This window comes from Eubalaena glacialis, chromosome 7, assembly GCF_028564815.1.
Source record: "Eubalaena glacialis isolate mEubGla1 chromosome 7, mEubGla1.1.hap2.+ XY, whole genome shotgun sequence".
NCBI classification, from domain to species: domain Eukaryota; kingdom Metazoa; phylum Chordata; class Mammalia; order Artiodactyla; family Balaenidae; genus Eubalaena; species Eubalaena glacialis.
In genome coordinates, this window is record NC_083722.1 from 8,002,398 (window position 1) to 8,055,728 (window position 53,331).

General features: G+C 39.3%; 1 protein-coding gene across 2 annotated transcripts; it reads right to left on the reverse strand.

Moving 5' to 3' along the window:
- Positions 1-9,760: 9,760 nt before the first annotated feature.
- MAK (male germ cell associated kinase) lies at positions 9,761-51,169 on the reverse strand. 2 transcript variants are annotated; one of them, XM_061194823.1, is made up of 14 exons: positions 51,037-51,169; positions 45,061-45,115; positions 43,913-44,034; positions 41,948-42,027; positions 39,161-39,293; positions 34,495-34,666; positions 33,336-33,503; positions 29,005-29,316; positions 24,807-24,979; positions 22,627-22,775; positions 18,796-18,927; positions 17,046-17,120; positions 14,337-14,456; positions 9,761-10,076 (listed from the first exon to the last, which is right to left on the reverse strand). In XM_061194823.1, exons 1-14 carry the CDS (start codon positions 51,135-51,137, stop codon positions 9,922-9,924), a joined length of 1,947 nt encoding a protein of 648 aa, XP_061050806.1. In that variant the 5' UTR covers positions 51,138-51,169; the 3' UTR covers positions 9,761-9,921. The 2 variants fall into 2 exon arrangements, with proteins under 2 accessions (XP_061050806.1, XP_061050807.1); XM_061194824.1 differs by lacking the exon at positions 17,046-17,120.
- Between the last annotated feature and the right edge of the window lie 2,162 nt (positions 51,170-53,331).

Consider the following 53,331-nt stretch of genomic DNA (forward strand, 5'->3'; position numbering starts at 1 on the left):
CGATTCCCTGGAGGTGAGAATTAGTTTAGGTCCAAGGTAGATCCCTGTGTGACTGCTCCTGTGGTCACCTCTGAGAGTTCTAAGACTGCCTACAGTTCTAAGGGGCGGGGGTGGGGTGGGTGTCTTCATGGCCCAGCAGCCTTGACAGGGTCCTTGCTAAGAACCCCTTCCTCTCCCCGGCAAAGTTTCCCAGGTACTTACTGTCCTAAGATTGTGCTGGGTCCCAGAAGGAAAAGAAAAACAAAGCATGGCTTGCCATCGTGGAGTCTGGTGGAGAACACTGACATCTAGACAAACAAAGGCAATATAGAAATACATGGCTAATAGAGGTAGGTAGACATTACCCCAGGGGCACAAAAAAGTGGTCAGTTCTCTTCAGGGAGTCTAGGAGGGCTTCACAGAGGGGATGGTGGTTGAGCTGAGCCTCGAAGGATGAGGAATTCATAAACAAGGACAGACAAATGTTGCAGGTAGAGGGAAGGTATGTGCAGTGCCTCTGAGGCATGACACTGCCTGGCGCAGTTGGGTACCTACAAGTTGTTTGGTGTGAATAGCATAGAGCAAGTGAGGTTGGCAACAGCAGGAGATGAGACTGAAAGGCAAGGTCAAATCTAGATGACCTTGACATCCCCAGCTAAAGGTTTGAATGTAATCCATTTTCCTCCTCATTTTTGTTGTATTTTGTTTCATCATTTTTGTTGGTTTTTGTTTCATAAAGATTTGTGGAAGCTCTCTGTATATAATGGGCACAGGTCCTTTATTATATATTACATTTTCTCCCAACCTATTGTGTGTCTTTTAACTTTGTTTATAGTTTCTGTACGTCTTTACATAGATCTATTACTTCATTGCTTTACAAAGTTCTTTCTTATTCCAAATTATAAAAATACTCACCTAGTTCACAAGGTCATTTAAAATTGAGATAAAATATGCTTGTGATAAAGAATGCATGTAAGACAGAAGGATATACAGCAAAATTGTTTCCTTCTGATCCCAGACCCTTCGTCTCTCAACTTAAGAGGTAGCCATTATTTATGTATTGTCCCAGAAGTTTTCTGTGAGTATAAAACATAGAAATGTATCCTTTTTTGGTTACCGTTAAGACAAGTGAGGGCACGGAATTAACACTGAGTTACACTTTGCTACACTGAATCACACTTAACACCTTTTCTTTATCTGGACATGGAGACCTACCTCATTCTTTTTAGTGGCTTTTTAATTATACGATGTGGCTGTCTAGTTTACCATTCCCCTACTGACAGGAAGGTACCTTGTTTAAAGCTTTTTGCTATTAAAAAAATGCTGTACCAAGGAACATCACTAAGTCCCGGTGCACACGTGCAAATGAATCTTTAGGTTATATCCTTAAAAGCTGAGTCAAAGCAGATGAGCATTTAAAATTTTAATTGTCCTCAAAAAGAGTTGTACGGATTTACACTCCCACCAATAGCGGCTGAGAGATTTTGTTTCCTCATCTTTGCTAACATTGCATATTATCAGACTTTTTATCTTTGACACAGTAAGCTAGGGATCTGCAAACTTTTTCTGTAAATGGCCAGATAGTAAACACTTTAGGCTTTGTGGGCCATACCGTCTCTCTCCAGCTATTCAGTTTTGCCTTGTAATGCAAAAGCCACCATAAACAGTACATAAACGAGTGAGCATGGCTACCTTCCAACAAAGCTCTATTTATGGACCCTGAAATTTGAATTTCCTATCGTTTTCACATAGTACAAAATAATAGTCTTATTTTGATATTCTTTTTGACCATGTTTATTTTGATTTTTTTTTATAACAAACATTCTTAGCTTGCCAGCTGCACAAAAACAGACAGTGGACTGGATTTGGTTCACTGACCATGGTTCCAACCCCTGATCGAAGCCATTGTTTTATATCTTTAGTATGACTTATTAAGCATCTTTTCATGTATTTATTGACCAGTGATGTATATTTTTTCTGTAAACTGCCCTTTTTTGTTTTTTTAATTGGTCTGTGACTCTATAATCACTGTAGATTGTACTATGTTTTGATATTTGGTAAGGCAAGTCTGTCATTGTTACTTTTCTGATTTTTCTTTACATACTTTTCCGGATAAATCTAGACTTAGCCTTTCAGCTTTAAATTTTACTAGGGATTTTGATTATGATTGCATTGAATTATAGATAAATTTAGGAAGATTTGGGAGCTTTAAAATATTTACTCTTTAAAAAGTTTTTTTGAAATGTTGATTTACAATGTTGTATTAGTTTCAGGTGTACAACAGAGTGATTCAGCTATACATGTATATATATATGTCTATTCTCTTTTAGATTTTTACAGGTTATTACAAGATATTGAGTATATAGTTCCCTGTGCTATGCAGTAGGTCCTTGTTGGTTATCTATTTTATATATAATAGTGTTTATATTTTAATCCCAAACTCCTGATTTATCCCTCCACCCCCCTTTCCTCTTTGGTAACCGTAAGTCTGTTTTCTGTGTCTGTGACTCTGTTTCTGTTTTGTAAATAAGTTCATCTGTATAATTTTTTTTAGATTCCACATATAAGCAATATCATATGATATTTGTCTTTGACTCACTTCACTTGGTATAATCTCTAGGTCCATTCATGTTGCTGCAAATGGTATTATTTCATTCTTTTTTATGGCTGAGTAGTATTCCATTGTGTGTATATACCATATCTTTATCCATTGATCTGTCAGTGGACACTTAGGTTGCTTCCATGTCTTGACTATTATAAATAGTGCTGCTGTGAACATTGGGATGCATGTATCTTTTCGAATTACAGTTTTCTCCAGATATATGTCCAGGAGTGGGAGCATTGGATCATATGGCAACTCTAATTTTAGTTTTTAAAGGAAACTCCATACTGTTCTCCATAGTGGCTGCACCAATGTATATTCCCACCAACAGTGTAGGAGAGTTCCCTTTTCTCCACACCCTCTCCAGCATTTATTATTTGTAGACTTTTAGATGATGGCCATTCTGAGTGGTGTGTGGTGATACCTCATTGTAGTTTTGATTTGCATTTCTGTAATAATTAGCGATGATGAGCATCTTTTCATGTGCCTGTTGGCCATCTGCATGTCTGTGGAGAAATGTCTATTTAGATCTTGTGCCCAGTTTTTGATTGGGTTGTTTGTTTTTTTTTATTTTGATCTATATGAGCTGTTTGTATATAAAATATTTACTCTTCAGTCCAGGACATTGTATGTCCCTTCATTTAATTCAGTTTTTCTTTTTTTAATGTCTTAAAACATTTTAGAGTTTTATTCACTTAGTTCTTTGCATTTCTATTAAGATTATTGCATGATATTTTATAGTTTTGTTATTATTATGAATGGAACTTCTTCATATATATTTTCTAATTAGGTATCAATCTGAGCAATGAATTTCTGATATTAATGTAAACGCTTCAGTCGACTCAAGCACATTGCTTGCCTTAGGTTTTTGTCAACTACCCTTTATCTAGTGCTGTGGCTTTATGTTGAAGTTAGAAACAATAGGATATTTGCCATCACTGATGATTCAACATTGTTCTAGAGACACTAGACAAAGTAATAAAGTAAGAGAAATAAATGAGGTATAAAGTAATAGTGGAAAAGGAAAGAAATCAAAGATTTTAAATAGCTAATATAATTGTCTATCTAGAAAATCCAAGACAAGCAACTAAAATCCTATTATAACTAATGAGGAAGTTCTATAAAGCTGCAAGAAACAAGATAAGCACCAAAACCCAACAGCTTTCTATCAGCAGCCATCATCAGTTCTCTTCCATACTATTGCTAATACCCAAGTCCAAGCCTCACCATCTTTTAATCTTCTAACAGGACTCCCTGTTTTCATGCTTTGGCCCAACAATTAATTCTTTACCCAGCAGGCAGAGGCATATATCAAGTATAATTAGACTCCTAGTCTTAAAATTATTCAGTCATCTCTCACTACATTTATATCCCTTCTTTAGTCTCTAAACATCCTGTTTTTTTTTTTTCTTTTCTTAATAGCACTTACAATAATTTGCAAATATATAGGGGTTTTTTTGTGTGTGTGTTTATTTAATGTCTGTCTCTGGAATGTATGTTCTATGAGATCAGAGAAAATGACCTTTTCGTTTCTACCATATATACCATATATACTACACTTAGTACATAGTAGGTACTTAGTAAATATTTGCTGAATGGATAGATTGATCAAATCTATTTCTTAAAAATGACTTTATTTTGTAGAACAGTTTTAGAGACAGTACAGAGAGTTCCCACACACCTTACACCCAGTTTCCCCTATTAGTAACATCTTACATTAACATGATACATTTGTTACAACTAATGAACCAATACTGATACATTATCACTAACTAAAGTCCATACTTTATACAGTTTTTCTTATTTTTTAACTAATATCCTTTTTCCATTCCAGGATCTTATTCAGGATACCATATTACATTTAGTTGTCATGTCTTCTTAGGCTCCTCTTGGCTGTGACTATTTATTAGACTTTTCTTGTTTTTGGTGACTGAGTTTTGAGGAGTACTGATCAGGTATTTTGTAGAATGCACTTCCACTGGAATTTGTCTAGTGTTTTCCTCATGGTTAGACTGGGATTATTGGTTTTTAGGAGGAAGACCACAGGGGTGAAGTGTCATTTTCATCACATCGTATTAAAGTTACATATACGAACATGATATTACTGTTGATGTTGACCTTGATCATCTGGCTGAGGTAGTGTTCCTCAGGCTTCTCCATTGTGAAGCTATTCCTTTTTTCCCCATTTCCCATACTGTACTCTTTAAAAGGAAGTCACTATGCGTATCCCACACTTAAGAAATGGGGAGTTGTGCTCTGCCTCCTTGAGGGCAGAGTATCTACATAAATTATTTGGAATTCTGCTGCATGGAAGATGCCTCTTCTTCCCTGTCTATCCATCCAACCATCCACTCCAGTACGGACTCATGTATATATATCTCCTGGTTTGGGTTATAATCCAATACTTCTCCATTAATTTTCTTGCTCAAATTGTTACAGTTTTGACCATTGGGAGCTCTTTCAGCTGGCCCATGGGTCCTTTGACATAGCCTATCAGTGTAGGCTTTTTTTTTTCCCTTGTTTTTTGTTTTTATAGAACTTCCCTACTTTCTGGCACTGTAAGAGGCTCCAGGCTCATCTTGTATATTTCATGCTCCAAGACTAGAATCAGCCATTTCTCCAAGTAGCCCTGGTTTCTTTTATTGGACAGTGATATTAGAAACCAAGACCTGGTGCTGGATAATGTTTGTTGTTACTAGGACATTATTTTATACTTTTCATTCCTTTTCACTTTTTAAAGTTGTTATTCCTTTTTCTAGTTTCGTAAGCTAAATGCTCAAATTCACCATGTCTTCAGTGTTTTTTGTTTTTCTCATAAATGGAACAAGTGTATAATTTTTTTCTTTGAGATCTCTTTTGACTGAGTTTTACAGGTTTTAATACAGAGGTCTGTCATTGTCCATTTCTAAAGGATGTTTATTTCATTTTTGATATTCCCTTTTGACTTTGTAGTGGTTAGAACAATGTTTCTGAATTTTTAAGTGGATGATTTTGGAGGCATACTTTTTTATTCTACTTTTATTAAACTGTGGAAAGAAGTTGTGGCTTACATATTTCAACATTTGAGAATTTGAGATTTTCTTTTTGGCCTAACATAAGGTCAATTTTTTGTGCATGTTACATGTATAGTATTTTGCCTTATTGGTCAAAGTTCTATATAGTATGTATGGTGGGTAAATTTTGTTTACTGTGTTACTCATGTACTTATTTTAAGGTCTCTAGATCTGTTTTCTAAGAAAAACCTCCCACTCTGTGGTTATGTCAATTTCTTCTTGTATTTGTGGTTAATCTTTGCTTCACATATTTATGTTGTTTTAACATTTGATTTTGAAAATTTTCAAATTTAGAGAAAAGTTTGTCTCTCTCTCTCTCTCTCTATATATATATATATGAACATAGATGCAGAAATCCTCAACAAGATATTAGCAAATCCAGTCCAACAATGTATACAGAGAATTACCTAATATGATCAAGTGGGATTTATTCTAGGTATACAAAGCTGGTTCAGCATTTGAAAATCAATTAATATAGTCCATCACATCAACAAGCTAAAGAAAAAAAAATTGTATGATCAATGATTATCAATAGATGCACAAAAAGTATTTGACAGAATCTAACACCATTCATAATAAAAACTCTCAGCAAAATAGGGAGGAATGTCTTCAACTTGATAAAGAAAATCTATTAAAAAAAACCAGAAACCCTACAGCTAACATCTTTCTTAATGGGGAGAAACTAGATGTTTTCCTGCTAAGATCAGGAACAAGGGAAGGATGTTCACTCCCACCACTTCTATTCAGCATTGTACTGGAAGTCCTGGCTAGTTCAATAAGAAAGAAAAGGAAATAAAAAGTATGCTGATTGGGAATGAAGCATAAAACTGTCTTTGTTTGCAGATGACATGATTGTCTACGTAGAAAATTTCAAAGAATCAACAACTCCTGGATTTAATAAGTGATTATAACAGGAATTAGGATACAACATTAATATAGAAAAGTCATTTGCTTTCTTATATACAAGCAATGAACAATTCAAATTTGAAATTAAAAATTGCATTAGCACTAAAATAAACAGGTATAAATCCAACAAATATGTGTAAGATCTATATGAGGAAAATGACAAGACACTGATGAAAGAAGTACAAGAAGATGTAAAAAAAATAGAGCAATAGTCCTTGTACATGAGTGGGAAGACCCAAGAGTGTCAAGATGTCAGTTCTTCCCAACTTGATCTGTATTGCTTGTTCACTGCAATCCCAGTCAAAAATCCCAGTTATTTTGTGGATATTGACAAACTGATTCTAGAGTTTATATGGAGCAGTAAAAGACCCAAAATAGCCAACACAATATTGAAGGAGAGAAACAAAGTTGAGGGACTAACCTAGGTGACTTCTATAAAGCTATAGTAATCAAGACAGTGTGGTATTGGTGAGAGAATAGACACATAGATCAATGGAACAGAATAGAGAGCCCAGAAATAGATGCACACAAATACAGTCAACTGATCTTTGACAAATTAGCAAAGGCAGTTCAGTGGAGAAAACAGTCTTTTCAACAAACGACGCTGGACAATAGACATCAACATGAAAAAGAATCTGTAACAGATGATATACCTTTCAGAAAAATTGACTCAAAATGGATCATAGATCTAAATGTAAAATGCAAAACTGTAAAACTCCTAGAATATAGGAGAAAATCATAGGTGACCTTGGGTTTGGTGATGGCTTTTTAGATACAACCCCAGAAGCATGATCCATGAAATAAAAAATTGGTAAGCTGGACTTCATTTAAATTAAAAACTTTTGCTCTGCAGAAGACCTTAAGAGAATGAAAAGACAAGTCACGGACTGGAGGTAAGATTTGCAAAAGACAACTGATAAAGGTCTGTTATTCAAAATATACAAGGAATTGTTTAAATTCAACAATAAGAAAACAAACTAATTTAAAAATGGGCAAAAGATCTGAATAGACAGCAAGGAGATATACAGATGGCAGATAAGCATGTGAATAGATCCTTCACATCCTATGTCATTAGGGAATTGCAAATTAAAATAACAAGATACTACTACACACTAGAACAGCCAAAATCCAAAACACTGACAGCACCAAATGCTGGTGAGGATGTGGAGCAACAGGAACTCTCATTCATTGCTGGTGGGAATGCGAAATGGTACAGTCACTTCGGAAGGCAGTTTGGTGCTCTCTTACAAAACATACTCCTACCATATGATCCAGCAATTAATCAAGTGAAGTGAAAACTGATGTCCACACAAAAACATGTACATGAATGTTTATAGCAGCTTTATTCATAATTGCCTGTACTTGGAAACAACCAAAATGTCCTTCAGTTGATGAATGGGTAAATAAACTAGGATACATATAGACAATGGAATACTCTTCAGTGATAAACAGAAATGAGCTATCAAGCCAAGAAAAGACAGGGAGGAACTTTAAATGCATATTACTAAGTGAAAGAAGCCAAACTGAAAAGGCTATATACTTCGTAATTCCAACATTGTGGAAAAGGAAAAACTATGGAGATAATAAAAAAAAAACTCAATGGTTGCCAGAGGTTTGCAGGCAGGGAGGGAGGGATGAATGGGTAGAGCACAGAGGATCTTTAGGGCAGTGAAACTATTTTGTATGATACTGTATTTGTGGATACATGCCATTATACATGTTGTCAAAACCCACAGAATGTACAACACAGAGCGTGAACCCTAATGTAATCTATGGCCTTTAATTAATAACAGTGAATCAATATTGGTTCATCAGTTGTGACAAATGTACCACACTAATGCAAGATATTTATAATAGGGAAAATTGAGGAGGGGGGAGATTAGGGAGTACGTGGAAACTCTGTACTTTCCAATCAAATTTTCTGTAAACTTAAAACTGCTAAGAAAAAAGAAAAAAAAGTTGACTAATTAACAACAAAAAAAGGCCTAAGAGTATAAGTATAAAGTTTAACAATGTAAGGAAAACACACTAGTTAACCATATTAATTTTAATATCTATTTGGAGTTTAAAAGTTTCCCAGCAACACAAAAGATTTTTGCTTTGAGACATTAATTAAAACTGTACAAATATATATATAACCATTAGCACTAACATAAATTACTCTTTAGATTTTAACATTTTTCAAGAAGGTGAGCTGAATCTTCTGTACAAAAATACCATGTTCTTACTATGCCTTTGTATAATGTCCACAAGGTGATACCAATTACATTAGCATTTGTTACAAAGTCATAAAATACATAAAAAATAAGCAGTTTGATAACATTGTTCTTTAAAAAGAATATCTAGTCCGTAAAATGACAAGCTTGAATAGAGTAGTCCTAAGTTCAAAATGTCTATTTTAAATACCAATTTAGAAATAAAACTAAGAAAATATGTAGTAAGTGAAGTCACTGCGATAGCAACTGAATGCATTTGCTCTTAAGAGCAAGTGTGAAGGTCGGAGCTGAGTCAGTGATCTGTCTGCAGCAGCAGCAGGGGTTTGCTTTGGGGAACGAGCTGGTATACTTCATCTTTGTGCCTCGTGGGAATACGGAAACAATGTATTTTGAAAGTCTGATGAACACACTTGATGTGAAGATGACAGAACCTTGACTTGGTTAATTTGGAAGTCATCAAGCCATTGGGTTTGATAGTCACCACAAATTCATAGCAGTTGTATTGATCAAAATCGAACAATCGACTCTTTCTCCACTAAAATCAGGTGATGTGATTTTGACATCTCTATGTTAAAGAAATATTTATTTCTAAGAAAGATGTCCTGCTTTAGATTAGAATTATCATAGCTTCCATAATTCCAAAGTAGAAAAATGATAAATTACCATCTTTCTGCCATTGCCAAAATGGTAGAGTAGAACCTTGGCCAAATAAGAACCGTAACTGACAGTCCACAGACATCTATGTAATTGCTATAAAAACCCAAAACAAAACAAACCTCTGAGGCCAAACGATGAAATATTAAATAGTTTGGGCAAATATAAAACACTCTAAACACTTACTTCTGGAGGCATTTTTTAAAAAAAGCTTCTTATTGTACTTAGTATCTATTAATTTGTAGATCAAATACTTGACACTTTGGCAAATAGTTTATTCAATACTTTGTAAAGTCCTACCCATATATCAGCACTGTGGGCAATGATGCTAAGAAAATGCATTTCATTTCTAGGAAAGAAAGAAAACAGTAGATGAGTTTTGCTCTTCAAATTACCCACTATGACATATTTCTTCCAGAACTCAGTAGAAATAGACATCTGTAGACATTTCCCGGGGTCAGGGGACTTGCACAGACTCTGGAGCGATGCTGTGGGACTTCACACCAGACTCCTATCGGTGGCCTCCGTACTTGGCCACCCAGTCTGTCCTTCCGTGCACGGAGGAGACTGGCTGTGCGCGGTTCACAATATTTAGATTCTTGGCTGTAGGATTATAAGTAGGTCCTGAAAACTGCCCCTGACCAGTTTTTGTGTTCCAGGGATATTCTGAAAGAAAGCAGAATCAGAAATTAGAATTTTATTTAGATGATTATTAAATTCAAAACAAAGCAGTTCATTTTATGGGGGAAAATCTGAATTTATCTTTTTTTAAAAAAATTATTTATTTTTGGCTGTGTTGGGTCTTCGTTGCTGCACACGGGCTTTCTGTAGTTGCGGCGAGCGGGGGCTGCTCTTCGTTGCGGTGCGCGGGCTTCTCATTGCGGTGGCTTCTCTTGTTGTGGAGCACGGGCTCTAGGCGTGCGGGCTTCAGTAGTGGCGGCGCATGGGCTCAGTAGTTGTGGCTCGTGGGCTCTAGAGCGCAGGCTCAGTAGTTGTGGCGCATGTTCTTAGTTGCTCCGCGGCATGTGGGATCTTCCCAGACCAGGGCTCGAACCCTTGTCCCCTGCGTTGGCAGGGGGATTCTTAACCACTGCGCCACCAGGGAAGTCCGAAAATCTGAATTTGTCTTTAAAAGATTAATTCAGTGGTCTCTAAGGTTTTTTAAAAATATATATATATAAGCCAAAAATTCTGTTGTAGTATTATGCTGACACTTACAGCAGTTTTCAGCTTGACAGTTAGCGTTTTCAGCAGCTTAAGAGCCATAATTTCTGGTTTATAGTTCTGACACTGCTACTGTTTCTTATTTGGGCTCACTGAAGTGCCCATCATATTTTGATAGGCAATACCAACTGGGATGACCAAGAATAACTCCTTGGTTTAAGTTCAATGGGCAATACCCACAGTGTCAGTGACTATTTAAAATCACACTGTGGTTACATCTAAATAATATCTGAACACAGTATCACTACAGCAGATGTATTCAGAATTGTGAATCCTGTAAAGCTCTGGCTTCATGGAGCCACACAGATGGGGTCACATAGCAGGTTTCTCTTTAAACATGAAAATGTGGTTTTTGGAGTCAAGAAACTTCATGTTTTATTGGGAAATCGATGGATGATAACAGAATCCCTTTGAAAAGTGAGCCATTCTTAGGATCCCAAACCTTTCATCACAAGGTTTGTTTTATTCATACATGTATTGGCTGATTAAAATTTTGTGAAAATTTTAATGTGTTAGACATTTGTTACCTGAACAATTTATAAGCTCAGATTGCTTGAACATGTCAGATGACAAAGCAGTGAATCATTTCAGAGAAAACTTTAATATCCTCAGTCCCTCCTTCACCCCTTCCTCACTCCAAACTGGGAGCTAGGTATCAGAGCTATTCTCTCTGATGTTCCATCTTTCTGTTTGGGATTTAAATATCTTTTCACACTATGTGGTAGCTGTCATTCTTGGATTATACTCTGTAGGAGTCAACTTTGAAATGACTCTCTAACCATTCTGTACACCTAACACTAGCTATACTATATTTATTTGCATGGTTTTCCCAGTTTTTTCTTCTATTTTTACTGTAGAATTGGAAGTATAGGAGGAGCTTATGGGAGCATGTGGGTCCTGATGTGTTGCTAACCTCAGCTTAAAGGGAACAAAGCCTTACATGAGGAACCGCCCTGGTGACAGTCACCCTGACTGCTTTGTGGTTCAGTTGGGACAAGGAGGCCAAGAGTTCTTCCTTGGTTTGACAGGTCATTTCATCCCACTCTTACTGGGTTTAAAGTTCTCAAAGCCAATAAAAAGCTCCTTAACAAAGACAGGGACAGTGTCTAGAAGGGCCAGTTAAGTGCACCATATTTTCTAGGAATAGCCCTTTAGTCATAACCCACTGGAATATAGACCAGCATCAGTCTGATAAATTAGTGCACTCACATCAAAATGGTACCATGGGCAGAGGAGAGCACATGGGAGGGGAGGGCAGGAGGGAGGAGACAATAAGTCCCCGTGACTGAGAGAAAGGGAAAGGGAAAACCCATTCTTAAGCTAACAGTGGGTGAGAAGTGAGGCGTCTGGGGAGTAACATCCAGAAAAGCTTTTTTTCCAGATGATGACATAGTCTTAAGTCAAGTCCTAAATGCATTTGAAGGAAACTGTGTCCAGGCCAACATTTGTAAAACCTTCTTTGAAAAGAGAATCATTTTGCCAGTAAGGCGGTAGTGTTGACATTTAGGATTCCTTTCTGAGAAAGAACAGAGTTTTAGGACTCCAGCACCCTTGGTGAAGAACTTAGTAGCTGACAAAGGAGCCCAGGTCTCGTGTGGGGCAAAGAAGTGCTTTGTTCAGCAGCTGGCTGTGCCCACACCTCACCACTCCCCAGAACGGAGCTGGCAGCCCTCTACCACTTGCTGTGCATTTATTTTAAAACCTGCATGTGTCCTATCAAGGGCATTTAACTTCTTGTAGGAAATGTTTGCTGAAGGAAAAGGTGTTTGCCTCTAGTTAAGAATGCAATCCCTGCCACTGCTATATAACTTTTAGCAAGATAGAAAACTTCTGTAAAATGGAGATAATGATGGTACCTTCTGTGTTAGAGCCATTGGGAGAGGGTTCAGTGAGTTAATGCACGTAAAGCACGTAGCACAGGGCCCTGTGCTTCTAGAGGGCGGCTGTGTCTGAAAGTGACTACTCCTCTAAGTCCTTGTTACTGTCAGAGCAGGGGACAAGGAGGTATGAGGGGGTTTGGGTTGAGAGATGACATGGGGAGGGAGGAAGAAATTAATGTGATTTTTCTTCTCCAGACTTGAGGATGAGGAAGAAGAGCAGAGAGGGAGGCTGAGAGAAGGGGAAATAGTCGAGTAAATATGGTAATGACCTGGTTTTATTCTCTTGTGGGAAACTGTCACACCAGTGGGAGGGCTGGAAGACACATCTCTTACAGAACAGTGTTTTCCTAAGGATTTGCATTGACCACTTGAGAATGATTAATATTTACTTCTTTTTTTTTTTTTTTTTTTTACCTTTCCTCCTATCACGATCTGTAGGAAAATCTGATAAGCAGAGTAAAATGAAGAGATGAAAAGTTATGAGAAAGCATTTTACTTAAAAAAATGAAAACAGAAATATGCATGCTAATCTGACAGAATAATTGATATATAAAGGCCTCCAATCCCTTATAAAAATATGTTCAAAAATACCCACTTTCACTTTCTAAGGGCAGGTACTCAAACTAATTTGAGACATTATGATTTTCTGCCTTCATATTAAAAATTGCTACCAAGCCATGGCTAATGACTCATGATAAGGCTGCCCTAAAGTATCTGAGGCTTTATAAAAGTTATTGCTGTATATAAAATGTTTATTTATATATTTTGTTTCAGCAGAGAGATAATGAAGCAGTTCTTTTCGCAGATAAGGTAACTGAGTACTGCTTAAGCAGTTCTACCATGGTAAGAAATAAAAAATTACGTAAGTCCAGTGCTTTTTACAATTTTAGCTCCGAAAGCATGAACTTTAAAGACTGGTAACTCTAATCAGGAGTTCTATAATATAAGATCCTGGCTGGGACAGACTGGGAGAAGACTTTTGAAGTCAACTTTTAAATTAAACTGTAACTAGATATCTTATCAAACTTGTAATTATCTGCCTCGATGTTTATTTTAGGTGCTTTAAGAAGGGTATCTATTTTAGACTGAAATAATTTAGTGAACATTCATAGTCAGATCTGGTCAACTCAAGTACAGAATCCTCACCTCAGTTTCAAGAGCGTCCCCCTGAATGTGGCTGTCACACGCCACGCCACTGCAGAGCAGGTGACCTAGTTAGTCATAGCGTCGGAAGGTGGGGAATAAAACTTCACCACCTAATATATTACAGAGCGAAAGCCAGTCAAAGTTCTGCCGCAGTTTAGTTCTAAACCCTAAGATGGAACTGCAGAAGGACTACCCGTTAACTGATACGTAACAGGGTCTCAGCACCTGTTGCGCTTTCCGCTCCGTGCCAGGTACCAGGCGGGAAGCTCTGAAAGGTGCATCCTCGCACATCTCGTCGTGTAGCACAGCACCTTCTTCGGAATTAGACAGTTTCTATCCCAGCTCCACTATTTCCAAGCTGTGTGACCCTAGGTAAATGACTCAATGTCAGTTTCCTCATCTGTAAAAGATCTACCTCATCAGGTCATTGGGAGGATTCAGTGGCACAGTCTGTGTGTCTGACCGAGAAAAACCACCGAATCAGAGGTAGTAGCTCCTCTTATTAGACTGTCAAACCGCATCTTGGGGAGAAAAATGGGACGTTTTGTCAGAAACAGAACTGTAGTTAATAGGTGAGACTAATTTAAAAGTCTTCACTCAGGAAAGGTGACTATAAACTTCACAAAGCTCCTTTCTGATCAGAATTCTCAGAAACCGTATCTGAAGTTGTTCTTACCTGAAGCTGTCGCACCGAGTGGTGCTAAGTGTATCCTCTGGCCAGCTGACCCCACTTCTTTTTTGAGAAAGGAAGGAATATATCCTGACTGATTGTAAGTAGCATAACTTCCAAGATTTCCTAGTGACGTATCATAAAGTTTCAGAGTCAGAAGGTTCATATTTTAAAGCACCGGAGAGTAACTTTGATTACAACCACTACTAATTCTAAATTCTGTTTTGGGGGCATCGTCTATATTTCATGCGCGGCACTACGGTTTTACAGATGTTCCCATTCAGTCCATATAACAACCCTCTTAGATGCGCGTTACTATCCACACCTGACTTGGCTAACTTCTCACAGTTAGTAAGTGACCAAATTAGAATGTGAACCCAAGGTGTCCCCCTGAATGTACCCAGGTTTTTATGACTCCACTTATTAACCTGAGAGTATATTTCCTGCCAGGAAGCCCCCATCCCTGCGGTGCTCTCTGAACACTTCTTCATCTTGTAAAATCACCCTGATAAGTGCACCTATTCTCATAGGGGTTGTTGTAGGGATTGAATGAGATGAATGCAAAGCACTTAGCATAGGCTCTGCTGTCCGAGACATGTCAGCTGTCACCATCCTCATCGCTATTAGTGAATGATCAATCTGGGGGGAAATGTAAAGTCAGGAGACCAGTCAGGAGGGCAGTGCTGTAGCTGAAATGAGAGTGAAAGTAAGAGAGTCTGAACTTAGACGGTCATGGAGGGATGGAGGAGGAAACTAGCAGGTGGGAGGGGTGGGAAGGAGAGTAATATAAACCCCCAAGTCTGTAGCGTAGGTGACTGAGAACAGGATACAGGGGAAGAATCAGGTGTGGGGTAAAGATCTGGTGCCCATGGGAGATTCAAGTCACAGAGGTCCAGCAGGCCTGGAGATCTGGAATGATCGGGGCATGGCGGTGATGGCACCATGGGCTTGGAGGAGCCAGCCCAGAGGGACTGTGGGATATGCAAAGACCCGGAATAGAACAGAACCCAGGGAACAGCACTAAGGGGGAGAAAAGAAAAGGACCCTGCTGGGGAGAGAGTGGAGAGGTAGACGGTAGGAATAGGGTCTGGAAACTCCAGAGAAGACAGCGTGTGACAAAGAAGGAGTAGCAAATAAGGCAGAGGTCTGGTGGGGTTGGCACTGCCCTGGGATTTGGCCGCTAGCAGGACAGGCCCCGGCAGGAGCTGTTTCAGAGGCCCGAGGTAAGCTGAGGACAGACTGCAGTGAGCTGAGGGGTAAAGTGGAAATCAGAGGAAAAACAAATATAACTTCTCTTTTAAGGAGCCTGGCTACACCAGAAAAGGGACAGGTTTGTCAGTGAGAAGGTGAATCAGGGCTCTGACCGCCTTGGTGGTTTCAAAGAACCGTTCATCTGGCAGCTATGACTGAAGCTTATTTTTACATGGTGTCGTTTGACCACAAGGCTGGACTCTGCCTTCCTGTGTCCCTGACGTCTGTCACGGTGCTGTGCATAGCAGGCACTCAATAAGTGTTTGCTCCTGAACCAACAAATGTCAAACAGCAATATTATTTATCAGACCCTAAAGGATGTTACACAGTAAACACGTTATCAGTTTATACGATTTTTAACACTGCTGAATTTTGCATAGGCACCGCTGCCTCATTTGTCCTTTCTTTTCACCTTGAGGTACTCATTCTAATTTACGAATCAGCCCTTTACTTCAAAAGACTTTTTGAAAGGGAAGTTCAAGGCAGTAATCCCATTCGGTAGCAGCCTGAGAACATATCTCCCGGGACGTCCATGGCGATCCAGTGGTTAAGACTCTGCACTTCCAATGCAGGGGGCGTGGGTTCGATCCCTGGCCAGGGAACTAAGATCCCACATGCCACGTGGCGTGGCTGGAAAAAAAAAGATCTCTCCCACTCATCCCCATCATCAGAGCAAACACTTATTAAATGCTTGTTGTGTGACAAAAATCCTAGGGATGGTCGTATAATAATGCCTCGGTCAGTATTATTTCCTCTGTCTTACAGGCGGGGAAACTGACTTAGAGGACCCAAGTAACTTGTCCAAGACCACAAGGCTAGTGAGTGACTGAACAGGGACACGGCAGGCTCTAAAACCGATGCACTGATCGGTTACAGGATGCTTCTTCCTATTGGAGGAAGAAGTTGCTAAGGGAAAATGCATAGAAAATTAAGTCTTCTTAAATTATTTTGGCTTTTCATTTGAAGTACCTTGTGAGCTGCAAATTTTTAGGTTGGAGCCAATAGTTAGCACTGTTTAAACCACTGACAGCAAAATTCTAGGAAATCCATCATCTCTATGAACCTGGTTAACTTTTTCTTTTAAATGATGGTTCATGCTCAGAAATGAGTCTCAGAACTTAAAAAAAAAATTTCCAGGAATATTGATTATAAAATTAGAAAATATCCTTTTAATTATTTTTCGTAGATTTGTTTGATTTCTTTAAATTGTCATAATTAATTTAAGAAGACAAGCATAGAGCTTTTTGAGAGCTAATTACTCTTAGAATTCCAGCTCCCGAAGAAAGAGGTTCTTGACGGTGTGAATGCTTCTGTCTCTCCTAGTCCTGATCTGACCCCTAAAAGCAGGTGACCTTGGCCTTCGTAGTGGCCTTTTATGACAAGATTTGGGGTAGATGTTGAGAATAAAATTGGACAGGAGATTCAAAGAACAAACTGTACTCATCTACAAGGCCCAGAAATTACCTTGTGAGTCCTGTAATTTTTCAGGAAAACTTTCATTGCATGATAGTTTTTCAATTGGTTTAATTATGCTTTCTTCTAAAGAGAAGGCAGATGGAAGGAAAGAATGAACAATAAAGAGAATGTTATAGGAAAAGCAGAGAAAAAATGGATTCCATGATTAATGAAAAGATGCAGAAAGAAACCTTAAAATGTTTCTCCGAGAAAATGTGCTCGGTGCTGTCTCAGCTTTCATTTGATGTCAGTCGTATATTTCCCTGAGACTCAAAGTTGTGTAGCTGTCATTTTACCTGATTGTATTTAACCACTTGGTTCAGTGAATATTATTTTTAAATAACTGAGAAAAAATTAGCAAATTGCAGTGCCGCAGCACTGTTAAATGGATAAGATATCCGGAGCGTTTGATGTCACATCAGAGCACCTCAGGAGACTCCTCGGTTACTACACAGTGATCCTCAAACTCTTTTGATCCAATACCACCTACATATTTTTTAAGAAAGAACTGTCTACCTCTTCAGACACTTTAAGCTGATATCTAAAATGTTTCCTCATAAGTTTTACAGTTCCAAAGGATTTAACTTCTGGCATACTGTAATCATAGACATTTAAAAATAAAACTATTAACATCTCTCTTTTAAATATAATCAATGGAATCTAAATACCATAGTGATTTTATGCTAACCAATACTGACTTAAGAAATACATGACCACATGGGACTTCCCTGGTGGTCCAGTGGTTAAGACTCTGCCCTCCTACTGCAGGGGGCACTGTTCGATCCCCGGTCCGGGAACTAAGATCGCACATGCCACGTGGTAAGGCCAAAAAAAAAAAAAAGAAATACATGACCACAGTCCTTTTTAACAGGTAGAAATTTCACATGAATCCCTTTTCTCTCTAAAATTTTATTTTCATTCATATGTCAACTCCCAAATTTTATCTGAATATAATTTTAGACTTAAAGTCTTTAAATTAACCAGTCAAAAATGTGTATAGATTGAAACCTTTAAAAAAATTTCTTGTAACCAACCATAAGTATATTAAAATACTTTTTTCTGGATTAAGTTAATTATAGTTAGAATGATTCGTTGTATATAATTTATCAAAAAAGATGAATATTATAGAATTTGATTATTAAAAGTGAAAAGTCAGATTTTTTTTGGAAATTCATCTCTTAATGAGAAAGATGGGACCTTTTTCAAGTGGTTCATGTATCCATCAATAAATATTACTTATTGCTAAAATCAGACAGGATTCAGCTTCATTTTTTTTTTAAAGATGGGAAGCAAGGAGAAATCTTGTAAATGCATAGTAGGGAATGAAAGGTGTTTTGTTACAGCTTTGTTACTATAGTCTTTGAACACTATTCAGAGTTACAGATCAAATATCACATAGTGATCTCATAAAAAATGATTTTTAAAAAATTTTTCATTTATATTGGAGTACAGTTGATTTACAGTGTTGTATTAGTTTCACAAATGATTTTTAATTATCTGTTAGCTATAACTCAACTAGGTTCTCCTTCAGTTTTTTAAAAGCTAAGAACTGGAAACCACTTGACTTAAAAAGGATTTATTTGTTCCCCAATCATCAGAGTTACTCACTTTCTCAACACTGACACCAATATATCAAACTAGCCCTTTGACTGTCACCCCACATATTTTTATACTTTGGGGAAAAAGGAAACATTTAAAAGTAAAAATCCGCAGAAGGAAAACAGTGGAAGTTCATACTTTAAATGTAGTCTTGCTTTACCTGCATTACTCCTTTTGAAAGCAAGTTCTGCCCCCATGGGTCCCAATGACTTAGGAAATAACTGGCTATTCCAGGTATATGGGTGCATATCCTTTCCACTGGCTATCAAGGACACGTTCTTGGGGCTTACACCTTAGAAGAACAAAACAGTCATTTCGAAGGTTAGAGTGCCATCATAAACTTGAAGGAAAAATATACATTCAAACTAAGACTAGAAAGAACGCAAGGGAATGGAAATAAATTTTGGCTACAGTGTAGCAAATACTTGCTTTTTGATGGACCCTAACATGATCCTCAGCCCTAAACACAATAACCTGGAATCCTCACAGTGTCTTTTAGAAACGTTAAGTTATTTTCTGTAATACAAGTAATGATAAACATTGGATGTTTCTTGCTAAATGTCTCTTAAAATTTGAGGTGGCACAAAAATTTTCTTCCAAAAGATATTTCCATGTCATACACTTATTTTGAATGTACGCTCTGTGCCAGACCCTTGAGGAACACTTGGGGTAGCTGGGGAAAACAGACATGCGGCCAAGAACCCAGGGGAACTGAGAAGTTCGGAAGTACGTGTAAAGATCCATCCGTGAAGCTTATTTGCATATCGGATATAGTAAAATATAAACGGTTAATTGTTTATGATTTTCTGAAATCTGTGAAATGTGGACTCGGCCTTGGACTTTGGTCCCCGTGGTCAAAGGGTGTTGTTTTAACCTAGTTTTAAGAGATTTGAGAACTTCCTGAACTTGCTTTCTTTTGACTGATAATTAAATTGGGTTCAGCCTAGCAAACGCCAGAGACATCACACTGTCTAAGCCTCTGGGTCATACATGTAGGGTTCTCTTTAGTGTAGAAAACATCCTTACCGAGGACTATTATTAATGTAGAGAGAGGGTCAGCCCCTGTTTCAAGGGAGCTTTGACTTTTCCCAAAGTGAACTCCTTGGCAAGGTTTCACATTTATGAGACATATAATAATATTCCTTGTTTTAAAGCCAGAAACAAGCCTGGTTGTTCCAAACCAGGCCGCAAGGTTACCTGTCATCAGTTCTCTAAGGAAACACTCCATCAGGTAGATCATTTCCCTTTATTATAGGATATTACTCCTTATGGATTTTGGTTTCTAATAAAATACCTACAAACAGAACTATAATAGGCAATTCCCTGACAATAAAGAAGATGCACTAGGTAGCAATTACTCAGGTTAAAAACATCTTCACACACACACACACACACACACAAAAGATATTTACCCCCAAAGAAGGTGCAAGGTCACGGGAGAAAACTACAAATCTCTTTAGGTGAATATTTTTATAAATACAGTTCAACAAAGAATGGGCCCTGACTACTTAAATTATTTTAATACAGTTAGCCTTGCCGATATCCTTAGTCTTTTCTTTTTTTCAGTAAATACATACTACACTATTGAAAATAATTGCTTTAACTCTTTGTCAAAAGATTTTTCCAATTTTCTTGGAAATAGACAAAATCTAGAATTTTAAAACATGTATTAGTTTACAAGCTTTTCTGGGGTACCTTCTATAACCAAACACCGTTAAAGAGAAGCAAAAATTAATATACTATCATCCGTCCCCTCAAAGGAGATTAAAAAGTCAGTCAGCAAATATTTACTGAGCACCTACCACGTGCCAGGCAGTGTGTGTGGCACTGGAGAAAAAGTGGTGAACAAAGTAGACCAGTTTCTGCCTTTGTGGCTCTTAAAATCTACTCTAGTGAGAAGGGAGACATGGACAGTTATAGATAATTAGGTGAGTAATTAGCAGTGTGCAAATCATGCAGAAGAATCTGGTGCTGAGGCTGCAAAAAACAGAAGCAACAAAGCCAGTCTTCTAAAACGGTAATTTTAAGCTGGAATGTGAATCATGATAAGGACTTGGTAGGAGTCGGGGAGGTGTGTTCCTGGCAGAGGCGTCAGCGTGGGCAGTGGACCTGGGAAGGGGAAGAACTCGGAGTCGGAGTCGTCGGCAAGGATGAAGCAGGAACAGGGCGTGGCCCAGAGTGAGGCTGGAGAGGGGAGCAGGCAGCAGATCACAGGGAAGTTCGTGTGTCTCGCTAAGAAATTTAAAACGCAGTAGGAGAGGCACACATACAAATGACACAGGACGTTGGATACACTGGGTGGAAAGAAGGACCGTAAGTGGTAATGGGATTCGAGAAGGATCCACAGAACAGGGTTTCAAAAGTGCTGGGACCGGGCGTGAGACCAGAGGGCACCGCCGAGATCGTTAGCACCTCCACTGTATACTCTATTTGCAACAACTACCTTGTGATAATTAAGTACCTAAGGCTTACGGGGCGAGCTGATGGATGACTGCAGTCCCATCGTTAAGTAACAGAAAACAGAATCTCAGAGTCGTGCTCCAGTACACAGCCGGTCAGTAGCAGGTCAATAACTATGACTCTTGCGTCCCTCTCCCTGAAGGCCAGTGTCACAGATCTGCCAATCCTTGCAGTATAATGTCAGGCTGCCCTGAAATTATATGGTACATTTCTAGAGCTCCCATGATCCTAAAGGTTGATGCTTAATAAGACCTTAATACTTGGCTTTATGGTTAAAAAAAAAAAAAAAAAAAAAAGAAGCCCCCCAAAGATAGTACTCTTTGTTATTCCTGAGGATATTCAATGAATTAACTACAGACCATAAATAAATGTCAAGGATCACTTCTTCTTTGCATTTCTGTCCTCTGCAGTTGCTGGATCACGATAGGTGCTCAATAAATGTTTGTCCAAGTGACTGAACTGAGCTCAGTTCTAGTTTCAAATCTCACCCAGCTCTAGAGGGGCCATCTTTGAGACAAAACATGCCAAAATAGGGTACAGTCAGGCTCAGGTTTAGATTTCAAACAGTTCATTCTAATTTTGAGTCTATTTCTTAGGCTTCAATTACAGCCATGCTTCTGACCCAGAGTAATTAGTAGAATTTGTTAGATCTTTCTGGTGAAAAAGGAAATGATCGGATGGGTCTCAGATACCCTGAAATACGTTCCTGAAAACTGCATGAGGGAGCAAGTAGAGCTGGGAAAACAGGTGTCTGCCAAAAATTTTGCAATACCCTTTCCCACCACCAGAGGGCGCACTTCTACAGCGAAGATGAAGCACTGATTTTATTTCAGTGAAATGGATTCAATTTTCTTTCTTTTTTAAACAGGGAAAAGTGTCCCCCATGAATCTGTGTTCTGGAAACTTTATTACACCCCTGCTTTTGCAGTCAGATCAGAACTTCCTCATGGTTTCAGCACCGAAACTTACTCACCAACTGGTGTCTTTGCACCTTTCAAAAGTGCACCCTCTCTTACGGTCTTAATTCCCACTCCTCTCACCATCCTAAGGAACAAGTCATCACCCTTTCTATCCAGACGTGTGCAGTGGCCTCTTGACCAGTCTCCTTGGGCCCCTCGACCAGTCCCCTACCCTTTTTGAGCCCCTGGCGTGGTCTACCTAGCAGCCAGAATGATCTTTTAAAAACACAAATCAGATCATTTAGGAAACAGTATAAAATTCTACCTCTTATAAGAACTGGTAATGGGAGTGCAGAATTGTTTGAATACAGTTTACAGAAGGCATAGCTTTGGTGGGGGAGCGTGGTATTTTCTGAACCATACTCGTCATCTTGATTGGTGGCTGCCAGGCATTTCCTGAGCAGACTTCACAGAGGCAGGAGGTCCAGAAAAGTCCCCGGGGACAGGCTGAGCCCGCAAAGAGCGCTGTGATTGTATTTCACTGGTGCCCTTTCTTCAGAGATTCAAAGACCCTGGAGCATGACCTATTAACTATTCTAGTTACCAGGAAACATTTTATTTTCTCTGCTTACCTGGAAGGTATCTTGATTGTTTCAAGTAGTACTGTTTAGCAGTTGAAGCAGTTGACAATTCAGAATCAGATTTTAGGGAAATAGCAGCGGGTAAGTTCTTGTTTTCCCCTGTTGAGTGGTTGGGACCTGCAGGTACTGACTCTGGAAGCCTTGAAAGCCAACATAAAGTAGCATCACCGGGTGAAGAACGGGAAGATGACGCCTGCTATACTCTCGCCCACCCTCCGCACATCTTTTCAAACCAGTCAGTGGTTTCCATCAGAGACCTTTTGCTGATAGGAGCACTAAATGACAGCCCCTCTCCCCGAGTAGATATCGGGCAGTGCCTAGAATCATTCCTAATGCTGGACAGTATGAGGCAGAAAGCTTTGTAACTAAGCAGCAAGGTGCCTGTGTACAGTATGTTTCCATTTTTCCTGCGACTGCTGCAGCTGCGGATTTGTGATGTGGGAAGATGGCATGTTGGAAGGGAAGAGAATCACAGCCATCTCCAGCTGGCTTCTCCAGCGGTGTGTAACCACTAAGGTTGTTAGAACACGGTTTAGGCTGGGCTAAGAGAACTGAAGTGGGGAAAGAAGTGTTAGGACAGTCCCCAAACAGAATTTCCAAAGAGCCTAATGACAGAGAGAGACACCATGCATTTGCTGATATGTGCCTGCTCCCCGGAAGGCAGAATCGACTTGGGCGGTGGCGAGCGCCTGGCTGGGTGCCTGGCGGGGACCAGGCAGGGTGCCTCTGGCGGGGTGCCTCTGTCCCCCAGGGCCCGGCCTCCTATGGCCCCAGCTCTGTGTAGGAACGGAGGCCTTCCGGCATCCAGGCTTAGCTCTGTCTAGTTCCCGAGGCCGTCTGTCCGAGCGGCAGCCTTCGCTGCCAGAGGACGGGCCTGCGATAGGTTTTGCTGCCTGTCGCTCTGTGTGTGGCCCTGCACCACGACCTTCTCTCCCACCTGTGACCGGGCCTCTTCCCGTGCTGAGGCCTGGCCCCCCCGGCCAGCTCCCGTCACCTGTCTGACCCCAGGCCTCTGCGGTTCCTCCCGGGAAGGCCCTGCTCACCACGTCGACCCCTCAGGGATGGGCGCTGATGTGATTGGCCCTTTGAACTGCTGGCCACCACTTTGGGGTGGCCCTGGACACAGGGAGCCCCCTTCATTAGAAACAGCCCTACTCATTTCCGGCCACTGTCTTTACACCCTGCTTTCCAACACAGGCTAAAATACCCTATTTCTAAATGCCGGGTTTTCCCCTTAAGAGAAATACATACAGGACAAGGAAGGGCGAAGAGCCAGTCTTCCGATCTCTCCCTTTGGTTAGCACCGCAACGCTTGTTACACCCTCGTGCCGGGCGAGATTGGAAGTGGCTGAGAGGTGTAGCTTTCTGACTTAAAGTGGGAGGGGGATTAAGCAGGTTTATTCTGTTTATTCTCAAGTTTGTGGATTTTAGGGAGGAGTACCTATGGAACTTGGGGATCTGGAAATTGACTGACTGAGAATTATCTCCCCATGGAAAGTCTTCATCTACCTTCAGAGGTATGTGTACTCCAAAGTGAAGACTTCTGCACTGTACAGTGCCAAACAGCTATGAGGGAAGTTTCCCTGACTCGTGCACCATCTTTTCTCCCTATTCCTCTTTTGTTCCAAGGCGGGGCAGGGACAAGGAAAATATTTTCCCAAAATAGTCACCAAAATTTCACCCATCTTCACCTCAAAGTTGAATAATGCACTGATGATGATGCCAACTGAAAAGGGATTGCTAGAGATATCAAACTTCCAGGAAAAGTTCAGAAAATGATCAAAAAAGTTTAGAACAGCAAGCAAATAAATGATTAACTCTGAACGCCACCACCAGAGGAAACCATTACCTTTGTAGATTGTGCTTTGCTTTTTGCCAAGAGGCATGTGGATTTCAAATGGGAATTATGGTGATCGTAATTTAACAGGGGCCACGAAAGACTGAACTAGAACTCCTCCCTCCACACACGCTCAGCCACTGACGCTGAGAATCATTACTGTGAGGAGTCCGGAGTCCTGCTTTTTCAGAGGTAAAAGCACAGAGATCTGGATTTGACAGAAGAAACAACATTAAGCTACTTCTTGTCTTTTAATATGTACACTCATTTATACTTAATGAGTAAAGTTGATGCATGATGAAAACATATTTTCCCGAGAAATGTGAAATCTTACCGGAATGGAGAATCTTTTTTCCTCGTTTCTTTGAAAACACTCATGCTTGGCTTCTTGGAATGGGAGACTCCGACATCACAGTCCTCAAACTCTTCCCAGCCGTCTTCAGCCTTGAACACAGCCTGACCCCAACGCCTCCTGGCACCTTTATGGCCCAGAGTGCCACTTGGCTTCTGTGGTGGGAAACCAGTATCGTCATCTTTAATCGGGCGCCGAATGCCTTTTATGTGCAAGCTATTATATTTGATGCTGAGTCCCCATCTTCAAGGAGCTTTCCATACAGTTAAGGAGATAACATATATACATATTTTAAAGTATTAACAAAAATAGGTAGCACATGCTAAAAATATGATAGGAAATTGAGAGAGGACGGATCTCTGTGAACTTGGGTTGGGGGCAACTTGAATACGTAGGATCAGAATTGACTCTTCGTTGATGTGTAATCTGGAAAACTGCCACGCGTGGCTGTGTCTCTTTGGGCAAATGACTTAACTTTTCAAAGCCTTAGTTTCCTTCTCCTTAAATGGCAACATACAGTATTTATCTAACTTAGTGTTTTCGGATTTGATAGTAAAATACATCAAAAGTTTTTAGGATAGGGCCTGGCACATAAGCGTTACTGTAGGTTAGGTATTATTGTTGTGGTGGTTACTCTAGAGTTTGGAAGAGGAGATGCATAGGGTACGGCTTTTTAATAGGAAAGTGCCAGAGTGTGTTCCGGGGGGAAAGGGCAGACTGCGTTTCCTGAAGCAGATGGTTCGTGCTGGATGGAGGATAGGGTTGTAAAGACAGGCCGATGCTCTATGATGAAGGGCCTTCCTTGTATGCCTGGGACATCGCAGCTGTCCTATGGGCAGTGGAGAACACTGGATGTTTTTGAGATTAAAAAAAAAGTGATAGGGCTTCCCTGGTGGCGCAGTGGTTGAGAGTCTGCCTGCCAATGCAGGGGACACAGGTGTGAGCCCTGGTCTGGGAAGATCCCACATGCCGCGGAGCAACTGGGCCCGTGAGCCACAACTACTGAGCCTGCGCGTCTGGAGCCTGTGCTCCGCAACAAGAGAGGCCACGACAGTGAGAGGCCCGCGCACCGCGATGAAGAGTGGCCCCCCACTTGCCGCAACTAGAGAAAGCCCTCACACAGAAACGAGGACCCAACACAGCCAAAAATAAATAAATATTTAAAATAGAAAAAAAAAAAAAAGTGATAAAGGCAGCATTCGAGAAAGGTCAGGCTCCCCAGATAGGAGGCCTTTGCAGTTAACAGTGGCATGCGGGTAACAAGAGCCACGGGTTCATAGTGGTTGGAATGCTCAGGAAAGAATACATTTGCTGTTAACAAGAAATAAAAGGTCTGGACTTTTTTTGTCTCTCCGAACAGAGGTCAAGGAGAGTGTAGCAGACTCTGCTTCCTCGCTAAGATTTTGTCCAGGGCAGCAGTATGCCCACATAAAAGATCTGAAATGCCAGCCTCCCTTGCAGCTCTATGTAGCCATGGGATACGACCTAACTGGTGAGTTGTAAGTGCAAGTCTGTCAGGAGGGGCTTCCACGAGAAACAGTTTAGGCTCTGCCGGCCTGTGCCAGTGTCTTCCACTCTTCCCCCTTCTGGAAGGCAGATGCAACCCCAAAGGAGCAGCAGCCAGCTGTGGCCACAGGACCGAGAGCCACCTGCCGAGGAGGGCGGTAGAGCAGGAAGACAGAGCAGTCTGGTTCCTTTCATGAGCTGCACCAGCCCTGGCTTACCCACCACCTGCCTTCTCGCTATGAGAGAAAAACAACCCCTCGTGGTTTAAGCCACAGTGGTCAGGTTCTGTCATAAGCCACTGAATGTAATCCTATTGGACACAGAGAAGGAAAGGCAGGGGTGACTTTAAAAATGTGAGCCTGACTGTCTCAGAATGGTAGCTCTGTGAACAGAAATAAGGAATGAGAAAGAAGACCTGGTCTGGGGCAGACCATGAGGTGGTTTTATTCAAATCTACATGGGGTGGTTTGGGGGCATATAAACTGAAAAATCCAAAAGGCAATTGAAAATTGGGGAATTTGGAAGCAAGGTCAGCAAATACAGCTGTGTTTGAAGTAAGAAGATGCTTAAAGAATGGATATGCCATTGCTTGAAGCTGATGGTGCCACAGTGATGGATGATGAACAAAAAGTAGTATTTGCCAACTTCTCTTATACTGTTGTTTCTTGGTCAGAGAGAATGTGCTCCAGACTAAGGAGAATAAGATCTGAAGCCCCAGGTGAGTAGAGTTAATCAAAAGTTATAGTTGGCTGAGTCCGAGACTCTTATTATTTCAGTTGAACTGTATGTTAGGGTCCTGCTGAACAATGCCAGTAATATCAAGTCGTCTCATGTCTAAGAAGATTGGAAAGGGACAAATATTAATAATTTTTATAAAGTAGAAGGTGGATTTTTGCAAACTCCACATTAATAAGTTTGGTACCAGATGAGGGCAAAGATTCTAACATCAGTTATTAAAGAGAAAGTTTTTGAGCACTAAGGAAAAAAGGTGGTAGATCGCACAGGCCACCATTTTTCATAAAAAGCAGACAGTGAATGCATGTAGTCTATATGATCTTCAGCAAAGGAGGTGACAGGGTCTTCTTTCATGCTATCAAAGAAATGAAGTAATAAAAGGACAAGAAAGGAGCATCAGTACTGTCATGGGCTGAACGTTTATGTCCCACCAAAATTTATACCCCAACTCCAATGGGTTGGTATTTGGAGATGGGGCTTTGGGAGGTAACTGGGGATGAGATGAGGTCATGAGGGTGGGACCCTCATGGTGGGATTAGTGCCCTTAGAAGAAGAGAATCCAGGGAGCTGCTTTCTCTCTCTGCCATGTGGACAAAGCAAGAAGGTGCTGTCTACAAATCAGGAGGAGGGTCCCACCAGGAATCAAGTTGGCTGGCAGCTTGAGCTTGGACTTCCCAACCTCCAGAAGTGTGAGAAAGTAAATTTTTGTTATTTAAGCCACCCAGTCTATGGTATTTTCTTTTGGCAGCCTGAGCTGACTGAGACAAGTGCATAGTTCAATAATCTGACCAAGAGTACTGATGAATGGATCAGTATCCACCTAGAAGAAGGTTCTAGTGGCTTGCTATCCCAAGGGCACATTGCTATTCTGTTCATCGTGAAGGTACAGGAGGGAAAAAATGAACAACCATTCCATAGCTGGTGACAAGCTGGGCAGAAGGGTTAAACTGAGAAGACAAAATAAGGGTTCAAAAATACTTATTAGAAATGTGAGACGTAAAAATAAGGTCTTCCAATTTTTTGGATCCTAGAGATCAAGTACACAATGAGAGGTTCAGAATATGTGGTGGGGCAGAAGCACTTGTGAAAAACAGACTCAGGAATTTTAGTCAACAGATGCTCAATCCCAACTCTGGAACTCAGGAGCCATCTAAAAATTTCGGGCTAGTCTATTGGGTACTTTAACTTAGTGAATGCATACGAGAGGGCGGGAGGGTGTTGCATAGTGCATGGCACTTAGTAGCTATTTAGTAATGTTAACTTCCCTTCCTTCCCTCCCAGTGTGAGTCAACATTTTATGGGCCTTCCAAGAAAAAAAAAGTAGTCCTTGATGGCACGAGTGAACACAGGGTTCTGGAATGTTGGTGGTTATTCACCCTGTTTTATATTTCCTACCTACTGTCTGCCTCTAGTTCTGGCAGGGGAAGCAGGAGGGTGAGGGGACTCAAAGGCTCCTTCATACACAGGAACCGAGGGTCACTCAGTCATCGGTGAATGACATCCCAGTGGAGTACATGAAGCAACTGAGGGTGTTTCTCTTAGAGAAAAGGGCAGATAATGTAAGGGCGATTTTCAAATATCTGAAAGGCTGCCTTTCTGGAAGAGTGATTAACTTTTATTAAAAGCTACAGAAACCAGATTTTAGCTCAGTATGAGGAAGAACATTCTAGTAGTCAGAATTGCCCCAAAGATAATGTGGACTCCTCAAGACCCTGGAGGTGGCTCAAAAACTGTGTGGACAATTATTCATTCATTCATTCAACAGATATTTGTTGAGAATTTACCATGTGCCAGACACTGTTTTGGGTTCTGGGTCTGTATTGAGAAATGAAACAGACGGACATCTTTTATGTCTTCCCCAACATTTTTAGAATGCCTAGATACAAAATCCTAATGGAACCAAACCATCGCATCTAAAGTGTCACTATGGGCTACTTACGGTTGGCATGTTTTTGACGATACTTGGAAATAGTGTTGGCGGCTGTTTCTGTTGACTCTGCTGCTTGGGCGCTTGCTGGACACCTGTGTTCTGTGGCGGCTGGATGGACTGCAGTGGCTGGTGGCTGTTGTTTGGCTGGGGCTGCCCGGCAGTCTGGTCACTTATGTCTGGCCGAGGCTTAGGTTCTAGATCAACTACAGGTGGCTTTGACTCTCGTGGTTGCCCATGCTTATTTAAAGGCTGTTTCGATTCCAGATGATGTGAGGAAGGGCCTAATATTTGACCAACTTGAAAATATGGGTGTTTCAATGCCTGAAGAAGCATGGAAATAACAAATGGAAAACGGTTTCACCTAAATTTATTGCATATAAACTCTTGTCCAGCGCTGGGCTAGGCATATATCACTAGTCTAGGTAAGCTTCAGAGATTTAGAAAGCATCCAGTTTTCCCCTTATGTGATGACTTTAAAAAGATACCCAGAAAAAAAAAATGATTTGAGAAGTAAATGTCATTTAAAAAAATGAAAAAGTACATATTAGTAGAAAGAATGTATAACTCACTTGTAATTTTAACATCCAGTCAAGGCAACTGTTCTTTTAAAGACTCTGTATAAAAAACAAAGTCTAGCTTATAAGCATTGGCTGAATTTGATGTGATTAACTCAAACTAAAACACTAGATACTCATGTTTTAGACTCCATAAAGGCATTAAGAAATGAGTTAAGAAAGCCTTCTACGTAGTTTATTTTAAATGATTAACTCTAACATCATATAAAATTCAGGGTTATTTTTAGCCTAACTATAAGTACATGTCTACTAGCAATAAAAAAAATTCTAAGAAATTGAAATAAGCTTTAACAATATACCAGCAAAGAGAAAGTACTTATGGGAATAAACTATAAAAGTACTAGTAAAAATGGTCATTGTTTGAGTTGTAACTAGATCAGTCATCAAATCACTGTTACTGCATGGAAGTGGGGGGTAGGGGACAGAGCTGGTGACCATCTGGGTGACACAGGCTAGAGCAGCGGTTCTCAGCTGGGGGTATTTTTCCCCTTCGGAGACATTTTTTTTACTGTCACAACTCGGGAGCTGGGAGGCGCTCCGGGCATCTAGGCACGCTGTCAGGGATGCTGCTCAATATCCTACAGCGAACCGGACAGCCTCCCCACAGCAAAGAATTAGCGGGTCAGAAATGTCAGTAGTACCAAGGTTGGTGAAAGCTGGTCTGGAGAGTGTCTGAAGCTCTCTGTGCAGCTCAGCTGTGGCTACAGGTCCCCTTATCAGTACTACATGTCTGGGTGGGGAGGGAAGTTCCCAGTTCTGCTGTTTTGTGTGTGTGTGTGTATCGGGGAAGGGGCTGTTCCTTAAGATAATCAAGCCCTGTTCCCCTGCACCTCCTGCCCTAAGCCAGTACCCACCTACGTGGAGGCATAGCCCTGACCCACAGTTAACTTCTCAGGTGTGCGGGGGCAGATTTCAGATGGACAGAGGCAACTCCTATAACTTAACCTCTCCCTGCCTCCCTGCTTCCACTAAAAAGCAGGGCAATAAAATAGTGAACAAGGAAGAGGTGAAGGGCAGGGAGGTGTATATTTTGGCAGAGGTAGAAAAAGTTTTTCTTCTGAGTTTCCCCTTAGAAACTTCGTTGTGTCCCCTACCACACCTGATTGGACATTGCTAAGTGGAACTCAACAACTGTAGACAATTTAAATACATCAGTACCTGACACATAGAAGGCACTCAAGTTCTGAATTAAGTAGCCCCATTAATTAGTATGTCACTTTTCCTAAGTCAATAATGTACATTTTGGAGCTAGAAGCTTTATGAATGTTTTGTAATTTCAAGGCTTCATCTGTAACTTTTCCTCTTTAAGATACCAGCTACCATCCTTAAAGAAACAGAGGATCTTTAAAAAATAATAACTTCTTTTTTCCTGTTTGTTAAGGGAATATTGATTGAATAGAATAAGGAATGTATAGAAAGTTCTCAAGAAGAAATTAAAATCATCTCTAAAGCCAACACCAAGAGAAAACTACTGCTCACATTTTGATGTTTTTCTTTTCAGTACTTCTTTCTAGTCTTTCATATACATACACATATATAGAGAGAGAGATTTTACCTTACACAGACTTGCAGCTTCTGCAACTCTAAGTACCTCATGCCAGTACCCCACTGTTGTAATTACTATCATTTTACAGATTATTTTAACATTTGATAGGGCAAGCTGTCTAACCCTACCACCGTCCTCTGATTACTTATTATTGTTCAAACCTGTCTTGGCTGTTCTTTCCTATTTGTTCTTCCAGTTGACCTTTAGAAAATATCTTCTCAAATTAAATTTTTTAAAAGCCAAATAATTATTTGGTTTATTTCAATCCTCAATTTATATTTAAATAACAATAAGAATACCATAAAGCCTGTTATGGCTTTTTAATTTAAGCCCGTTGCAGATAAAACCATGGCGTTTTTAAGACCATGACATCTGTAGGTGCCGAGGGTATAGTCACAAAGAAGCCAAGCGTGGGTATCACATGCTGCCCTCTTTTTTTTTTACATTATTATCCTCATTACCTAGTATCCATGGCAGTCCTATCTATCTATCTATCTATCTATTTATTTATTTATTTATGGCTGTGTTGGGTCTTCGTTTCTGTGCGAGGACTTTCTCTAGTTGCGGCAAGCGGGGGCCACTCTTCATCGCGGTGCGCGGGCCTCTCACTATCGCGGCCTCTCTTGTAGCGGAGCACAGGCTCCAGACGCGCAGGCTCAGTAGTTGTGGCTCACGGGCCTAGTTGCTCCGCGGCATGTGGGATCTTCCCAGACCAGGGCTCGAACCCGTGTCCCCTGCATTGGCAGGCAGATTCTCAACCACTGCGCCACCAGGGAAGCCCACACGCTGCCCTCTTGTGGGAGCGAGCATTACTCCAGTCCTGCGGAGGGATGATACTGCTGTGTAGAGGGAACGCGAGTCCTCTACTCGGTAGAAGAGCGTCGGAAAGTCTACTAGGCTGTCTAACTGAAGAGATGCTCTTTTACTACCTGTGACAAGTTTCTTCCTAATTAGCTTGTCACATGCCTGAATTTTTTTTTTTGACTTTTACTTTCTTCTTTATTCTTTTAAACTATGAAATGAACACAAGCTCGTCATAAACATTTGGAGTCATACAGAAAATACGAACTACCCTGTGCAAATCAGGTCAACATTTTTCTAACTCTAAATCTGATTTTCTGTTATTTCATAGTTGTCTTTCTAGCCCGTTTCCCACCATTCCCCCGTTCCCATTCATCCTCCGGTTCTGCCACTGCCTCAACGTTTAGAGCTCTATCACTCTGCCGGAGAAAGAAGGGAAAGGAAGATGCTAGATGGAAAACAAGTGTGAGCAAATTCCAACATTCTTAATGCCTAGTGTAAATGTCATTTCCTGTGCAAATTCTTCCTTAAATTTTACCACCATCCTTCCTCTGGGTGGAAGGATCATCCCTATACATCTCTCTGTTAACTGCCTCTAAATTATCAAAGCACTTTGTCCCCCAAAAAAGTGTGGTAGAAGATTGAGTACTTGCAGAATGTTCCACCAGGCCAGGAAAGGGGTCGTGTATTCGTATCTGAAATTCCAACCACCTTACGTACTACCAGGCACTTAGTTTCTTAGTTTGTGCTCAATAAATATTGAAAGAATAGTGATTTCAAAACTTCCTTGAAAGGTTATTGAAGTGGACATTCATTCTCTGTCCAGATTCCACTGTGCCTTCATAGCCAACCACTTATCTCCTTTGGTGGTGGTGGCGGGATCATTTTTCTCCTAGTGTACGTCATCTAAGTGGAATAGTAAATCCAAATGCCTCTACCCTCACCTCAAAAGCCAGAGAAATACAGCTTTATTCCCCCAGATAGTTATCCCCACCGTTTAGTTTTCTAAGGCTGTTATAACAAGTACCACAGATTGGGTGGCTTAAACAACAGAAATGTATTTTGTCACCATCCTGGAGGCTAGAAGTCAGAGATCAAAGTGGCGACATGCCTGAATTTTTACCATTAGAGATTAATTCCTTTCAGCCTCGACCTCCACAGGGTTCCTCATTTGAACCACAAAACAGAAAATCATTGGAGTGGCTATTTTTGCAATTCTCCCAAGAATCTTACATGCCTAGAAGTTAAATCATTACATACACTGGATGCCTTAAGCTTTAGGGCTTAATTCTCTCGGTAAAACTCTGGTTGAAAATAGACAGGTCTTTGTAAAGAAAAATATCCCCGATATTGTAAAACCTCAAATTAAAAAAAAAAAACAAACCCACACACAACTATACCAGGGAGATCTGTCTTACCTGGCTTGCTGTTGGTCGTTTCTTTGGATCCCAGCTCAACATTTCAGTCATAAGCTGAATAGCTTCACTACTGGCATTGGGAATAAGAGTTTTTAAGTTTATAGGAACACACTGGGGAAAGCGGAAATTCATAGAGGATGCAAGCTGGTACCCTTCTGGCCAGTCACTCTGTTTCAGGAATATATAAGTGGGGGAGGGGAGGCAATAAGTAATTTGTTTTTAATGATCAATTTAAAACAGAGTAATAATATAAAAATCACTTGTGTATGAAAATTTTAATGTTGACTCATATAAATAAATGTGAAAATGAAATACCAGACCACATACACAATTCAGTGCTATAAACAGTATAGAACGAACAGTGAGTTGAGAATTAGGGAAAAAATGAGAAAGCACTTTTATAAATTTCAAAATGTTAAACTCTGGTCTTTTGGATCTCGGTGGTGATGATGGTACCCAGGTGGCTCTGAACAAGTAAGGACAAGCAATTTACAAAGACACTGATTATTACAAAGATCCTCATTATATGTTATACATTGCATCCAATGTCAAAAACTGCACACAGCTGGGAAATGAGTTACGTTAAAGCTTTAATAGCTGCGTTAACTTGACTAATGCTAACTACGAGGCACACACTCACTTAATTCAGGTGTAATTATACACACTTAAACTTATTAAATAAGTGCATCTCAGAAAGTGAAGTCTAGCTGAGTGCAATAGTTAATTGAGAAGTACTCAGTTCAAGAAATTAAATATCCATGGCAGAGGTATATAAATGTAAACAAGAACAGGTTAAGAGAAATAAAATCCAGGACACCTGGCATTAATGAGCTGATCCCAATGGACATTCACAGAACAAGTAGGAGAGAGGCTAAGCATGTAGTCATCGGCTGGTCATCAGACCAAAGTTAAATACATAGAATTCTAAATATAAAGAATTTTCCCTTAAGTTCTTAAAGAAAGGTAAGCCCCTTTTTTCTACAGTCTGGTGGGATTCTGGCTTCTTGCAACCCTCATCCCATCCCAATAAAAAAAAAGACTGATTATAAGAAAATGAACCCTTAAAGCGTAAGCCTTTTTGAAAATGAAAATATCAGCTAGCTGGCCAAAAGTTACAGATAATCAAAAGTTATAACAACTTAAGGACAAAAGTACTTACTTTTTTGGGAGTCCCTAAAACTTGGCAAATCTTAAAGATTTCATCGACCTCACTTGTCCCTGGGAAAAGTGGTCTTAACGTGTATAGTTCAGCCATTATACTCCCAACAGCCCACATGTCAATGGGAGAGCTATAAACTGAAGATCTTAATAAAACTTCAGGAGCACGATACCTATGAAAACAGAAAACAAAACAGGCCATTTTGATTGTAGTTTCAGAGGTGGAATGGCAGTAGGATTTTGTTTGGTCAGGCATTTCAATCGAGAACCAGATATTAACTGCCTTCTGTGTATCAGGCATCTATCTGCACAATGTGTTGGGTTTATATTGACTAGCACACATTTTTCCTGACCACAAACAAGTAGTGGAGCTCAAGACAACTATAAACGAAATGTCCAAGTGGCCTAAGATAGGGACTCCAACAAATAAATGTGGAAATGCTATATAATACATTAAGAAAAGGTGGAGAAGCTCTGAATGGAAGCAGATACGTTCTGAATGGGAGCAGTCGTATAATTTTACAATGCATTAAATCCTGATATATTCACATGAAGGATCGAAAACAAAAGATTAACAAAGATTATCCCTGAGTAGTGAGCTTTTTCCCATCTTTTTTAAAAAAATTTATTTTATTGAAGTATAGTTGATTTACAATGTTGTGTTAGTTTCTGCCGGTCAGCAAAGCGACTCAGTTATACATATATATACATTCTTTTTTGTAGACTTTTCCATTATGGTTTATCACAGGATATTGAATATAGTTCCCTGTGCTTGTTTATCCATCCTTGTTTTGGCTTATCTGTTTGAAAGTGCTGATTCCTCAATTGACTCTATTTCCTTAGTTGATAATATTTTTAATTAGAAAAATACTCTATTTATAAGGCAAAGGTAGCTGGTGGAGGATATTCTCAATTTTTTTTCCATGTTGAAATGCATAAACGTTTCAGCCTAAATGCTTTGCAGTATTGTCCTTTGGCTTCCATTCAGAGTAGCTTTCTTTGACAGCTTTGAGATATAATTCACGTAACATACAGTACATCCATTTAAAAGCATACAGTTCAGTGGCTTTAAGTATATTCACAAGAGTTGTACATCCATCATCACAATCAACTTTAGAACATTTTCATCACCCCCAAAAGAAACCCCACACCTCTCCAATAGCCCTACGCTCCCATTTCTCTAATCTACTATCTATCTATAGATTTGCCTATTCTGTCACTTCATATCAATGGAACCATACACTGTCTGGTCCTTTGTGACTGGCTTCTTTCACTGAACATGTTTTCAGGGCTTATCCATGTTGTAGCATATATCAGTACTTCTTTCTATTTATTGCTGAATAATATTCCATTGTATGGCTATACCACATTTTGTTTATCCATTCATCAGTTGATGGACATTTGGGTTTTTCCCACTTTTTGGTTATTATGAGTAATGTTGTTGTGAACGTTCATTTACAAGTTTTTGTGTGGACATAATGTTTTCATTTCTCTTGGGTATATACCTAGGTGTGGGATTTTACTGGATCACATGGTAACTATATGTTTAACCACTGAGGAACTGCCAGACTGTTTTGCACCATTTTACACTCCCACCAGCAACGTATGAGGGTTCCAGTTCCTCCACATCTTGCCAACACTTTTTATTATGTTTTGATATTTTTAGGAGACAAAATTGTTTTGAATGTTTTGCCAAATTTAGATACTGAAAACAAGTATTCTCAATTTCATTCCATTTCAGTATAGAATCTAAATTTACCCAGTTGAAAATAGAAGCTCCTTAAAAAGATTCTTCCCTGCAAGAGGAGATTTTCGAATTCTAATTATACATTTAAAAAAGATAAAACTAGTACACTTTGAGCTCTTATTTAATTTGTTCAGTTCCTCCTTTGCTTTTGTAGGGATAAATATCATAATCTTCCTGTTTGCAAACTTCATTTTCAATAATTGCAGTTTCCCATAAACTTCAAAAACTTTGGGTTTTTGGCGTCCATTTATCAAAAATTCTGAATGAAGATTTCCAAGTGATTTGAAACAAAATGCAACCAAAATATGAAGGGATTATTTACAAAAAAAGCTAGATACCACTGTAAATCATTTAAATTGACTTACAAAGTAGTTTTTCAAAGGCTCAAACAATTCTAAAATTCGAATGACAGACGGCAAAGAGAGAAAGCACATACAGCCATGCTGCGGCCGTTTTTGTAGTCAATATCAATAGCATCACAAAAATTTTGTAGTGCAGTTACCCTCTGCGTGTATGTGTAATGTGCAAATTCTGACAACTGCAGCTTATTTTGATTGGTAGAATGCAAATTTAGCAGCTTATTTGGATGCAGTTACAAAATAGATATGCATCTTAACCAATCCAAATAAATTTCTGCTTTCTAGGTTTCTTAATTTAGTAAGAATACTGTTTTTATGATGCTAGGCTTCACTAAAACTTGTATATGTATTACCACTGCAAAAATAATTTTATTTTCAAAGGTTTTAACTGAAGTTAAATAGCCTTCATAGTAATGTCAGACATTTCACTTTTCAAGGAATGACCTTCCAAAAGCTTCACTTTGATTCTCTGAATAGTGATGAAAAAAATCAAACCATTGTTAGAAATAAGGTAACTGATTTTTCTCTTTGAAGCCAGTTGGAAGGCACTCATTTAAAACTGACATTGTTAATTAGCCATGTGTTAAAGTGTGAACTTGGTTTATGGGTCTCTCATGTTACCAGATCAGACCAGGGAGGAATCAGGAAGCATACAGCGGAGGTCGATCAGACGTGTCCCAGCTTGTTTTAATGAAACTATTAATAACAGGCATCGACCGAGACTGTCCGGAGCGAACCGGGACATATTGTCACTCTTTCCAGGCTCTGTCCTCACACTTCTTTTTTTCTCTAACCACACTCAGTCCCTTAGTGACCTCACCCAACCCTGTAACTTTCAACACTGAGGTGTCCCAAGTTTACGTCTCCAGCCCAGCCCTGATCCCTGAACCCCAGGTCACAGGTCCCACCGCCTACCGTGACGTCTCCCCGTGGTTGTCTCACAGGCATCCCTCAACCCGAAACACCACTGCGCCTCCCCCCACGAGCCCCACAGCAGCCCCGGCTCCATCAGGGCTGACTCCAGCCCTCTGGCTGCTCGTGGAAAAGACCTTGAAGTCTCTGACTCTTTCATCTTATTCCCCACATCTGCTTCACCAGGAAATCACATCTGCTCTATTTTAAAACACACCCAGGGCTTCCCTGGTGGCGCAGTGGTTGAGAGTCTGCCTGCCAATGCAGGGGACACGGGTTCGAGCCCTGGTCTGGGAAGATCCCACATGCCGCGGAGCAACTAGGCCCGTGAGCCACAACTACTGACCCTGCGCGTCTGGAGCCTGTGCTCTGCAACAAGAGAGGCCGCGATAGTGAGAGGCCCGCGCACCGCGATGAAGAGTGGCCCCCGCTCGCCGCAACTAGAGAAGGCCCTCCAGGGGCCCCCTGCTTCACTCAGCTGAGCACGGCACCCCAGTCCTTACATCCGGCGCCCCCCAGACGCCCTGACCTCATTTCCCGCTCCCGCCCTCCTTATTCACTCTGCTCTTCGCAGAATCCACGGCGGCACTCCTGTCCGCAGGCCTTTGCACTCAGCATCTTCTCTGCCTGAAAACCTCTTGCCTCCCCGGCATCTCCCCAGCCCGGCATCCGTGAGACCGCCTGTTTAAAACAGCAACATACCCTTTCCCTCCCCTGTCTCTTCCAACCCCCTGTCCCTTTCCAGACTTTACTTTTCTGTATAATAATATGTAGATATATATATGTATCACTATCTGATACTCAAATATTCTTAACTGTTTTTATTGGAATACAATATCCACACAGAAAAATGCACATGTCCTAAGAGTACAGCTTGCTGAATTTTTACAATTAGAACATACCCGTGGGCCCAGCACCCAGACCAGGGAACTGTGTGTTATCAGCTCCGCAGAGGCCCCTCCCCTGCACTCTCCCAGTCACTACTGCCCCTACCCCGACCGTGTAGCCGCTATCCTGACTTTTAACAGGTTCATTCTATTTTTGTGCTTTATATAAATGGAATCACATAATATGTGCTCTTTTTCTGTTTGGCCTCTTGCTCACAACATTGTATCTGTGAGATTCATCATATTGTTTACGTAGTTGTAGGCCTTTCATTCTCATTGCCGTGAAGCAGTCCACTGGGTGAATATATATGCCTCTGGTGATGGACATTTGGGTAGTGTGCAAGACGGGACGGTTACGTGTCTTGTGATGAACGTGTGTGTATCTCTCTGTTGGTGACTCAGGACACTCTCTATTTGGTTATGTATTGGCTGTCATGTAAGCAGCATGAGGCAGAGATTCTTTTCTGCTTAGTTCACATCTGTGTTCCCAGTGCCTAAAATAGTATGCAGCACGTAATAGGGGTTCAGTAAATGTTTGTTGAATGAATGAATGGATGCGTGAAATCCTTTTTCCTTCCCTTTTCATTTATCACAAGAGTCATGAGGCAATCCTTCTGTCTCTCCAAAGAATACAAAAAAATTCAGTTCTACATTTTGCTTTAAATACTTGATATGGAACCTCCAGAAAGATGTGTAACAATCTACTGTAGGAAAACGTCAACAGAGACATTTGCCTCTGGACAGTTGCAAAAAACTACTCACCATCTGGTAGATACATAATCAGTATACGGTGGCTGTGACCTTAATTCTCTTGCAAGTCCAAAGTCAGCAATTTTCACAAGTTCTGGGCCCATACAAAGCAAGTTTTCTGGTTTCATATCCCTATGAAAAAAGCCTTGGTAATATAGAGAGGAAAAACAATAATAAATCATCATATCTAGACATATTTGATTTACTAACAAGATAGCTGAGCCTCTCTGTTCTAATCAGGAAGGTGAACTTAGGAAAAAAAAAATCATATTTATTGTCTACACAGTGATGGGAGGTGGGGACCCTGCTTTCAAAATAATTTGGCGAGGAAGTTCATACAGTATATATGGCCATTAAAAATAAATATCCACATGTATTTCTATTTGTGGATCCGGTGAGTTCAGGCACTGGGTTAGATACTGCCACATTATGATTATCTCCGCTAATTTGAACAACACCCTTAAGGAGGTAATATGATCACGAGTGGGTAGCAGATGAGGAGGTTGAAGCTTGGAGAGAAGCAGTCTAGTGAAAGCTCAAGGAGCGCTGCATATCAGGCTTCAGTCAGTGAAGGTGGTCTTATTACTGCTCTACCACATTGTAGTTTAACCTGCGATTCCTTGAGTATAATAACTTTGAGAAGTCCATTAAACACAAATGGAACGCCACACGTTTGAATCAACTCCTTCCTTTAAAATTATTTAACAGCTCAGTTCTCCCCTGGTAGCTGCCTTGTTGAAACAACCCCAATAATTATAATGCTTATTTACCAATTTAATGTATAAAATAAATGGCTAGTTACCAAAGCTACATGGCAGCCCAGTGAAAATGAGGGCAGAAAGCCCTCCTTGCAAATGTCTAAGGAGTAGGTAAAGCACACTGGTTGTACACAGATGACTTGTATCCTAATGACTTTGCAGGGTGGAGAATTAAGAACGCGCCTGGTCATCAATTGTAGGTGATCATCATCATCACCAGAGGGTTTTCATGCAGATTTGAGCTAGGAAGACTTTTCTAAACCTAAACTGTTTTAACCCCTTCAAAGCCAGTGTGGGCTCTCCATGACATCTACAACAGTTTTGTACTCTGTTTACCTGGTACTCCTTACTCAAAATAGCTACTGAAATCCATCCATTTCACTAACTTCCAAGAGAAACACATCGTAAGTTCATAGTATGAAGACAGGAATGGGAGCACGTGTGATGGTAAAGTGACATTAATCCATAAAATCTTAATTAAACCACAGTTGAGGTTTTCCCCATCCTCACTAATATAAATATATTGGTAACTTGGTCCTAACTTTAACTAAAATATTAGTCCATTTTTTTTGACAGCTACTGTTTTTAAAATATCTGTTTTCTCAAAGGATTACATCTGAGATGTTTACGAACTATGGCAAGAATAATTTAGCTTTTGTAAAAATGTCTATTGTTCTTGGAGTCTGGTTTCCCAGATCACTATGTAGGCACTTATAAAGCCAACTCTAGATTACTCATATGTTATTTACTTTCAGCAACAATTTTTAAATTCCAAGCTGGTTTCCTCCTTCAATCCCTTATGCTCTCAAGTTGCTGATAGTTGGTATATATCCAAGGAATCTAAACCAATTTTATTACTAGCCTAAAAAATATGAGCAAAACACAAAACTCTTTCCAAAAATCAGAGAATTCATGAGGCTTTTGATTTTCCACATCACACTTGCTTCCACTGGCATAAATTAACGCAGCCAAATATCAAGAGTTAACCATGCTGACCAGAGTTTAAAAATGAGTTGAAGATAAGGAATCCAATATGAACAATTAAAATAGCATATATCCTTTACATTCCATGTAATTAATAAATGACTGACTTTTATCAATGGATTGTAATATATTTTCATGGGTTTTAGGCTTTTAAAGACCTTAATAGTTTACATAAGACAAAAAAACCCTGGGGATTCAGGAATGTTCTTACAATGTTTATATGGAATTCTGCATAGCATTTCTAGAAAATAAATGATTTCCTGTAGTAGTTAAAAGAGAAAGGAGAGAAGAAAATATAAAATATAGGATGAAACATGAAAGGAGACTAATAATGGTGATTTTTGAATGCCAATGCTCAGAATGCAGCAATGGTACGATATAAACTATCCTAATTTAATATCTAGTAAATATCTATCTAAACATATCTATCTAAACATCTTTAATATCTATCTAAACATCTAGTGATGCTAAACTAGAATCATTAAAAATTAATGATCATTAAATCACTAAAAATTTTCATAATAATATTAACTTTATTTTGGTTTGATAGATATGCAAAAAACTATAAATTAAGATTACATAAATAAGAAATGCATAAAAATAATTTCTCCAAATATAGAAACAACTAAATGTAAATACTAAGGAAAACTAGAAAATACCATAGCACAGGTGCTTTAAACTATTTAAGTGTTAATAATTGATCATGATAGATCAAAGCATTCCAATCTTTTCCAAAAGAGGGACCTTTTTTTTTTTTTCCATTTCCATGGTAAAATTAGGTGGAATGAGGTAGCAGGATGGGGTTATGATGACTGAGACTAAATTCTGATGATCAAACTGTAAAAAAATTCTGCTGTAGAGGAAGATAGTTACAGATTATAGAAATTCTATTTTATATAGAATTATTGAAATTCTAAATTTTTAAAATAAAACTGTCAGTTAGTAGGCACATACTCCAAACTTGTAGTTATCCAATATAATATTATTTAACAGTTCATATACAATTCCTATGCATGACCGTGACAATAATCTAAAGAGGCAGGGCAATGAAACCTACCATGTTTATGGATAAATGCCAGCCCTTGCAATATTTGATACATAATATTTCTGATGACTGACTCAGGGAACAACTTGTTTCTGTGAAGAAATGAACAAATAAACAGTTATGTAATTCAATTTGTAAAAAGAATGGTGTACACTAAAGGTACAGTTATAGTATCAGAGCAAAGGTTTTGTATATTGGTCTTCAGTTGACATGGCAAAGAAGTTTACTTGAATAAAAAAGGCTTGTAAATTAATCCTCAAAAACAATATTTCAGGAAGTTAAGCTACCAAAAACAAAGTGTAAAAATACCACTAACCTCAAATAGCCCTTTACCATGTACAGTTGTTAATGGTTTAATTTATACTTTTGACATTGAATAATATTCTAAACAATATCACTTTAATTTCCTTTTAATTTAGAAATCCAGAATTGAATCATGAAATTCCAAAGTTGAGTGTTTTTAATGTTCATTTGCAATTGCATTCACCACTTCCACTTATATATATATTTAAAATCATATGAAAGTATAATATTTCATGTATTTACATGTACTTAATTTTTTCTTCAAAATTATATCTCAATATACCATGCATATGTTTATCATTTCATATATTTTAAAGAGCATAAATTATTATTAGAAGCCAAGAAGATTACCCATAATCCCACCACCTGATAAGGAAACTATTTTGATTTTTCAGTATTCTAATCCAGCCCTAATCCATCTGTGTGTATAACTTTTATATTAGGTGTCAATGTTACATAAATACAACTTTGGTTTCTGTTTTTTATTCACTTATAAGCACTCTTATAATCTTCATAATTATCATTTTTAATGGCTACAAAATAATTACATCAGTATTATACACTGTAATTACCAACCTATTCTCCCATTGATAGTTATTTATTTTAAATAGTTCAAAGAGATAAGTGAAGCTTGGTATAGTCATTTAACAGAACATACTAGCTATGGTAACTATGAAGATTATGTATCAGCATTAAAAAATGCCTAAAAGTGAATAAATCAAACAGAAAAATGTATCACCACTAAAATTACAACTACATAGAAAATATGCATGTCTGTATACAGGAGCTACGATGAACTCTAGAAAAATAAACACTGATTTGAGAGGTAGAATATCCTTTACTTTTATTTTAACTGCTATTAATGTCATAATGATATCAGCCTGAAACATAATAGGCATTCAATACAGTAAGTATTTTTTGAAAGAAGGAAAAATATGATTAAAGAAAAATTCACTGACCATCCTTAGACCTTGAGAGAGAGAGAGAGAGTGTGTGTGTTTAAGAAATAGAGAGAGAGAAATCAACATCATTCTACTGGGAAATTCATTTCCTATTTTAGGCTATTTTGCTGAACAACTCTGGCTTTAAAAACAGCCAAAATGGACATTAAACTCCCAGATGTGACCAGCAGCTACCACCAAAATGTTATCCTCTCCAAGCTCATGGCAGATGACTGAACTCTCCTTCTTTAGAGATTCTGTTCGTATGTTTAAAAATTAAAATGAGAATTTCCTTGGGATTGGTAACACATTTTTATCATTCACTTAAGCATTCTAATAAACAAGTGTATTAGATCCTTTCTTAAAAGCAACTTCATTCTTTCCTCCATTCCTTCATTAACCTTTTGCAAGATGTTTGGGAGAGTAAGAAAGACAATTTTCTCAATTTTGCCCCAGGCCAGCTTTATTATTGAGTATTAAACTATAGATAGATTTTTGTTTCAAAAAGTATAGATAGATAGTGTGCTTATATGAAATATTTACCTTGACTTTTAGGATATTACCACGGAAAAATGATGGTTCTTCAACGTTAGATATTATCCTTTGATAAAGATAACTAAAGCTACTTCATGGACTGATAAATCTGTACATTGCCAAGTGTGACATAATGAAGGGATCCAAGGGACTTGTGGAGGAGACAATAAGGAAAAAATTAGTTTTCATAAAGACATACCTGTCTTTCATTAATTGATAGAGGTTTTCTTTCATATATTCAAATATAAAATAAAGATGGTCATTTTCTCTGATAACTTCTTTCAGTTTAATCACATTGGCATGATTAAGTTTCTTCAGAGACTGCAATAGAGCAAATGAGCATTAAAATTCTTAAAGCAAAGTTATACAAGTTGGCACAATCTCATCAATGCTAGGATGATAAGTACCTTCAGTAATTTTCCATTTCTTCTAAATTCATTAACTTTTTAATATCTATAAAAATTTCCATGTCTAAAAACATCTAGAACATCTATTTAAGTAAGCAGCGGGCTCCCCTGGTGGCACAGTGGTTAAGAACCCACCTGCCAATGCAGGGGACACCGGTTCAAGCCCTGGTCCAGGAAGATCCCACATGCTGCGGAGCAACGAAGCCCGTGTGCCACAACTACTGAGGCTGCGCTCTAGAGCCCGCGAGCCACAACTACTGAAGCCCACGTGCCAAGAGCCCGTGCTCCACAACAAGAGAAGCCACCGCAATGAGAAGCCCACGCGCACCGCAACGAAGAGTAGCCCCCGCTCACCGCAACTAGAGAAAGCCCGTACGCAGCAACGAAGACCCAATACCGCCAAAAATAAATAAATTGAATAAATAAATTTTTTAAAAAATATAAAGTAAGCAGTAATTGTCTAAGTAACGAATATAAGTGCAAAAATAAACCAGGTCAACAATAGCTACGAAACATTTCAGTCTGTCACTTTTTTTTTTCTTGGTCATTAAATAGGTTTAATTTTTTCTGACTTAACTATGTGGAATGCCATGCAAAAGTCTCCAAAAATTTATCCAAGTTATGCAACATAAAATATAAAGAAATGGTATGTGGTAATTTAAAAAATTATCTTTCCTTTGACAATATGGATTAAAATGCTCTTTTAAAAGTGAGAGTATACTTTTAAATATGAGGGTATAGTTACTTTCTGTTCTCCACTGACATTCTGATGAGAAATGAGAAATTAGGAACATAAAGAAAAACATAAGAAATATAATTATCTTTGGTCTGCTTCCCGCAGAGAACGGAACCATCTCCTTAGCTACCATCCTCAGAAATGAGACACGTGTGAGGTAGAGCTAAGGCCTACTGGGGTTCTTTTCATCTCTGGGATTTTTACCTTAACTTCTCTCAAGTTCATACATTCATCCCAAGAATAGAACTTTCTCTTCATTCTGCAATAAAAGAAGAAAAGTTTAATGTGTGGGGACCGGGGATTTGAAGACACAATTTACACCATTGGCTTTCTTACCCTATAATTAGTTCACTGTGGGCAAGCTGTGATATCTCTCTTCCTTCCTCCTTAAAAGGAGATCATCTCCCTTCTGTGTATCTCAAGGCCATTTGGTGCAGGTTCATGACTGTGTCACTTCTTGGACAAATTGCCTAATGACTTCTCTGTGCTGCAAACTGCTTAGCTATAAAGTAGAAACTACTGCATAAGAAAAGCCTATTGTAGACTGCTTAGTTCAGCACTCAGTAAATACTATTGTAGATGTCCTTATTTTTACCGGTATCTGTGGTCAGCTACAATAAGGTATGAAGGGCATCACTACTATTATCTCTAATATCCTTAGTGAATCACAATTTCAGTTATACTCATTCAGGTGCTAGAAATTTATGAAGGAGCTTGAAGAAATTGAGGGCTTAACCAACTTGCCAAAAGATATGTTTCAGTACTATAGATTTATAAATGTCTTGCTAAAATGATAAAAGTAAATCTAGCACAGTGCTCAATTTGAGATAAAATAGAAGTCAATTCAAATATAGTATAAAAGTATTTTAGTAAATTGATCAAATCCATGCAAGACTATACATATAATCTCTATGATTCCTAAAACGTAATTATAGAATTTTTAATCCAGTGTTTTAGAGGCTAGTTAATATATCCAAGTTCCTTTTCAAAATTTAGTACAAATTGAAACTTTTATTCTTCTTAAAAATCTGTACTAGCTGCATCCACATATACTAATATGCTACTTTCTTTTCAGCAATTAGTAGTTATCAATACTACCCTAAGGTAATGCATGTATCTATATGCAGCAAATACAGAAGTTTCCTTGCAAAACAATTATCCCGATTTCTAAAGAAATTAATTATAAAAAATTAAACCAATTTGTTAGAATTCCTTTTAGATTCCCTGCCATCTTCTCTTTCATTTATTGATTCATCCAACACCTACACGCCAGGGTGATGAAATCAGAGATGGTTACCCTGATGCTTCCCATCTCACAGGAAATAGACTTTAGTTAACACAAAACAGACATACAAATGAGCTTTCAGGATCATGAGATGAATTGGCCAGGCCCCAGGCCTTTTTGATGAGGCAGTATTTCAGATGAGACCTGAAAGACAGAAGGTGCCAGCATGTGAAGGCTGAAAAAAAGATTCAGCCAGACAGAAATAGCTAGAAAGAGCTGGGCTGGTTAGAGGAAATAAGAGACCATCTCAGGCCGATCCTTGTTCCTTCAATGCCCAGAGCTGATTTTCATGGCTGTGAGGTCACCGTTCCTGCCCTGCTTTTTCTCCCGTAGCACTTTACCCATCTTCTTACATACCATAGAGTTTACTTTTATGTTTAGTCCTTCTCCCCTCTCCTCACACGCAAGCTCCTTGAGGACACCTCCACATGCCTGCTCAGTTTCTGGCACATAGTAAGTGCTCAATCAATGTTTACTAAATGGATGGATGGATTTCGATACCCACAGCTGGGCTCCTGAGGAACTGTCCCACAAACGGGAGATCCTCAGGAATGGAATGGCCTCTCAGGTCCTTAAAGGGCAGAGAGCTTAATAATATTTGTTAATTTAATGAGGTGCGGCGATCTTACCAACACCCCCTAGAATGAATTCTGTTACAGATTTTTTTTGGAGATGGCAGCAGATACCACAAGATTTCTTACCAGTGACCTAAATTAAATTTCCCAGGGGAAAAACTCTCCTGCTTCTAGGCCTTCATACATATTATTCTTACAGCTTGGAATATTCTTCCCCTCCTCTTGATAATTTTTGTCATTCTCGAGATCTCATTTTATGGGGGAAGCCTTCCAAGATACCTCTCCAGCGCTGCTTCTCTGTGCTCCCATAGGCCCCGGTATCCCCCCATCATAGGACTTATCATATTTTGTGTTGTAACTTTTCTAATTTGTTGGTCTATTTATAACTCATCTATCCCATCCCCATTTGTCCGGAGCACCAAGTGTAATCGGAGCTTAACAATTACGTGTTGAATGAATTTTTAAACTTTTTGCAAGCCTTCCAAATGACTCCTCCTCTTCTCTTTCATTTTTACTCTGTCTTTAATTGGGGTAGGAACACTGTCCGGCACATAGTAGTTACTGAATGTGGCAGACACTATGACTTGTCTATCCAAGAGCCACTTTTCTTCTCTTCTTTATTAACATAGATCAGCTTTAACCCAGGGATACAAAATGGCCACCTAAGTACTCAGTTTCCCAGCTTCTCTTATTGCTACGTGCGCCACGTGACACACTCCTGGCCACTGAGGAGTAGCCAGAAGTCTTCTGGAGAGGGGTGGGGGAAAGCTTTTGCTTTCCTAATTAGAAGAAAGTACAGCAGCTGACTGACAGTAACAGTAACTGTTTCAGCTCTTATTTCTTCTTACTTGGAACTCATACTCAAGGCCTAGACTGCTACAGCTATTTTTAAAAATTTGTTTTATTCAAGTATGGTTGATTTACAATGTTGTGTTAATTTCTGCTGCACAGCCAAGTGATTCAGTTATATATCTATATATATTCTTTTTCATATTCTTTTCCATTATGGTTTATTACAGGATATTGAATATAGTTCCTTGTGCTGTATAGTAGGACCTTGTTTATCCATTCTATATATGTTTTCATCTATCTGCTAATCCCAAACTCCAAGTTCATCCCTCTCCCAACCCCCTCCCCCTTGGCAACCACAAGTCTGCTCTCTATGTCTGTGAGTCTGTTTCTGTTTCACAGATAAGTTCATTTGTGTCATATTTTAGGTTCCACATATAAGTGATATCATACGATATTTGTCTTTCTCTTTCTGACTTATTTCACTTAGTATGATAATCTCTAGGTCTATCCATGTTGCTGCAAATGGCATTATTTCATTCTTTTTTATGGCTGAGTAGTATTCCATTGTATATATGTACCACATCTTCTTTATCTATTCATCTGTCGATGGACACTTAGGTTGCTTCCATGTCTTGGCTATTGTAAATAGTGCTGCTATGAATGCAGGGGTGCATGTATCTTTTTGAATTATAGGTTTGTCTGGATATATGCCCAGGAGTGGGATTGCTGGATCATATGGTAACTCTATTTTTAGTTTTTTGAGGAACCTCCATACTGTTCTCCATAGTGGCTGCACCAATTTACATTCCCACCAACAATGTAGGCGGGTTCCCTGTTCTCCACACCCTCTTCTACTGCAGCTATTTTTTGAAGACATAAGAACCTAGGTCTGTGATAACAGCATTGAGACAGGTATGAGCCCTGGGCTGCCTACCTCAAAACATTTTACAATGTGAAACAAATAAACCCCTATTTAATTTACTTTTGGTTAGTTTTTTTAATTTCATACACCAAAAGCATTCCTAAATTATACACGTATGACTTCTTCTCAGCATTCAATCTATTTGACTTGTTAAAGTATTTGACCTCTCACTTCTCTCAAGGTCTTACCCAGCTCTATGCAGATGAGGCCCAATTCCCCATTTTATGAAACTGAAGACTGAAACAAACACATGATCTTGCCACACAGAAGGAATAATGAACATTTTGTTATAGAAAACAAACCAATGGTAATAACCTTAAATGATACCACGAGACCCAACCCTCATTCTCATTTTCTTACCCCCTCTCCCCGGAAGCCACAGCTTTCACGAAGTTTATGTAAATCTTTACAGTCCTTTTAAAGATATTTTTACATATAAATTTATTTATGTGTAATGAAGTATTTATTTGTGTGAATTTACATAATTGCTTAACCCACAAATAAGGATGATTTCATCTCATTTTGGCTGATACTTACACCTCATTTATTATTTTTTTCTCTTATTGCTTTAGTTAGGGTCTCCAGTTCAGTCTTGATCAGTAGGGGATATAGCAGGCATTCTGGTCTTAAAACCAACTTTACAAGAAGTACCTGTAATATTTCACCTTTCAGGTCAGGGAAGTTTCTTCTTATTCCTATTTTTCATTTCAGTTATTGTACATTGTACATTTACTTATTTGATAATAATGGCTATTTAACAATATTTTATAAAAGTATTTCCTTATATATGTAAAGTTTTAGATCATGATAGTGTAAAGTTTTTAACATTTGATAAACATTTGTTAAAGCATTTAACTTTTAGATGATCATCATTTAGTTGATGTTGTAATCAGTTTCCAAGACTCGTTCTGGTGGAAGCCAACTGCCATGTCATGAGGACACTCAAGTGACTGTCTGTAGAGCCCCATATAGAGAGAAATTGAGGCCTCTTTTTGTCCTTATAAAAAAAGGAAATTTGGACACAGAGATAGGCATCGAGGGAAGTTGATGTGGGAGGGATACAGAGAGAAAATACCATGAATAAGCCAAGGAGAAAGGCCTACAATAGATCCTGTTCTCTCAGCCCCCAGAAGGAACCAACCCTGCTGACACCTTGATTTTAGACTTCTAGCCTCCAAAACTGTCTCAATAAATCTCTGCTGTTTAAGCCACCCAGTCTGTGGCTTAAACTTTGCTACAGAAGCCGAGCATGAGCCAAATGATGTTCTAAAGTCCTGTGTTGAAGTCCTAACCTCCCAGTACCTCAGGGTGTATTTGGAGGTAGCCCTTAACGAGGTGATTCAAGTTAAATGAGGTCTTTAGGGTGGGTCCTAATCTGATATGACTGGTGTCCTTATAAGAAGAGATGAGGGGCTTCCCTGGTGGCGCAGTGGTTGAGAATCTGCCTGCCAATGCAGGGGACACGGGTTCGAGCCCTGGTCTGGGAGGATCCCACATGCCGCGGAGCGACAAGGCCCATGAGCCACAACTACTGAGCCTGCGCGTCTGGAGCCTGTGCTCCGCAGCAAGAGAGGCCGCGATAGTGAGAGGCCCGCGCACCGCGATGAAGAGTGGTCCCCACTTGCCGCAACTAGAGAAAGCCCTCGCACAGAAACGAAGACCCAACACAGCCATAAATAAATAAATAAATAAAATTAAAAAAAAAAAAAAAAGAAGAGATGAGGACACAGACATGCGCAGAGAGACGATCATGTGAAGACATGGGGAGAAGAGAGCCATCTACAAGCCAAGGAGAGAGGTCTTACATGAACCAACCATGTTAGCTGACACCTTGATCTCTGACTTCTAGCCTCCAGAACTGTGAGGAAGTAAATACATTGTTTAAATCACCCAGTCTGTGGTACTTCGTTATAGCACCCCCAGCAGACTGATACAGTGAACCACCTTGGGCATGGATGCTCCAGCCCTGGTTCAGCCTGCAGATGACTGTGACCTTGTCCCACCTCTGACTGCCACCTCACGAGAGACCTGTAGCCCCGAACCACAGCTGAGCTACTCCTAAATTCCTGACTCACAGAAACTGTGAATTAATAAATGTTTGTTCTTGTCTTAAATCATTAAGCTTTGGGGTAATTTTTTTTACATATGATAGATAACAAATACAGTGGATTAAAGAAATAAGTTAATAATAATTAATTCTATTTAATTGGTAAGGTCAGGAAAATTCCATATGCCACTCAGAACTCAGTTTGATACTATGAGTACCATCTGATTTTGAGACCTATTGTTTCAAAGAAACAATAAGCTCTACTCTGTACTCAACTTTAAGTTCCAAAATTACCTTCAGTTTCAGTTCAAATGTATCATGCATAAAAAGCAGAGCCCTTATATTTTTTGATTTGTCCGTGTAGCTGGACAAATCAGAAAATTAACATACGTGGGGATCAGCGGAACTCCTTTTTTGGCAGTGTTTTCTCCAGAATGGCATTCCATATTAGCCTAACAAGCATGGGGTCTAAACCAGACTTCTCTCTGTACTTGTATATAGTCTCAAGCAAGCAAAGGAAAAGAAAGATCGGCAAACTTGGCAGTGTTGCCCATGGTACCTTTTGATGGCCACCAGCTCCCCTGATTCGATACTCTTGCCCATCAGCACACTCCCATAAGTGCCGTCCCCCAGCTGTCTCATGGTTGTGTATCGGTTCATCTTGGAAAAATAATGCAGCACAAGTTGTTGACTGAAATGACTTCCTTGTTGAATATAAATATAAATGCTTCTTTATTTTTGTTCGTTTTTGCCCTTAGACTGTTGTTGCTACACTGGTGACAGGCTTGTCATCATTAAACACAGGCTCTTCCCCAAGATTATGTAGGTTCATAAGATATAGCAATAAGGAATCTGGCAAGGAAACAGTGCTTCCATTCTTATGAACACCCTGTAAAAAAAAAAACAAAAACAAGAAAAAAAGGGATTTTCATTAAAGAACCTCTTCCAAAAATTTACTTGTAACCTAGGAAAATTATAAATACCAACGTGTTAAGCATGGGTCAGTAAATCAATTGTGCGATGCGAATGATGTTCACCTATAAAAGACTGATGGTACTCACTGGTGAATGCTTCATTTACACGGTACCATGTTACTTATCCCATGAACGTTCAATAAATACTGGCTTAATGATTTGCATGATTGCTTTTTTACTGACTATATAATATAATCTATATTAGTCCAAATCAGATTTTGGGAAGTCAGACGCTCTACTATGTCCATTCTTTGAATCAATGTTTGCATCATATTTAATTTGGACCATAATCCCTTATGTGAAACTCCTGGGCCAGACGTGTTTGGAATCCAGGAATTTGCATATTTTAGAAAAGCAATATGGTACGTAACACCTCCCAAGCAGCATCTTAATGTGCCTGTAGAAAAATGTATGAAAAGCACACTAAGTAAAATAAATGAAGACCGTAAATGGCCTCGCGTCATTCGGGTCATGTTTTGTTGCAGATGCATTTGCACAGATTAATTTTTTTTTTTATAAATTTATTTATTTATTTTTTTTGTTTTTATTTTTGGCTGTGTTGGGTCTTTGTTGCCGTGCTGGGCTTTCTCTGGTTGCGGCGAGCGGGGGCTACTCTTCGTTGCAGTGCGCGGGCTTCTCATTGTCGTGGCTTCTCTTGTTGCAGAGCACAGGCTCTAGGCGAGTGGGCTTCAGTAGTTGTGGCATGCGGGCTCAGTAGTTGTGGCTCACAGGCTTAGTTGCTCCACGGCATGTGGGATCTTCCCGGGCCAGGGCGTGAACCCATGTCCCCTGCATTGGCAGGCGGATTCTTAACCACCGCGCCACCAGGGAAGCCCCAGATTAATTTTTAAAAATTCATCTTTCAGAGCTTTGTGGGTTTCAAAACTACAGAAAAGCGATTGTGGATCTGTATATATTTGAAGGGTACAGGTTTTTATAGGTTCTGATTTTATAACTATGATTAAAGAAAACACACAAAGCACATAAAGCCTTAGTGTCTACCTCATTATAACAGCGTTCAATAATTTCCTCCCATTGTTCTATCTTAGTTCTGCATTCAAGGAACAATTTCTCATTTCATACCTGTTTATCATTCTTATGTTGCTTTAAAAAAATCTCTATCTTTCTGTTACAAGGCTGTATGCTTAGTTACAAAGTGTAACAACATGTTTGGCACTATCAAATAGTTTGTTTTAAAATGCCTTTTACAGGGACTTCCCTGGTGGCGCAGTGGTTAGGACTACATGCTTTCACTGCCAAGGGCCCGAGTTTGATCGCTGGTTGGGGATTAAGATCCCACAAGCCGTGCAGTGTGGCCAAAAAATAAAATGCCTTTTATAATCTGGTGCTTCATTCAAAGATTATTTTTCTTTCACTGTAGCACGATCTCCACGAAATAAAATCATAAAAATTGCTTCTCTATTAGATGCAGAAATTTAGGAGCGACAAGAATATGTTGTAGTTGTCAAAGTACCTAAGGCTTCCAAAAACAGGCTTTCTGAGGAAACATGGCAGAGAAGTGCGCTAAACCTATGTTGTTTCCTTTATACAGGAGCATATTTGTCCACAGGAAACTTTGGAAGAAGCTGTGGGGCTTTTAAATAACAGGGAGTGTGTGTTAATTTGTCATTTATTTTACTTCATATAGATAATAACCACTTCAAAGGCACATGAGAGGTAGTTTAGGCCATGCTAACTCTGTGGCCAGGATCTTGAAAAAGAGATCACAATAGTAAATTCCAGTTCTATTTAGTGGTTCCTTCATTTTTCTCAGCTTAAATCTGAGCAAATGGTCTTAACACATGCCAGCAAATGGTTCCCCATTTGCCTGAAAATGAAGTTCTTTGGTAAGTGGTCATTACATTTAACATAGATACAGA

Coding starts and splice junctions, on each gene's coding strand:
- MAK (XM_061194823.1), bottom strand. CDS start 51,137: ATGAACCGATACACAACCATGAGACAGCTGGGGGACGGCACTTATGGG. Junction 22,776..24,806: donor AAAAAAGATTCTCCATTCCG/GTAAGATTTCAC, acceptor TTGGCTTTCAAG/GCTTCCAGAGTCAGTACCTG. Junction 17,121..18,795: donor TTTCAAAAGGAGTAATGCAG/GTAAAGCAAGAC, acceptor CCTTCTCTTTAG/AAGAAAGCATAATTAAACCA.